Below are 72,089 nucleotides of genomic sequence, written 5' to 3' on the forward strand. Positions count from 1 at the left end.
ATCAAACCAAACCCTAATCCACCCTGATACCTACTTAATCCATGGCCTTTCGTGGTTATTTGAGACATGTACCAGCCTTACATGGCTCCTATATGTTTGGTTTTATGGTTTCACGACCAGACTTTGAAGGAGTTTGGTCCATTCCTTGCTCGACTGGTGCTCATGGCCTTTCTCCAACCATCCACGACCTTTCCTGGCCATCCATGGCCTTTCAAGGCGGGTCCTTGGCATTTTCTGGTTAGATCGTTAACTTTCGAGATCTTTCTCGTTTTCTTTTGGGTTTTCTGAAACCCTAATCTCTAAGATCTTTCCGTTTCTTTCAAATCTACCTTAGATCTGTGCTTACCATGAACTTTTAAGCATTTTTCTCGAAGGTTCTTCAACGTTGTTTTCAAGATGACTCTTCATTGTTCTGATTAGGGTTTTCTTTTAATTTATTTCAAAAATCTTTTCTCTGATTCTCGATGTTGTTTTATGACTTTACTATGTTTGAACTGTTTGTTATATTTTCCTTCTACTTGAATCAGCATGTTGAAAACCCTAATTTCTTTTGGGTCTCATTTGAATCCTGAAGCTGTTTATTTAAATGTATACTTGTTTAATTAAGTTCCTCGTTCTTGTTCGATTTATTTGTGTTACCATTTCAAAACTCGATTGTTGTTGAAAAGCCCTAGGTTTTTGGGGGTGAAATTGTTTGTTTGAGTACTTGACTCGACTGAAAGCTTTTGTTTTAGACTTTCTTTTCTTTATGTGACTCATCTGATTCTTAGTTTTACTATCTTTCTAACTCAACTTATGTCGAAAACCCTAACTTTTCAAAAGGTTTCCTCACCTGCTATTGTGAGACCTTTGCATGTTTCTGATACTCTATTTTCTTCACTGTTGATTTCAATGTGACTTGACCTACTTGATTACTATGCTTCAAATATTTGCTTTACTACTGAACCCTAGCTTATTTCTGCCACTACTGCATGCTTATGATTATCTCTTTTGGCAATATGTTTGGCCTCGCATGTCTGATGACCATGTTCACTTTACTTATATACCGAAGTGCAGAAGCATGTTTCTTCTTTGATTGATCTCAATCGTGCGACTGATTTCAAAAACTTTTCTTTCATGAACTCTGATTTCACTCACATGTTAAAGTTAATTGATTCCTTTCCTTATTTTGCCTTACTGAATCTTTTCCCAAAATAAGCGTATTTCTGTGCTTAGACTTGATTACTTACTCAATGCTTTTACTACTCCTTTTATGGCAATAATCAGTTTGTCTCTAAATTGATCTTCTTTCCTTATTTTGAATCTGTCATTACCCGTTAAACAGTGACTCCTTAATTAAAGTGAGTCACTTGTGTAATTGATTCTGACTTGTGATTGTTTCCGTGTTTGTGGTAGAACTTTACTTATTACCTTATTCCTCATCTGTTTTCAAAACTATAAATACCCTGCACCCCTCTTCTTTCAAAAACACGAATGAACCACTTGAGTTAAGAAGACACACTTCACTCAAAGCTCTCTCTCTTTTCTCTGTTACTACTTGTGTAGCTGCCTTGTCTAGTCGGCCAAAAGCCAAGGCTAGGCTGTGGAAATTTGCTTACTTTTCTTTTTGCATTTGCCTCTTTACTGGTATGTTCTAATTAATCTTCCAGCATCAACAACAACATGTTTCTTTACTATTTCCTTCACTCTTGCCTATTTCCTGCTTGCGTTTAATCTAGTTACATTACCAAGCATGTTGTAATCTGCCCCTTCCTCTTCTGAATTAATGTATTTTTCTTATGTATGAACTCTGTCAGTCACTTATTATGACTTATGAATCCCAAACCCCCATATCCCCTATGTGTTTGTGTTCTTTGGTTGGTTTGAGGGCATGTCAGCATGAGACATTGTTGTGTATGACCCAAACCTGACCCTCCCTGGGGTCATATGCTTCATATCCCCTCTATGTGTTATGTTCTCCGGCTGGTTTATGGGCATGCCAGCACCAACTATTGCCGTGCATGTCCAAACCTGACCCCTCTTAGGGTCATATGCTCCCTGCAATGTATTCCCAGTGTAGTGTTAGCTTTACTATTACTATTTTCAAATTACCCTTACACCTTACTATTCTCAATCCAGTTTTAAACAAAATCTCCGCTCCTGCACTTCCACTATACTCTTAGACTTAGGTTCTGCCCCTCTTGTGTGAGCCTTGCTTTGGAACCCATGAGCTCCCTCTAAACTTGGACACATAAGGGCTGGCCCTTCCACACTGCACTCATCTCTATCTGGTTATGCAAACTTGGGTTTAAGCATTGCCCGGGGTCCCTTGAGACCCTTAGGGAACTTTGACACACTCAAGTATGAGAAAGACTTTGAAATAAATGGCATTTGAGGTGGTTTATTCCATAAATCAGAGAGGAAGTCAAGAATCAGGCTTCCTATTGTTGTAACTTCTTCTTTTACACTTTTCTGATGCAATTCATTATTTAGTTTGTAATAAACATTGGGGTTGGCTAGTGAAAAGGGCTAGGTAATAGTGCATGCTTAGGGGTAGATATCATGCCTATAAGATTTGTTGTTTTAAATTCTGCATGTTTAACTCTGCATTTAGATGTCATGCCTATAAGATCTGTTGTTCTGCACGTTTAACTCTCCATTTAGATATCATGCCTATAAGATCTGTTTTCTTTAAAATTCTGCATGTCTAACTCTACATTTAGATAACCTCCCTGGGGTCATATGCTTCATATCCCCTCTTCAATTCTGCATGTTTATTACCACACTTAGACACCATGCTCTTAGGATCTAAGTGGTTACAATCCGACATAATTAAAATTAGTACCTTTATAGAAATCATGCATATATGATTCAAGTAAATACTGCCTGCTTCATTTCACGTTCGACTAGATATCATGTCTTAGGAATTAAAATTATCAATAATAGATATCAACGTCTATAAAATCTGAAACCAATCTAGTTTAAAATCAACCTAACTCGTATTGTTCTGAATTGGTTTTAAACAGCTTTAATCCTTTATTCAACGCGGTTTAGAAAGCATGTCGTGTGTTGTAGAACTGTTACTGCTTTACTAAATTCTGAATCAGCAATAGATATCATGTTTATAGGATCTCACCCAAACACTTAGGCGAGCCTTAGGTGATAACGACAATAAAAACTGAATCCACCTTTGTTAATCAGCAACTGCTACAACCAGCAGGCAGACCTGATTCGAACTTCTTATCTGAGTTATGTAATAAACTGGTCTGCCTCAACAATTAAAATTCTTCTTGCCTTAGCACTTTAAATTCAGACTTTAACTGTATTTAAGTCATGCTATTTATATGCTTTGTTTGAGGAGGTATACATGAGCCTTTTAGTTGTTTACATGTTTCCCCTAATATGCAGTCCTATGTGTTTTTGTATGTCGCCTTAGCTTTTTCACTTTTTGAAACCTAAAAGTCAGCCTAATATCCCTCCCCTTTAGGAATAGTAGTCCTAAGTTCCTCCGAGACTGATAGGAGTGGGACGGATAATAGCATGCAATAGTGGTCGAGACCAATCCACGCTTTAATACCTCGACGGGGTGGGAAGGGTAGATATGGATACGATGACTGGTGTGCTAATACCACGTGTATCCCCTCTTTTGAGGAGTATCATACTGGGTATCGCATTGATGTGATCCATATTATAAATAAACCTAGGACCCCCTCCTTTTTTATATTCTCAAGTATTTGTAGAATTGTAACTTCTTTTTCAAAATCCGCCTTTTAATAATTGCTTTTTTTTCAAACCCTTATGTGTTTAAACTTAAATCCCCTACTATTTGAGCCTATATTTGTCTATCTGCTAATTGTACAAATTCACAAAAACTGTCTGGCCGGGAACCATACTAGTGGATCCTGAGGGGTGCCTAACACGACCCTTAGGATAATTTCAAGTCCTTACCCTGTCTCTGGTTATCAAACAAACTTAGAAGTGAACCTTATAGGTGTCCTAATGCACCCTAAATCATTAGGTGGCGACTCTTCAAAATGCAAAACCCAGTTCCCAAAAGGAATGAGTTGTCTTATACCCATAATGTCATAAACCCGATTTTCCGATGCAAAGAGGAAAAAAGGGGGCACGACACAACCTGACTGCCCACACAAATCGAGGAGAAAAAAAATAAGGTTTTTAAGGCCTCGGAACACAGATCTGACTTCTAAAACAAGAGATGACCTTTTGGGTCATCACATTCTCCACCTCTAAAATAACCATTCGTCCTCGAACGAATATAGAAAAGTACCTGAGTCGGTGAAAAGATCGGGATATCTACTCCGCATATTGGACTCGGACTCCCAGGTATCTACCTCAACAGGCTGACCCCTTCTACTACACACGAATCGAAGAGTAACTCTTCGATCTCAACTATTGAACTTGTCGGTCTAGAATAGCTACCGGCTCCTCCTTATAGGTCTAATTCTTGCCCAACTAGATAGTGCTGAAGTCTAACACGTGGGATGGATCGCCATGATACTTCCGAAGCATGGACACATGAAACACTGGATGTATAGCTGATAAACCTGGCGGCAATACAAGTCTGTAAGCCACCTCTCCCACTCTATCAAGGATCTCAAAAGGCCTGATAAACCTAGGCTTAGCTTACCCTTCTTCCCAAATCTCATCACGCCCTTCATGGGCGACACCCAAAGCAACAGTCGCTCTCCGACCATGAATGCCACATCACGAACCTTACGGTCGGCATAAATCTTTTGCTTGGACTGAGTTGTACGAAGCCTATCCTGAATAATCTTAACCTTATCCAAGACATCTTGTACTAAATCTATACCTAACAACCGAGACTCTCCTGACTCAAACCACCCAACCGGCGATCAACACTGTCTACCATATAATGCCTCATAGGGGGCCATCTAGATGCTCGGCTGATAACTGTTGTTGTAGGCAAACTCCGCTAACGGCAAGAACTGATCCCAAGAACCTGCAAAGTCAATAACACATGCTCGGAGCATATCCTCCAAAATCTGAATAGTACGCTTTGACTTCCCATCCGTCTGAGGATGAAACGTTGTGCTCAACTCAACCCACGTACCCAACTCACGCTGTACTACCCTCCATAAATGTGAGGTAAATTTTGTACCTTGGTCAGAAATGATAGACACGGGAACACCATGAAGGCGAACGATCTCACGGATATAGATCCCTGCCAACCGCTCTGAAGAATAGGAAACTACTACAGGAATGAAATGCGCTAACTTAGTCAGCCTATCCACAATAAACCACACAGCACCGAACTTCCTCTGAGTCCGTGAGAGTCCAAAAACGAAGTCTGTAGTGATACGCTCCCACTTCCACTCAGGAATCTCAATCTTCTGAAGCAAACCACCAGGTCTTAGATGGTCGTACTTTACCTGTTGACAATTCAAACACTGAGCTACATACGCAACAATATCTTTCTTCATCCTCCTCCACTAATAATGCTGCCGCAAGTACTGATACATCTTAGCGGCGCCCAGATGAATAGAATACCAGGAACTATGGGCCTCCTTTAGAATCAACTCACGAAATCCATCCACATTAGGCACACAAACTCGACCCTGCATCCTCAAAACTCTATCATCTCCAACTGTAACCTGCTTGGCACCTCCGTGCCGCACCATGTCTCTAAGGACAAGCAAATGAGGATCATCATACTTCCGATCTCTGATACGCTCAAATAATGAAGAACGAGCGACTACGCAAGCTAGAACACGGCTGGGCTCAGAAACATCCAACCTCACGAACTGACTGGCTAAAGAATGAATATCCAAAGAAAGCGGTCTCTCACCGACTGAAATATACGCAAGGCTGCCCATACTGGCTGACTTCCTACTCAAAGCATCGGCCACTACATTGGCCTTCCCAAGATGATACAAGATGGTGATATCATAGTCTTTCAATAGCTCCAACCACCTCCTCTGCCTCAAATTTAGCTCCTTCTGCTTGAACAAGTATTGCAAAATCTTGTGATTCATGAACACCTTACATGACACACCATATAAATAGTGCCTCCAAATCTTCAGCGCGTGAACAATGGCTGCTAGCTCCAAATCATGAACTAGATAATTCTTCTCGTGAATCTTCAACTGTCGCAAAGCATACGCAATAATCTTTCCATTCTGCGTCAACACCGCACTAAGTCCAATACAAGAAACATCACAATATACTGTATATGGACCTGAACCTGTAGGCAATACCAACGATGGCACTGTAGTCAAAGATGTCTTGAGCTTCTGAAAGCTTGCCTCACACTCGTCCGACCACCTGAACTGGGCACCCTTCTGGGTCAACCTGGTCATCGGGGCTGCTATAGATGAAAACCCCTCCACAAATTGACAATAATAACCCGCCAAACCTAAGAAACTCCGGATCTCTATAGCTGATGTGGGTCTATGCCAGTCCTTGACTACCTCAATCTTCTTAGGATCCACCTGAATGCCCTCTACTGATACGACGTGACCCAGAAATGCTATTCAACTCAACCAAAACTCACATTTTGAAAACTTAGCATACAACTGGCTGTCTCTCAGAGTCTGAAGAACGACTCGATGGTGTTGCTCATGCTCCTCCCGGTGATGGGAGTAGATCAAGATATCATCAATAAAAACAATTACAAAGAAATCCAGATAGGGCTTGAACACTCAGTTCATCAAATCCAAAAATGTTGTTGGGCCATTTGTCAACCCAAATGACATCACTAGAAACTCATAACGCACGTACCGAGTGCGAAAAGTTGTCTTAGGGACATCAGTTGCCATAATCCTCAACTGAAGGTAGCTAGACCTCAAATCAATCTTCGAAAACACTTTGACACCCTGAAGCTGATCAAACAAATCATCAATCCTCGGCAATGGATACTTGTTCTTGATGGTGACTTTGTTCAACTGCCGATAGTCTACGCACATCCTCATCGACCCATCCTTCTTCTTAACAAACAACATCAGCGCACCCTAGGGCGAGACACTAGGTCTAATAAAGCCCTTATCAAGAAAGTATTGCAGCTGTTCTTTCAGCTATGGAGGGGCCATACGATATGGCAAAATAGAAATGGGCTGAGTGCCCGAAGCCAAATCAATGCAAAAGTCAATATCCTTGTTGGGTGGCATCCCCGGTAGGTCTGTAGGAAATACCTCTGGAAACTCCTGAACAACTGGTACAGAATTCAAATCGAAGGACCATCAGCACTAGAATCACGAACATAAGCTAAATAAGCCAAACACCTCTTCTCGACCATACGTCAAGCCTTCATATAAGAGATAACTCTGCTGGTAGAATGACCAAGAGTCCCTCTCCACTCCAGTCGAGGCAACCCCGGCAATGCTAAGGTCATGGTCTTGGCATGACAATCCAATATGGCATGATAAGGTGATAGCCAATCCATCCCTAAAATGACATCGAAATCTACCATATCGAGAAGTATGAGATATATGCTAGTCTCAAGACCCCCAATAACAACCACACACGAATGATAAACACGATCTACAATAATAGAATCACCCACTGGTGTAGACACATATACATGAGCACTCAAAGAATCACGAGGCACAACCAAATATGAAGCAAAATAAGATGACACATAGGAGTATGTAGACCCTGGATCAAACAGAACTGAAGCTTCTCTACTACAAACCAGAATAGTACCTGTGATAACTGCATCAGAGGACTCAGCCTTAGGCCTGGCTAGGAAAGCATAATATCGGGGCTGGGCCCCACCACTTTGTACTACATCCCTAGGACGGCCGCCTACTAGCTGGCCTCCACCTTCAGCGGCCTGACCTCCACCTCTAACACCTCTACCTCCACCTCTAGTTGGCTGAGCGGGCAGTGGAACACCTGGTTCTGGAACCATGGCATGAGAACCCTGATGCTGAAAACTGCTCGAGGATCAAGGGCAAAATCTAGCAATGTGCCTCGTCGATCCACAAGTATAATAAGACTTCGGCTGTTGAGACTGCTGACCCTGAAACTGACCCTAACGACCTGAGTAACCACCCTGAAAACTCTAGAGCGGAGGTGCACTGATAGGAGCTGGTGGTGCAGTGTAGGGTAGCTGATCAGAATACTGCATATGAGAACCACGACCACCTGGAGCATCGTGAGAAGCCTAAAGGACTGAATGAAATGGCCTAGGAGGATGGCCCCTACCAAAAGAATCCCTGCCTCCAGACGAGGCACCACTGAACCTACCAGAATGGCGAGGCCTCTTGTCAGACCCCTGACCCCTCCCCTGACCTAATACCATCTCCACTCGCCTGGCCACATTGGCCGCATCCTGAAAAGATATCTCGCTCCTAGTCTCCTTAGCCATATGCAATCTAATAGGCTGAGCGAGTCCCTCAATAAACCTCCTCACCCTCTCTCTCTCTCTCTCGGTGGGGAGTATAAGAAGAGCATGACAAGCCAAATCAATAAACCTCATCTTGTACTGAGTGACAGTCATAGAACCTTGCTGAAGACGTTCGAACCACCTGCGGTACTCCTTTCTCTAAGTGACGGGAAAGAACTTCTTGAGAAATAGCTACGACAATTGGTCCCAAGTGAGAGCTAGTGACCCAGTTGGTCTGGCCAATCAATAATCTCTCCACCATTTCGTGGCGGAACTTGACAGACGAAAAGCAGCAAAATCGACCCCATTGATCTCCACTATCCCCATGTTTTGTAGAACCTCTGACAACTGTCCAAATAAGCCTGGGGATCCTCTGAAAATGTACCGCCATAGGTAGTAGTGAAAATCTTGGTGAACCTGTTCAATATCCACAAGGCATCAAAAGACATAGCTGATCCATTACTGGTCTAAGCTACAACACCGGGTGGAACTACCCCAACTGGCTGAGCTGCTGGAGTCTAAATCTATGGAGCCATCTGCTACGAAGTGCGAGTAGCGGGATTCTGTGCTCCTTCCCGAGCTTGAGAGATGGCTGGTGCAACAGGAAGTATGCATGCCTGAGTGACACTCTCCATAAGTCCTACTAGATGGATCAGAGCATCTTGGAGTACCGGGGTTGCGATGAACCCTTCTGGAACCTGATCTGGGCCCACTGGAATGGTCTGGGCCGGAACCTCATCATCAAACTCTACCTAAGGCTCCGCCGCTGGTGCTGCTGCTCTGGGTTGAGTCCTGCCCCTGGCTCGCCTCTAGCACGACCTCGGCCTCGTCATCGTCCTCTGCCCCTTGTAGGAGCTGCCGCTGGGGGCTCGGTCTGCTGATCAGTTGATGAAGTGGTACGTGACCTTTCCATCTGCGAAAAAACAGAGTAGAAGTTCAATTAACATTGAGAAATAAAATCATACGATAGAGAAGAATAGATATGAAGTTATTCCTATACTCTGTAGCCTCTGGGGGATAAGCACATACGTCTCCGTACCGATCCCTCAGTCTTTACCTAGTTTGTTCATGAATTGTGAGACCTAGGCAACCTAGTGCTCTGTTACCAACTTGTCATGACTCGGATTTCCCACCGTCGGGATCGTGATGGCGCCTACTCTTAAAAGTTAGGCAAGCCAACAAATACATTTCTAACGTTTTAATCACTAACCCAAACAATAATAAATAATAACTAAAGCTAAGTAGATATAAAGTACGGAAGTTTCATAACAGCTCAAAGTTCTAAAACAAGACTACCCCAAAGATCTGGTGTCACAATTTCACAAACATCTAAGGATTTCTACAAACACTGGTTTAAAAGAAATACAGCTATTCTCGAAATGAAAAGAGACAGGAAATCTAAAACGTAAGGAAGGGGACTCCAGGGTCTGCGAACGCCGGCAGATCTACCTCGGGTCTCCTGTGGACTGAAGGCAGCCACCCAAACTCTACTCACGAGGTCCATCACCGAAATCTGCACAGAAAGTGCAGAGTGCAGTATCAGTACAACCGACCTTATTTACAGGTAAGTGCCGAGCCTAACCTCGGTGAAGTAGTGACGATGCTAGGACACGACAAACAACATAAAGCTGTGCAGTTAAATAATATACTAACAAAATAACAATAATAGAAGCTAAACAAAAATTAACGGGAAGGGGCAACATGCTATAGGGGTACCAGAATATGGAATCACAGTAGTAACGGAAATTGAACAATTAGTGCACTTGAATCGATAACAGCAAATAATCACAGCAAACAGAAAATGCACGGCATCACTCTTCGTAATTTTACTCTCAATCGTTACCATGCAATCAATAATAGAAATGTACAATATCACACTTCGTGCTTTATTACTCTTCCTCACCAAATGAATAATAGAAATGTGCACGACATCACCCTTCGTGCTTTATCTCTCTTCCTCACCATATGCATAAATATAAATGTAAATGTGCATGGCATCACCCTTCGTGCTTTATTACTCTTCCTCACCATATGCATAAGTATGATTGTGTATGGCATCACCCTTCGTGCTTTATCGCTCTTCCTCACCATAACAACAATAGAAAAACAACAACCCGGCAAGGTCATCACAATTGAACAACTTTGTTTCATCATTTAATTTCACAATAGAAATCTCAACTTGGGCCAATACCCAGCCAACATCCCAGACTAGGAAAAATATAGTAAGACTTGCTTAACATGAGTAATAACTAGTTTCAGCAGGAATAATGCGTATACAGGAACACAACGGTCACAAGTATAGAACTCACTTGCATGCTATAACTCGACAACGACGAATAGATACTCGTCACCATACCTATACGTCGTACTAAACAACTTACAAGTAGAAAATAGGGCAAACAATACCTAATCCCTCAAGCTAAGGTTAGCCACAACACTTACCTCGATTCCACGGCTTACAATCAAACCTCAATTACCATTTTACCTCTCGATTCCACTTTCAATTCGCTTGTATCTAGTCATAATTAACTTAATAACATCAATAAATGCTAGAGAAATCAATTCCAATGCTTAATTTTAGGTTTCCCAACATTTTCTCCAAAAAGTCAAAACCCGACCTTGGGCCCGCTTGGTCAAAACTCGAAGTTTGGACCAAAACTCGATTACCCATTCACCCTCGAGCCCGGATATACAATTGGTTTTGGAATCCGACCTCAATTTGAGGCCTAAATCCCCAAATTTCAAAATTCCTAAATTCTACCCGAAAACACCCAATTCCCTCATGAAAATCCCTAGATATTTTGAAGAAATCTTGTAAAAAGATGAAATAGATTGAAGAAAATGAGTTAGAAATTGTTTACCTATGATTTGGGGAAGAACTCTTCTTTAGAAAATCGCCTATGGGAGCTTAGGATTTGAAAAATTGAGAAGTGAAGTGAAAATCTCGTCTAAGTTGGGTTTCACACCGTTGTAGATATCACATTTGCGATAAAATGTTCGCAAATACGAACTCGCAAATGCGACCAATGCTTCGCAAATGCAAAGCTTGGCCTGGCCTTCTGCCTTCGCAAATGCGAACAAATGATCCCAATTGCCGCTACTGTGCAAGTCGCATTTGCGACGATGAACTTAGCAAATGCGAAGGTCCCTTGCCCAGCCTAATCATCACAAATGCAATGATTCTTCGAAATTGCGGTGCTCACATTTACGAGCTAGACTTCGCAATTGCGAAGTCTGCAGATCTGTAACACCAGCAAATTCCTTAAGGTTCAAAACACTTCGTGGCCCATCCAAAACTCACCCGAGCCCTCGAGGCTCCAAATCAAACATGCACACAAGTCTAAAAAGATCATATGGACTTGTTCGTGCGATCAAATCGCCAAAATAACATCTTAAACAACGAATTTAACACCAAAACTCATGAAATTTTCAAGATAGTTCAAACTTCTATTTTCTCAACCAAAGGTTCGAATCGCGTCAAATTACTTCCGTTTCTCACCAAATTTTACAAATATGGTTTAAATATTATAACTGACCTGTACCGGGCTCCAGAACCAAAATACGGGCCCGAAACCATCAAGTTCCAATACTATTCAATTTCCATAAAGTATTATATTTTTCAGTTAACAATTTTTCTTCAAAAATTTATTTCTCGGGCTAGGGACCTCCGAATTTAACTCCGGGCATACGCCCAAGTCCTATATTTTCCTACGGACCCTCCGGGACCGTCGGAACACGAGTTCGGGTCCGTTTACCCAAAATGTTGACCAAAGTCAACAAAAATCGTCTTTTAAGCCAAAATTTATTATTTCTTAAAAAATTTCACCTAAGGGATTTTCGAATATACGGTCGGACTGTGCACGCAAATCGAGGAGAATAAAAATGTGGTTTTTAAGGCCTCGGAATACGGATCCAACTTCTAAAATAAGAGATGACCTTTTGGGTCATCACATTTATTTAAAACCATTATATTACCAACAACTCAACAGGGTATGAGATAATACTCTGCACAGTAAATTAATCTTGAAAATCAATTCACCAAGTAACTGTAGAAGCACATATTGATAATTTGAAGTAATATAACAGTTCACGTAGGATGCATGACCCACACAAGACACAACAACAACAAGTACAACACACACAACTGTTGCGACGCGCAACCCGATCCCACTTTATCATCATTTATCAATATCTTAATCCTTCTTTATTCCACCATAGTATCATTAATCAATATCAAGTATCACGTACATAATCCATTGCGGCACGCAACCCGATCCCACTGTATCATCATTTATCAATGTCATAATCCTCCCTTATTCCACCATATCATTATTTATCAATATCAATTATTATGTACACAAATCGTTGTGGCGCGCAACCTGATCCCACCTTATCATCATTAATCAATATCATAATCCTACGTTATTCTACCATATCACCATTATCAATACTGTTGCGTTGTGCAACCCTCTCTCTAAGCAATACGAATTAAGCAACCAAACTACAACCAACTACGTCATATCACAAAATCAACGCAATAATCAAGCTACACAAAGAAGTCACGACGGATGAAGAAGTTACACGATAACTCACAAAGTCAAATAGCAAGTAGTGATGGTTCATGAATAAAGGTACAATTACAAAGAATCAATTAACAATTAAGGTATGTAACGGATAAGGCATGAATATAACAAGTAATTGTCATTAATAATTTAAGAAGATAAGGAGTAAACCTGACACTAAAAGATGGAACATGTACTAACAACTTCAAGTAAGGCACGTAAGAGCAAATTTAATAATGAAAGATATAACATGTTGTGACAAATACGATTAAATACATAGAAGTAGTCTAGGAGTCTACAATGGTCAAATTCCACCATTAGCCCGTGTACACACTCGTCACCTCGCGTACACGACTTTCACATGACATAAAAATAGTACAAATGATTCAAATCCTAAGAGGTAATTCCCCAACACAAAGTTAAGCAAGATACTTACCTCAAAAAATATAAACTGATATTTTAAAATGACATTCTCGTGTGAAACGACCTTCGGACTGCTCAAATCTTGCCAAAATAACTTCATATCATAAATAAAAACCATAGGAAACAGTTTCGGATAATAAAGCTTCGATCTTTAAAGAAAACTAAAAAATCAACCTCGGTTCCGCACCTCGGAGACAAACAAAATTCACAAAATCCAAACATCCATTTCGATACGAGTCCAACCATATCAAAATTATCCAATTCCGACAACAAATCGGCCTTCAAATCCTCGTTTTATATTTTTGAAATTTTATACAAATTTTTTTATTTTCTCCCATTCAAATCACTTATTTAATGTTAAAAACAAATATGGAATCACAAAATATAATCAAATTCGGATAAAAAAACACTTGTCCCAAACCAACACGTGAAAATCCCCTCCAAAATCGCCCAAATATGGGCCCTCTAACTCAAAAAGTGATAAATTATCAAAACCCCTCAAAATAGAGTACTTATATTCTGCCTAGTGATTTCTCTTACGCGATCGCGGATCAATCATCGCGATCACGAAGAATAAAATATTGCCCAGTGAAAATAAAGTTTCGTGTTTGCGGCACACACATCGCAAACGCGATGAACAATGACCAAAGGCTTCGCGAATGCGGTGAGTAAAAGTCCACCAGCTCCCGGCTCCACTATGCGGACACGAACATACAGGTGCGAATGCGGACAATGCACAGCTAAAGCATCACGAATTCATGCCCATGATCGCGTTTGCGATGAATAAAATCCTTGAGCTCCAAGAAACCTTTCGCGATCACGTCTTCATCTTCACGATCGCAAAGAACAATAGGCACACCAACAAATCAACAGTCCAAAAATATGGAGAAATAGGCCGTAACCCATCTGAGGCTCCCGGGATCCTAACATACAAATACGTTCCATAACATAACAGAGACCTGATCGAGACCTCTAATTACATCACACAATATCAAAACTACGAATTGCACCTCAAATCAAACTTATTGAACTTATGAACTTTCAGCTTCTACAACTCGTGCCGAATCATATCAAATCAACCCAGAATGATGTCAATTTTTGCATGTAAGTTCCAAATGACTCAATGGAGCTATACTAACTCCCGGAATCGAAATCCAAACTCGATATCAACAATGTCAAACTCTGGCCAACTCTTACCGCTTAAGCTCCTAAGCAAGAATCATCCTTCCAAATCAATCCCGAATCATCTGAAAATCGAACTCAACCACACATGTAAGTCATAATACATTATACAAAGCTGCTCAAGATCTTAAGCCATTGAACGGGACGCTAATTCACAAAACGATCGATCAGGCTGTTACTATATATTAGAGAAACTATTTCAAAGAGGAATAGGAGAAGGAGAATAAAAATATGATGAAAATAAAATAGATATTAAATAAAAAAGGGATGGTAGAAACAAAAAAAAGAATAGAAAAAATTTAATTAATGAAGGATAATTAAGAAAATATAAATTTTATAGTAAGGATACTTTTGTCTTGAAAAAATTATTTTTTTCTTTGAAGAATCTAGCAATTGTAGCTTCTTTCTAAAAGTAGAAAAACTAATTCTGTTGTTGCTCAAAAGCACTTCTCCATCTTGACCAAACACATTATATTTGTAAAAGAGTACTTTTTCTCACAAAAAGTATTTTTCGCCTCTTAAAAGTTTGGCCAAACAGGCTCTTAGGTACTAACTTCCCTTGCCTTGTCGTGGTTCTTATTTTACAATAGAATTTAAGCTAGCATTTTGTCACGACCCGTATTTTACACCCTCGGGAGTCGTGCTGGCGCCTACTAGTGGGAGCTAGGCAAGCCGACCATTTGCACAAATTACTTATTTCCCATTTTAATTCTTTAACAAGTGTGAATCAATAGTTATAAATAGCGGAAATTTAAAGTAAGCGGAAGAAATAATAAACCATTTGAATACGTATCCAATACAACATCTTAAGCAGAAATCTACCTAGAACTGGTGTCACGCTTCACATACAGTATAGAACCACTACAAACAAGGTATGAAAAATAAATAATACACTGTTTCGGAAATATGTAAATGAAACAGGATGAAAGGATAGAGGGAGACGCCAGGGCCTGCGGACGCCTGCAGGACTATCTCGGAATCTCCGACTGGACTGAAGGCAGCCACCCAAGCTAAGGTCCGAATGTTGTTGCTTCGGGATCTGCATACAGTGCATAGTGTAGTATCAGCACAACCGACCCCATGTGCTGGTAAGTGCCTGGCCTAACCCCGGCGAAGTAGTGACGAGGCTAGGACCAGACTACCAAATAAACATGTGAAGTTATATCATATAAAACGGAAATAAAACATAAATATACAAATAAGGATAGGAGGGGACATGCTACGGGGGAATATCATCTACCAATAGTAACTCAGGAGAAAAGCATAAAGAACAATCTAAAATTTGCGGCAGAAAGAATAAGGAAAAACCGTAACAAATCAATAATCACTTTTATCATTTATTGTTGCGGCGCACAACCCGATCCAAATCATAAAAATATTGTTGCGGCATGCAACCCGATCCATAACATCTATCACTGTTGCGGCGTGTAATCCGATCCAATTATAATGTTGTTGCGGCGTGCAACCCGATCCAAATTTAATATTGTTGCGGCGTGCAACCCGATCCAAATATAATATTGTTGCGGCGTGCAACCCGATCCAATTATAATACTGTTGCAGCGTGCAACCCGATCCAAATATAATATTGTTGCAGCGTGCAACCCGATCCAATTATAATACTGTTGCGGCGTACAACCCGATCCAAATATAATTCAACACCAATCATAAAAAGAGTCCCGACAAGGGAACAATAAGGAAACAACACTATCCCAGCAAGGGAGTCAGCTATAACCAAACTTATTCCAATATTTAACTTCACAAAGAAACCTCAACTAGCATCAATACTCAACCATATGCAACTTCCACGAGAATACTCATAATTCTTGCCCAACATAGAAAGTCAACAACTTAGGCATTCATAGTACTTATTAAGAGCACAATGATTTCAATTAAAGACTCACGGGCATGCTTGACACTAACGTATAGATACTTGTCACCATACCTATACGTCGTACTTAACAAATAACACATAGCAAATAGAACACAACTCCTAATCTCTCAAGCTAAGTTAGACCAAATATTTACCTCGATGCCACGAACACAATTTAAGTCTCAACTATTGCTTTACCTCTTAAATCCACCATCAATTCGCTTGAATCTAGCCACAAGTAACTTAATTACATCAATAAATGCTAAATGAATCAATTCTAATGCATGAAGATAAATTTTCTAAAGTTTTTCCCAAAAAGTCAAAAATCGTCCTCGGGCCAACATGGTCAAAACCCGAGGTTCGAACCAAAACTCGATTACCCATTCCCCCACGAACCCAAATATATGATTTGTTTTGAAATCGGACCTCAAATTGAGGTTCAAATCCCCAAAATTCAAAAAACCTAGGTTCTATCCAAAACACCCAATTTTCCCCATGAAAATCATTAATTTTGAGTTGAAATCATGTGAAAAGATGTTAAATATTCAAGAAAACTAGTTAGAAATGACTTACAATCGATTTGAAAGAGAAGTTGTCTTTGAAAAAATCGCCCAAGAGTGTTTTGGTTTTGAAAGAGTGAAAAATGGTAGATTTTCGGCTAAGTTATAAATTTGCAGGTTGCAGGTGTCGCAATTGAAACCAGGGTTCGCAATTACGAACCCCTCAGAAAACTGACCCTTTTGTATTTACGAATAAAATGTCGCATTTGCGACCAAGTCAATTTCCCGTCACCTTCGCATTTGCGAGGGACCTTTCGCAAATGCGATATCACATTTGCGATAGAACAGTCGCATTTGCGACTAAGGCTGCCCAGGTTCATTATCGCATTTGCGATGCTTTGTCTCATTTGCGAGCCAGGCTTCGTAATTACGAAGCCTGTAGACCTGAACACACCAGTTGAAAAACCTGCAACTTCCTAAGTCCAAATTCCACTCTATGGCCTATCCAAAACTCACCCGAGCCCTCGGGGCTCCAAACTAAACATGCACACCAACCTAAAAATATCATACGGACTTGCTCGTGCATTCAAATCACCAAAATAACATCAACAACTATGAATTTAGCATCAAAATCATGAAATCACTTAAGAACATCCAATTTTCTCAAATAAGGTCCGACTCACGTCATCTCAAGTCTGTTTCTTACCAAACTTCACAAACTCAACTTAAATCACATATAAGACTTTTACCGGGCTTCGGAACCAGAATACGGACTAGATACCATTAAATTTCAAATACATTTCATTTCCAAAAACTCATAAATATTCCAGAAAATAATTTTTTTTCAAAAATTTATTTCTCGGGCTTGGGACCTCGGAATTCGATTCGGGCGTATGCCCAATCCCATATTTTCCTATGGATCCTTCGGGGCCGTCAAATCACGAGTCCGGGTCCATTTACCCAAATTATTGATCGAAGTCAACTTAAATTCATTTTAAAGGCAAATTCATCATTTTTCGTAGATTTTCACATAATGGCTTTCCGGCTACGCGTCCGGATTGCACACGCAAATCGAAGTGAGATCGAAAGAGGTTTTTAAGTCCTCGGAGCATAGAATTTATTTTTAAAACAAGTGATGACCCAAGGTCATCACACGTTTGGACATAGATTTGGTTGAAACTTGAAAAAAATATTTTTGAAGTTGTGTTGAAAAATAGTTTTTAGAAGTTGAAGTTGTGTTTGGACATATATTTTATTTAAAGAAAAGTTAAAGTTTTATGAGTGGAAGAAAAAAAAATTAATCCCTTTTTCGCGAACTGATCATATTCCATGAGCAAATAATATTTTTAACTTTTGTTTGAAATACAAAATATCCAAATTCTATGGTCAAATAGGATCTAAGATTACTCTCCCAACTTTCACATACCAAAATGATATAGCTTCAATAGCTCCTGGCTAATAAGAGTATAATTAATTATAGTAGTAACAAATTCATGAAGTTTTTTTCTTCCCTGAAATACTAATTAACAAGAGGGTTGGGGTATAGTATAAGGGTATAGTAGATTCCTTGGCCTTCAGTACAGCCTTTCCAATGACATTGGGAAGATTTGGTGCTTCTGGTCTATTAATCTCAAGGCAACTACTATTATCAACAACGATCAACAAATTACTCTGAAATTTGAGGATCGTATGGGTGGAGATAAGGTTTTCGTCTCTGCTATATATGCCAAGTGTAATTCTATATAAAGGAAAGACCTTTGGGATAGTCTGGAGAACCTTAGCACTACTATTGATAATACATGGATTGTTGGAGGAGATTTTAATGTCAAAATGGAATCAGAAGAAAAGATGGGGGGGGAGGGGGAAACCTCATAGAACCTAGGGGGGAAACCTCATAGAGTCTATAAAAGTTTTGACTTCATCTCCTGTATGAATCCTTGTGGTCTTATGGACACAGGATATGTGGGTACTAACTACACTTGGTATAATAATAGAAGTCCAAGGAAGAGAATATGGAAAAGATTAGATAGAATTTTGTATAATGCCCAGTGAGATCAGAAATTTCAGAAAAACATTGTGAGACATCTAGGGAAAATTGGTTCCGACCATAGAGTTTTGCTCATGAAATCCCAATCAGATCAAGATGCTAAACAAATTTACTTTAAGTTCTTACATTTTTGGGTTGACCAACCTGGTTTCTTTGATTTGGTTCAAGAAACCTGGAACACTCAATTTAGAGGGAACATTATGTGGAGGCTTCATCAGAAGTTAAAACTACTGAGTAACAAGTTGAGCCATTGGTCTAAGAATGTCATTGGTAATGTATATCAGAATGTCACAAAATGGGAGGAAAAGATTCAGGCCTGGGAGGAAATTGAGTTGATCTCCAATACTGAGCAAAATAGGGAGGAGCACAATAAGGCTCAAGCATAATATGTTAATTGGATGGCCAAGCAGGACTCTCTCCTTAGGCAAAGAGCTCAAGTCAAGTGGTATGAAGAAGGAGATAGTAATAGCAAGTACTTTCATAGTGTTATTAAGGAAAGAAGAAGAAGACTTCAGCTGGTAAGAATCAAAAATCACAGAGGCAAATGGATTCAGGGGGAAGAAAAGATCTCTAAGGCAGCATGTAGGCATTTTACTAAGCTTTTTAACCTCCCAAAACCCAACCTGGACACCACTATATTGGATTGTATCCCTAGATGTATTGATGATGAAGATAATAGGGAGTTAATGTCTAGACCTTTTGTTGAGGAAATTAAAGAGGCAGTCTTTGACATGTGTGCTTCTAGTTCAGCTGGTCCTGATGGGTATAATGGTATTTTTTACCAAAAATGTTGGCATATTATCCAAGAAGATATTGTGGCTTTTGTGCAAGCCTTTTTTGATGGAGGTAACTTAACCAAGTATTATTCTCACGCTTGCTTGGCCCTTATCCCGAAGGTGGAGGAACCTAGCAACTTCTCTGATTTGAGACCTATTAGCCTAAACAACTACTCCCACAAAATTATTTCCAAAGTTATGTCAAGAAGACTCAATCCCATCTTGCCAAGAATAATATCAGAAAACCAATCTGGCTTTGTCAAGGGAAGATCAATCATTGATAATGTTCTTCTAGCTCAAGAAATTGTACATGGAATTTCTAAGAAAAACAGAGGTGGTAACATGGTTATTAAGTTGGACATGGTTAAGACCTATGATAGGATGTCATGGAAATTCGTAATCTATGTCCTTAGCAAATTTGGTTTTTCTGATGGGTACATTGATAAATTCAAAAGGCTTATCTCTAATATTTGGTATTCAATTGTTATTAATGGAGACAGAAAAGGTTTCTTTACCTCTTCCCAAGGGCTCAAGCAGGGCGATCCTCTATGACCTTCTCTCTTTATAATTGGCACAGAGGTTTTATCGAGGTTGTTGAACAAATTACATAATACCACTGATTTTATTCCTTTCTCTATGAGTAAGAGAGGTCCCCAGATAAATCATATGGCCTACGCATATGAGATTGTTATTTTTACAGGGGGCAAGAGTAAGTCTCTGAAGTTGGTTTTAAAACAGATTAAGTCGTATGAGAGGTCCTCTGGACAACGGGTGAATAGAGATAAAAGTTTCTTCCTACCATCTCCTAAAACTTCCCCTTCAACAATTAACAAGATGAGAGAGGTCACAGGCTTCATGGATCATGCTTTTCCATTAGACTAGTTAAGGTGTCCAATCTACATTGGGAGAAAGAAGATTGCTTATTTTGATGGACTTGTATCCAAAATAGTTAAAAGATTAAGTGGCTGGCAAGGAAAGATATTGTCTTATGGGGTAGAATGACCTTAATTAATCATGTTCTACAGCCTATACCTACATATATCCTTGCAGCCATGTGCCCTCATAAAGGAACTTTTAATCTCATTGAAAAACACTTTGCTAGGTTCTTTTAGGGATTGGATAGTGAAAAGAGCAAGTATCACTGGAGTTCATGGAATAATTTATGCAAGAGTAAAGATGAGGGAGGCACTGGGATGAGAAGACTGGTAGATGTGAGTAACACTTTTGCTATTAAAAGGTGGTGGAATCTAAGAACGAATCACAACATCTGGAGCTTTTTCATCATTAGCAAGTACTGCATTTACAAACATCCAGTGGCTAAAATATGGAGAAGCGGGCAATCTCATGCCTGGAAACATCTTTTGGAAGTTAAAGATCAAGCTGAGGAAACTATCCTTTGAATATCAACAACGGTGATACTAATTTCTGGTGGGATAATTGGACAAGCAAGGGTGCACCTGCAAAAATACACCCCTGTCCAGCTAGGTCCCATAGGAAAAGAGTATCAGATTACATAACTCAAGGAACTTGGAATATGACCAAGCTCTTAGAAGTCCTTCCAGTAACCATGGTGAATCATACTCTCACTGTTTCGATAGGGAAATATGAACATGAGGATTATCCTATTTGGGCTATATCTGAAGATGGAAAATTCTCCACCAAATCAGTTTATCAGAAAGAAAGTAACCATAGCTCTCATGATATTTTGTTCCAAATAATTTGGCATAACAAAATCCCTTTTAAGATCTCCTTTCTAGCATGGAGGGTATTACATAGAAAATTGCCTATTGATGAATTAATGTACAAGTTTGGGAACTATGTTATTTCCAGATGCCATTGTTGTAATGCTCCAAAATGTGAAACTCTTCAACATGCTTTTATTGATAGTGATCTGGTTGTTAAGTTGTGGAATGATTTTGGTGTCCCTCTAGGTATCTTACCTATTATAACGATACTGCAAGGATGGTTTGGTACTACACCAGTTAACATGGTACATAAAATGATTTTAAATATTACTCTGTTGGCTATATGTTGGGAGATATGGAAAAGAATTACTTAATGTAAATATGGAGACAAAAGGAAGATTGTGTATAGTAGAGTATACCATAACACCTTTTGGATCCTTAAAACAGCTCTAAAATTGGCGTTTCCCAGTTGACATTGGGATCACCCTTGGCATAAAATCTGTGAGTTAGTCGAAAGGTTCAGACCTAATCCTAAAACCTTGATTGTTCTATGGGAGTTACCCCGTGAAGGTACAGTGAAACTTAACACAGATGGGAGCTTCCTTCACTCTTCTGGTTTAGCGGGTATGGGAGGCATTGTCAGAGATTGCAAGGGGAATATGCTAATGGCCTTTGCAGTCCCTAAAAGTTGCAGCAGTAACAATATGGCTAAAGCTCATGCAGCCAAATATGGTTTGGAATGGTGTATTCAACAGGGGTTTGGTGATATCATTTTAGAGATTGATTCTGTAATAATTTCCAATACGGAAAAGGGTTCAAAATACCCCTAAACTATTGAAAAAGGTTTAAAAATACCCTTCATCCACCTATGGGCTAAAAATACCCCTCCATCCAACTTTTTGGTTCACTTATGCCCTTTGACCGTTAGGTCGCTGCATTAGAAATAATTACTTAAAAAAATCTTTTGCAAAATATTTTTATTTTTTAAACTAATGCACCAGTAGTCCACTAATTTAGTAAAGTCTTCTTCTTCTTTTTTTTAGTTTTTACAAAAAACAATTCAGTTTTTACAAAAACTATTTTTTAAATTTTTTAGCATTTTTTTCTAAAAATTGAAAAATAAAATTTAACAAAAATATTTTCGTTTTTTAAAAACATTTTTTTTATTTTTTTCGATATTTTTTAAAAACAAAAATATTTTGTTACAATTTTTTTTCAGTTTTTACAAATTTGTTTTTCCAGTTTTTACAAATAAAAAATGCTTCAAAAAAATGAAAAAAATGAAAAACAAAATATTTTTCAAAAACGAAAATATTTTGTTCAAAATATTTTTTTCAGTTTTAGAAAACGAAAATATTTTATTAAAAACAATTTTTTTCAGTTTTTACGAAAAAATTTCATTTTTTACAAAACAATGCTTTAAAAAACTAGAAAAAAAATTATTTTTTCTTTAAAAACTGAAAAAAAAGACTTTACTAAATTAGTGGACTACTGGTGCATTAGTTTAAAAAACGAAAATATTTTGTAACATATCTTTTTAAGTAATTATTTTTAATTCAGCATTGACTTAACGGTCAAAGGGTATAAGTGAACCAAAAAGGTGGATAGAGGGGTATTTTTAGCCCAATAGTTGGATGAAGGTCATTTTAAACCTTTTCCAATAGTTTAGGGGTATTTTGAACCCTTTTCCGTTGCCAATATGCTTATCAAAAACGCTATGGAGAACTGCAAACTTAAAACTATCATTCAACAAACTAAGCAGATGTTATGTCAAGCAAATGTAGAAGTTAGACACTGCTTGAGAGAAGCCAATCAAGTGGCAGATGACCTAGCAAAACATGCAAATACTATACAGGAGGGCAGGATTCTTTTTGCATTTCAAGATCTTCCGAGAGATGCTAAAGGAGCATACCACTTAGATAAATGACAACTACCTAGTATGAGAATAAGATATGATAAGGCAAATTTTTATGTTAGTTAAGTGTGTTTTACTTCCTTATTTGCAATTGTGCCAGTAACTTCATGTCACGACCCAAAATCCACTAAGGGTCGTGATGGCGCTGGACATCGCTGTCAGGCAAGCCAACACCGAATAACTAGTAATTTCTTGTTTTGATAATTTTGAAAACATCTCTTTTAAACATTTAAACAATAAATAATTAATTTCACTGAATAGATAATGATGTCGTTAACAATCTTAATATACTAAATAACCCCATAGACATCCCAGAACCCGGTGTCACAAGTGCATGAGCAATTTCTAAGAAATAATGTAATACAACAACAGTCTAGAATACAATATTGGACAGGAATTAAATACAGTAATCTGAAAGAGGCTTGCTGGCTGCGGGTCGTCTCGGTAAATGCAGCTCACCTAAGTCTCCGTATCAACCATGCTGCTACGCTCTCTAGGCCACTAGAGATGCATGTGCCTGTGCAACAAAAATGTACAGAAGTGTAGTATGAGTAAGAAAACAACGTGTACCCAATGAGTATCCCGCCTAACCTCAGAGAGGTAGTGACGAGGGGTCGAATTAAACACTTGCTAAAGGTCAATTAAGATTTTTAGGTGAAACGCTAAGCATAAATGTTACTACCAAATAGCATATAGCAGTAGAGAGGGCAAGTTCTTCCCTAAAATACAAACTTTAAATCTTCGTCATCTTTCTTAGTAGGCAAGTATTAAATCCAGGCTGGTAAATAGATAAAAGTCGCCAATAGTTTGCAGCAATTAACATACGTAAGCAAATGCCGAGGGTCGAACGGCGCGGACCAACAATAATAAAATGTGCATTGCTGAGGGTCGAACGGCTCGAACCATAGATGCATCTATTTACCCCGCTCGCGGATCGTACATGCGACATGGTGCCCGCTCGCGAATCATACTTACGACGCGGCCACACATAATAATAGAGTTACCCTGCTCGCGAATCATACGTGCGACTCAGGTACACATAAATACACATATTTCCACATTAAGTTCACATTTTTATTAGGAAAGTAGTTACTCAAGGAAGAGGTAAAATTCTCTTTAAATGAACATGAAGATGAAGTTTAATCCTTTTAGAAATTCCTTTACTACTTCGATAGGTTTTAAGCAATTCAACTGTCAATAAGATTACAGATATTCCAAGTATAGCATGTTTTTGGGTCCTAGACTACCCGGACATACAAATATAGTAGCTACGCACGGACTCTCATCACCTCGTGCGTACGTAGCCCCCACAAATAGGAGCATATAATTGATTAGTTCACTTATGGGGACAATTCCCCCTCAGGAAGTTAGAAAGGAGACTCAACTCGCTCCGAAGATCCATAGCTAGCATTCCGCGCCCTTCCGAAGACTCGAATCGATGCTAAATGCTCCAAAACTAACTAATGATTATATAAATCCATTAATATTCGACAAACTACTCATATTAATCCAATTTATAATAATTCCTAACCCCGATCGAAAAGTTGACAAAATTGCCCTCGAGCCCACGTGCCCGGATTCCTAAATTCTTTGAAGATAAAATTTACCCATAACCTCACGAACTCAAATATATAATTTACTCTCAATTTCATAACCAAAATCGTGGTCAGATTCCAAGAATACGAATTTTCTAGGTTTTCCCTCAAACCCAAGTTTCTACCAATTCCCATGTTCAAATCCGTATATAATCATGTATTCAACTAAAAACGAGTATAAATTACTTACCTCATGCTTGGTGGTGAAAATGACACTTCAAAGTTGCTCCAAAATCGGCTCCAATGGAAGAAATGGGGTTGAAATAAACCCAACCCCCGTTTTAAAAGAGCTCACTAACTCCAGCATTTCTGCACCTGCGGTCCCTTAACCGCTTTTGCGGTCCGCAGGTGCGAGCCACACCACTGCTTCTGCGGTTTCCTCCAGGCTTCCCTTTTCCGCTTTTGCGCCCTCTCATCCGCAGATGCGGTTCTGCTTCTGCGGCTGCTCGACCGCATCTGCGGTCCCTTTCACTTCTGGTCCACGCCGCATTTGCGGCTCCTCTGGTCACTTCTGCGGCTCCGCACCTGCGGCCCAATTCTCGCAGGTGCAGTTATGACAGCAACCAGCAAGTTCAGCCTTCCAAAAATTCCAATTTTGATCTGTTAACCATCCGGAATCCACCTGAGGCCCTCGGGACCCCAACCAATCATACCAACCAGTCCCAAAACACATTACGGACTTGCTCGAGGCCTCAAATCACATCAAACAGTGCTAAAACCACGAATCGACCTCCAATCCAAGTTTTATGAACTTTAGAACTTCAAACTTCTACTCTCGATGTTTAAACCTATCAAATCATGTCCGATTGACTTCAAATTTTGCACACAAGTCATATTTGACATTACGGACCTATTCCAAGTTTCGGAATCGGATTCCGACTTTGATATCAAAAAGTCCACGTCCAGTCAAACTTCTCAAAAACCTTCAATTTTCTATCTTTAGCCAAATGACTTCAAAATGACCTACGGACCTCCGAATTCACTTCCGATCGCGCTCCCAACTCCAGAATCACCATACGGAGCTACTCCCAGACTTGGAATCCCAAACGGACATCGATAACACTGAAATGCACTTCAAGCCAAACTTATGAAATTTCTTCCAAACTGCTAACTTCCCCAATAGGCGCCAAAACGCTCCCGAGTCATCCAAAACCCGATCCGGGCATATGCCCAAGTCCGAAATCATCATACGAACCTGCTGGAACCTTCATATCCCGATTCCGAGGTCGTTTACTCTGAAATCTAATTTTAGTCAATCCTTTCAACTTAAAGCTTCTGAAATGAGAATTCTCTTTCCAAATCAACTCCGAACTTCCCGAAATTCAATTTCGACCACACGTACAAGTCATAATGCCTGAAATGAAGCTGCTCATGGCCTCAAATTACTGAACGACGCGCTAGAACTCAAAACGACCGGTCAGGTCGTTACACTTCACGTAATACTGCACAGAACATATTTTGTTACTAAGGCAAGGCCACATTCTCCTCATGTATCATCTACTATTAGCAATGAAAGCCCAGATATACTGGGAGCTTTAAAAAAAAAAACAAGAGGGTTGGGAACATTGTAAAAGTAGCGCTTCTTTTGGAGAGGAGAGAAAATTGCTCCGTCTCTGATTTGCAGTCAAAAACTTAAGATGAAAGTTTAAAAGAGCATAGGGGACAAATGTATTAGTGTGAATACACAGTTAAAATTTTCCCATGCAAAATGTGAAAGGGCTCCAATTTAAACAATGAAACATTACGAACCAATTAGAACAAGTGTTTTCACTTAAGTTAGTGTGCCGCTAGTGAAAAAGGAAAATGAAGCTTTGACTAGTAGTCTCGAACTAACATAATAATTAACTACACAGCTAACAAATAATCGGAGAATTGAAATGGTGAAATTAAAATTTTGAAATTGTTCTTGCTTCAGACCAGGAGGTTTCTAAAATTTTGATTCAAATTACATGCTTTTCTTTTCTAACAAAAAAAAAAGAATTTATATTATCTTCTACATTTCAAAAAAGAAAGAAAAGGAAAAAGAAAATGACTGAAATTTTTTCCTTCATTAAATCAAAAATCTTGAAATGTGTTTGTAGTAATAAAATGACCCTCGAGTCAATCCAAAGCTTGGCCAAAACATTCAAATCTACAAAGAGCAATTACTTCTGTTCCACCGTTTTCTAAAATTAAAAAAAAAAACTACAATTGCATTATCTTGACTTTGAAACCCCCCACCCCCATTGCTTTCTCCCCTATTTATAACTGCAACAACCTCTTCCCATTAGAATAATCAAACCCTTATGTCCACACCTTTCAACCTCTCTCCATTAATACTCACTTCTCCATACAAACCCCAAAGTTAGAAAGAAAAGAGAACCCCTTACCCATACAAAACATCAAAACTCAAAATATGTAAAACAAAGAGACAATCTCATCAGACTTCATAAGCAACCCCACAATTTTAATTTCTTTCTCCACAATTTTATTTTTTTGTTTTAAATTTTCTTGCATTAAGAGCTTTCACTGTCTTCACTCTGATGAAGATTCTAATATAAGACCCAGCATGTGCTACTTTCAATGTTCTCTTTGCTTCTCTTCAAGGGTTGAACTAATTGGGCTTTGAGTAGCGAACAAGTATATATTTCAGTCTGAATAGTTAAAAAGAATTGTAAACAAGCTAGCTAGCTAAGGGTATGGGCCTGTACCTTCTCTATCTTCACTTTACATTTAATTTGATTTCTATTTTTGTTTATCATTTAACAGGCGATTCCTGTTGTGGGTTTTGTCTTTTTTATTTCTATAATTTGCTTTTCCTTTAATACTCTACATTTTTATTTTTATTTTAACAAATAAAAACAGGAGCAAGTTTGGAGGCTATAAGAAGAGGTGTTAGGGTTGCATAGACTACAACAGCAAAGGTAGCAAGCAAGAGTGTTTTGTTCCTTTGTTCATTATCTTCTTCTTTTGTCAATCATATCATCTCATGGCTTCATCAAATAGACACTGGCCTAGTATGTTTAAGTCCAAACCCTGTAACCAATGGCAACATGACATCAACTCTACTCTCATTCAAAGAGCCCCATGCAATCCAGGTACTTAACTTGCATTTTCCCTATAATTCTGTCATTTGTTTTTTGAGTTTCTTTTCTAATGGGATATATGGTTCTTGTTTGTTTGGTTTAAGTAGTAGGAGGAGGAGGATGTGAAGAGAGGAGTCCAGAGCCAAAGCCAAGATGGAATCCAAGACCAGAGCAAATACGAATACTAGAAGCAATCTTCAATTCAGGAATGGTGAATCCTCCAAGGGATGAGATAAGGAAGATCCGAGCCAAACTTCAAGAATATGGCCAAGTTGGTGATGCCAATGTTTTCTACTGGTTCCAAAACAGAAAATCAAGAAGCAAACACAAGCAGCGCCACCTTCAAAACAAAGCTCAACAAACTCATAATAATACTAATATCGCTAATTCCCATGTAGCCATTACTGCTCCAACTTCTTCTTCTTCATCCTCTGATAAATCCTCCCCGAATTCTACTGGTCATCACAAGTCTTCTTTAACATTCTCAATTGGTTCTGCAAATGTGATGGACTTGCTCAATTCCCCTACTGCTTCAGTCAACCAACAACAACAACAAAACTATAATTTCCAGAGTGCTAACAATGAGTTCTTGAGCACTGAACCCTTCTTTTTCACAGTGCAACCACCAACACCAACTCAATCTCCTGCTGTTATCACACAAGGGTTTTGCATCCCTGACTCAACTGGTTTTTCTCATGTGTCAAACTCTTCTGGTCATCTTTTTCTGAGTGAATGGATGGGGATAAGTCAAACTCCTTCAAAAAAAGCTGAAGATGAGAAGATTAATTTGCAGTCACAGCTGAATTACGCTGTTACTTCAGCTCCAACTACTAACACTCATAGTACTGTTTTTCCTCTTACTTCTACCACTATTCCAACCATCAGTCACATTCAAGGTAAACCTTTTACTCCATCTCTTTCTTTTTATATGTTTCATTCCGAAAAGTATTGACACTCTTCTATACTAGAAATGTCTAACTCTAGTAGTCAAAAAAATGTTATGACCATTAAAAACCACAAATATATATATATATATATATATATATATATATATATATATATATATATATATATATATATATATATATATATGTGTGTGTGTGTGTGTGTGTGTGTGTGTGTGTGTGTGTGTGTGTGTGTGTGTGTGTGTGTGTGTGTGTGTGTGTGTGTGTGTGTGTGTGTGTGTGTGTGTGTGTATGGAATAGAGTAGAGGAGGGACATTTAAGCTATTGAAGTGTTATATTCTTTACTACTCATACTTGTTTTGATCGGATGTTGAGTAGGTGGTGGGCTATATCCGTCTAAATTATGCTATATCTAGTATGAATGTGCACTTTAAGATCTTTTTCCTTTCAACTTCATGACAAAAGAGGAGATATAAAGTCACTAGCTCATTTTCCCCCATAGCCCAGAACTGAGAATGAGAATAAATGTTTGTCCCTATTCATACGAAATTTAAGCATTTATGCAAAGTAAAAGCAGCTAGCTTAGCTTCTACTGGCATTTCATGGAAGTGATTGATGCATGTTCACTTTTACAGTTTCTACAGTGCCAAAAAGTACTTTTCACATCTTCTCATACGTTATGTTTATGGCTATGTTTGTCATTGTTACTGAATAAGACAAGGACAGATTTGTCCTTTGGCCCCCATTTTCTGATCTCCTGTCTAATATTTGTGGCCAAACGTTTCGCACGGATGGGGGAGATCATATTGACTACTGCATTGGTTCCATTAATAAGCATACAACTTTGAACTACTCAGAGTGATCTATCTCATGATTGCGTACGTTTGGCTGTAGGGTTGGTGGAGCCAACCGATGCGGGTCCCACAAGATCAACGGTGTTTATCAATGATGTTGCTTTTGAGGTTGGGTTGGGACCGTTCAATGTGAGGGAAGTATTTGGTGATGATGCGGTTCTCATTCATTCCTCCGGTGAACCTCTCATTACTAATGAATGGGGTCTCACCCTTCAGCCACTCCAACATGGTGCATTCTACTACTTGCTTCGCACGTCAACTCCATCCAACACTATTGATTTGGTACTAATTCAAAGATATTTTTATAACATTTATGCATTATTTTTTTTTAGAGTAAAATCTTCTAAAGATATCAAATTATTTGTTTTTGTTTTCGTGTTTGAATGCAGATTTAGAAGATGAGTTGTTGATGTTGAAGAGTGATGGGTGTAGCTATCAGTTCTTGTTGTGTTTTGTTTCATCGTCTTTTGAAGAAAAAAGAAAAGAAGTAATAGGGTTTTTAGTTACTGCTTTGATCGAGTAGTTACTATGTTTCTTGAAAGGACATTAATTATTACAAATATCTAAGGACTAGTCTTTGTGTACTATGTTCCATTTCATCATGAAATGAAACAAACATATTACTATTATAATATAAATGCGTTTTTTCAGTTTAATTTCTTTTTATTGATAAGTAAAATGGATGAATCCAATACATGCACGAATACATGAAGTGTGATGAGATGTGTCAAGAAAAAATCCAATAGCTGTGATATCATCAGCTTCATATTTTCTGCCAGCTTTCATGTTTGCTTGCTTGCTTTTTCTGCAAGCAAAGCATGGTGATGGTAAGCGCCTCGTTTTTCGTTTTATACTTTTTATGTAAGAAAATTAACTTGTGTATGCTGCAGTGTGAAATAATTTTTACTCTCGTGTCAATTACAAGATAATTACATATTAGAAAATAAATACCTGAAAAATAATTTGCTAAAACAGTTAAATTGTATAATATAGTAGTACTAATTTATTCTTTTTCTATGGGATTTCCCTTTCCTTAGCCTTTGATGTAAACTTAAGTTCTCCTTGAGCTCAACGCAAACAAGACAATGATGGCTTGAGAGATAGTTTCGTCGAAAAAGAATTTTCTGAATGGTCTTTCTTCTGAATTCATTATTGGTTTTCCATTTATAAATTTGACTGCGTATTTTCTGTTTCAACTAGGGGAAGGGGATAAGTGCAAAACGTAACCATTCAGAGGAGTGATGTTTTGCTATATATAGCTTTTCTTTTTCTTAGTACTTACACTCATTAGGAATTCATTGGTTCTTTATCTTGCCTTCAATGCTAGCTCAATATTATTTTTTCGATTATCATATTATCTTATTTTTAAATATTTTTTCTCGGCTAGAAGAAATGCAAAAAGAATCAAAGCAACAAATTTAGCCTTTTTTCTTTATGATGATCCTATGTATTTAAAGAGAAATCAAGTCTAAGACACGTGTATAATGTATTTAAGAAACGATTAAAAAAAGAAGATAAATCCGCGTAAAGCATTTCAATTTTATGGCAAAGTCGAAGCAATTTTTGTCCTCCACTAACTAAATTAACGGTAGCATTTTCTTTCAAATATCATGTATAATTAAACTTTCCAATTTTTAAGGAGAATTACGAGCTTTTAATATAACTTTAATCTGTAATATCAACTTGTTAATATGATACAACCTGCTGTGGACAAGGAAGATAACGAATGAAGATTGAAGCGACGGAGGATTCAGACAGAAAGCAAAAGAAAAATGAAAAAAGGGGCCTCTAACAAAAAACTATAGAAACTTAGAGTAAAGTATTTTCTACCAAGAAATTTTCTCCTACCAGAAATCCTCTCTTGCTGCCGGACTGATTCCTTTCCTTTGATGTGGACAAATGGGCATCCCCAGAATCAACTGCTCTCCCTCCCCTTCGGAAACCAACTAAGGCAATTCCAATTGAATACGAAATCCCGCTAGCCATTATTCGTATGAACTCCTAGATACATGAAGGACGTCTTCATTAATAGATAGAGTTGAAGTACGTAGTGAGAGTCAAAAATGAGTGGAGCGAGGGGCTTTAGAGGGAAAAACATGGGGGGGGGGGGGGGCTTTAATTGAAGTAGGGGCGGACTCCTCTCCTTACAGTCAAGTGGCTTTCCCAGTTCGCCATAACACAGTCTTAGAGTCATTAAGGGCGGAGCTTGAAGAGCGAAGCGCTAGCCTAACAACATTTTTCAGCAGCAAGCTATGGTCGTTACATCCTAAGTATTATATCTGATGGTGGTCCGCGTGCAGAGATAATTTTGATTAATACTTATGATAAATTGATAATAAATTATTGTATGAAGAGGAAATAAAATTGGAAACTCAAGAATATTTTGTTTTGCGAGGGGAGGTGAACTGATAAAGGAAAGAGGCGCAAAGTGCTAGTAAAAATGGAAGCTTTAGAAAAACATGGTTTTGTCTTGTCTATTTAGGATGTAGCTAAGGTAACACTGTTCTTAGCAGTCAGTGTATTGTCATTCTAAAGAAGAATCCCAGTGTGGAATTTTCTCGTGAGATAAGAGTATGTTTCTGAATTGCAATAACCCAATCTTGTTGACTGCATTATCTTTTTCAGCCCCCTCATTTTGGTTGTGGAAAGGATGAATATTCTGTCCATGTACTTCAAATAGGGATGGCAATTGGTGCAGGGCGGGGTGGGGCAAACAGTAAACGGGGCAGGGCAGGGAAATATGTAAATGGGGCGGGGAGGGGCAAGGCAGGGCAAAACTATATTTTTGAAAAATTTTAATGGGGCAAGGCAGGTTGTAGGTCAGGCCCTTGCTTACTTTATTGTTCATGTCTTCTTTTTCATAAATTGATATTGAAGTAGCTAGAGGATGTCACAGACACAAATTTGAAATAATACTTTTAAAGGAAGATAGAATTTTCTACATATTAATGAATGTAACATGAAAGCTACAATTAAAGAAATAGACAATCTAAAGTATACATACTATGCGTTATCTTGAGAGTGAGAGAAGTCATGTGTTGTATGATTTTCAACCATGACATTTACTAATGCCAACTTTAATTGTTCGCAATTTATAATTCGTGATAAAATTTTAAAAAGAATGCCGAAGTCCCTTCTTAATTGTCAATACTTATAAAGACAAATATTGACAATTAAGAAACAAATATAATTGCAATATAATTGAAATATTGAAATATTGAAACAAATATAATTGCAACAAATATTGAAAAGTAATTGCAATATTTCAATACATGTTAAAAATTATGTATCTTCTCATAGTTAATCTTCGAAGATGATGGGTTAAAACCAAATAGCACGTTAATCTTCGAAGATGATGGTTTAAAACAAAGATGATGTTCTTTGTTTTTCTTTGGCATAGTTGATGTAAAATATGGTATTTATATAAATATGGTACGACAAAGTATTTACTAGAAAATTAAAAAAAATGAAAATGAATCTAAACGGGGCAAGGCGGGGCAGGGCTTAATAGAGCAGGGTAAGGCAAAATTTTGAAACAAGGTTAAACGGGGCAGGGCAGGGCGGGTCAAAATCTTAGTGGGTCAAAGGTTGCCCTGCCCCGCCCCAATTGCCATCCGATAGTCATCCCTAACTTCAAAAGTTTAATCTTTTAGCAATATAACACGAATAATACTGTTCTTTTCATTTGGCTGCTACAAAATTACATAAAATCAGGACCTCCACCTCCTTACACGTACAAAAAAAGAAATTATTCCTCAATCCTAAAGGAGTTATTATAAGAGTCTACGAACAAAATTATTTTTATGTATAATTGTAGATCTTGAACTCTATAGCTTCTTTGTGTGTTTAAGTCTTTATATTTTAAATTCCTTAATTTAATCGATGCTACTAATGAAGTTATCTACAATTATTTTTCAAGTGATTACATACTAGCTTAAACTCATTTAAATCCTAACTTAAATCCTTCCATCTAAACTTTAACTTAATTTGTTTTCCTTTTCTTCTTTGTTCCAATTTCACTTTCCCTTCCCTTTTACCTCTGCTTTTCCCTTGTTAAATCATTCCATCTAAATGTTGTCAAGACCTTATAGCACTTAATGGTCATGGAGATGGGCTTTGACCAAAAAGGGAAAGAAGTTGATGTTTCACGAATTTCAGCATTTTTCTTTTTGGAAGTTTAGAGATCACTTTACCCTCTTTCCTCATCTACTCTACTCCATTGTCAAAAGATAATTTTTTTCTTTTTCCTTTATTTTGGAGGTTTTTTTTTTCAGCATATCTACTATACTCATGATGACGTGGAATGGACTGAGAACAGTATAAAGATATGAACAGTATATAGTTCTGCAATGCAATGGGTTACCTTTTTGTTTTATTTGATAATGTACCTACTATATGATTGATTGAAAAGACAAGAAAGTGATTTGGATATATGATTCTGCAGAAATTATCCTTCATCTCTACGTCATCATACTTAGCAACCTTAATTAACCACTATTTTTTACACCAAAATGGTGGAAATTAACTCCAACCCATTACATTATTTTTTTACAACAAAAAGAATATTCTTTTACTATTCTTCTCTTTCTTCTATATTATATTACTTTATTTTTTTAATAAAACAATTTTTTTCTTTTTTATATATTCATCCCATATAATTCATATTCTTTTCTTATATAACCATTTAATATAAAATTATTTTATACCATAAATTTTTAAATAATATAAATTGTAAGCAAATATTATGCATTTTACATATTAATGGATAATTCATGATATGTTAAATTTATAGGTATGTTAGGGACTTAAATGAAAAAAAGTAAAACTTATAATATGTTAAATTAAAAGTGTTATAAAATAAAAAATAATAATAAAATATTGATAAATATTAATGGTGCTGAAGAATAGTATTAAACTAAATTTGGTACAACACTATTCACACACCAAAATAATGTAAGAAATATTATTGGGTCGGAGCACCTATAAGATTTGGTGTAATGTTTAATGTAAGGTTAGAGATGGTCTTAGCAGTTCTTTTGCATTAAACTTTAGAAATCATCATTACCACCAAAGACTTTCAAGAAAAATAGGAATGGAGTTATGGTGCATATTGAAATGAGATTTAGATGAGACAAGTGATTGATTTCCCATTTTTAGGTGAGTACAAAGGAATTTAGGAGTTGTTAGTTAAAAAATGTTGTCTTTCTGAATGTTTGATTAGACCTCCGTTTTTGCCTTTTCACCTTATCCCTCGAGATACTAGGTTTACGAGATTGTGTGTGGTGGCAATTAATTGAAACTGAAACTTCTATCAATTAATGTCATTAGCCCATAATGCTAGTACACATCCGAGGTTTCACGTTTTGTGGATTCCGTTGTAGCAAATTCTTATGAAAACTATGGTTCCAAGTCAAAGAATAAGTCAAAAGACTTCTCAACGATTGACATATTTTCAGAACTCACACATAATGTGTCTTTCTTTTCATTCATTTGTATTCTAAATTCTATTTTCCAAGTCTGAAAAGAGCATACCTAGTAGTCATTCAACCAATTAGAAAATCAACCGAGGTAGTTGCTGTGATTGATTTACATAGTTGTGATGCTTCAACCTCAGTTTAAGAATTCCGTGAGCTTTACTTACAGGAATTAACTTATATATAATTGAGAAGTTTTACATTATCAGTGCATTATTATATGTTGTAACAGGTTGCCTGTTTTAATTTTTCAAATCACTAATTCCATTTTTGGCAGATATTTAATACATTAAAAATTTATCTACACTAACAATATATAGATGTTAAACTCGTTCTTAAATTCATAGCATTCATTTGTTCACCGTAAAGTCAATGTAGTTGATATCCAACTCAATAGGTGACAGTTCAAATTGGGTAACTTTTATAACTAGGCAAGATTTGAAAAAATATTACAGAAGTTCAGCAATAGTTCCACTATAGCACCTGCTGGCAAGTTGTAACTTGAATATATAACAATGAAAAGAAATTGAAATTATAAGTCAGTGCCACTTCTCCTTATTTAGCTTGGGCCTATTAACATCTGAGTTCAGGTCAGGTCCATGAAAGGCTGGGTCCTGCATCCACGAATTTCATTGGATTGGGCTTCAAAAGTTCTTTGTCTATGATCCTATCCTTCGACGATCACTGAATGAGAATGAACACAAGTTTTACTCTCCATCATTATTCGTTTGAAATAGCATGAATTGTAGATCTCTTATCTAAGACTATTTATATAAACAGATTTAATTTACTTGTGGTTTATTTCAATACTGAAAGATTTTTTTACGATTTTGGCAGATTTAGAAAATAAATAGATCCCACTAAATCAGGGATTTATTTTTATTCCCTTCTTCCTTATTAAATGTTTCTCTCTCATCTATATGGTAATGAAAATATAAAAATTCAACTTTTGGGGGGTTTAAATTTTTCTTAATTGTTTGGACATTTAGATCTATAAGCATATATGCATGTAATGTAATTTAAATTCACTATATTTTTAAAACGTGTATTTTATAACCATATATTTTTTATTTTATAATTTTATATTCTATTATATTTGAATATTACAGTTGCAGATTCATGGTATCTTTCTAGAATAAATTTAAAGATTATGTTATACTTTCAGTATAAATTTCCTTTATGCCATGATTTTCTCTTCCTTTTCACTATTTTCTATCCCTTCCACAAATTTCAACCCTTATAGAAATAAAAGTCTTTACGGAAAGTGAAGCATTCATGAATCATTTCTATACTTTATATATAACAGTAATATTATATAATATTTTACACAACTATAATGTGCTCTAAATATATAATATTTATACAATAAATGTATGGTATGTTTTATATTATACATTTTAATATCCTGAATATACGTCGTGTATATTTTTCATATTGAAAAAAAAAGAATTATATAATATGTATATCCAAATAAAACAATATTTTGTACTAATAATATTTTAATTTATACTTCATAATATACTTATTCATAATGTATTATACGAATTATATGTAATACGTATAATAGGTAAATGGTATAAATATCACTTATTCATCCAAGTATGGACTATTATATAAGCATTCATATTTTACCACTAATATAGTTATACCATCAAATAAAATATTTTCATAATTGAAAGAGAGAGAAAGTACCATTAAAATCATAATTAATCAATTCCATTCTTAGGAAAGAGATAAAAGATAACAATCATGTGTTGAGTATTAAATTCGCAATTAATGTTATTACTGAAACCCTTTTATTATTAAGGAAATGAACGTTGTAGATTCATGATTTTAGGGACATAGTTTAAAGTTTTCTACTAGGAATATAATTATTTAGTTTCCTTAAGTGTAAAATACCTATTGTTGCTATGTTTGTGGAATTTTTTCTTAAATTTTGTCTATTTATGTTTTTTGCTCGTTCCTTTTCATCTTACTATTAACGGATAATTGCCTACATGAGTTAGTAGTTACGTGTCAGGTAGACATATGGGTTGGCACATATATATCTAAAATCACCTTAGATACTAAGCTAACGTCTGGACATAAATTTAATTAAAACTTCAAAGAAAAAAAAAATTCGAAGATGAAATGAGAAATGATTTTTAAAAGTTAAAATTGTATTTGGACATGAATTTTACTTAAAAAAAAGATTGAAGTTTTATGAATAGATAACTTCAAAAACTTGAAAAAAAACTAGTCTAAACCATATTTTGAAACTTGAAAAATTCATCTTCAAAAACTGTCCAAAAGATAGTTACTTTTTATAACCAAACAATGTTCTCAATCTTTTTTGAAAAAAAAAAAAAAGAAGTAAAAAGACTTGTGGCCAAACGGAAGCGAAGTTTCTTCAGTGCAACTACTTTTACAAGTGAAGGAATTTGGAGCTGAAAAATCGGAAGAGGAAATTTTTCGACTAAAAGACTGTCAGCTTACCGCCAACATAATATTACAAACGGAAAAGGATCTGATATATCCTTCTACTATTAAAAATTATTTAGAATTGTCCTCCGTTATACTATTAGCTCAAAAGAGCCCCTGCCGTCATACTATCGAAACAAATATAACCCTAACTTGACGGACTGCACACGTGGCATGCCCATCCAAAGCTGTTGGTCCATCTCGTCATGAATTAAAAGCGACCCGCCCATTACCCAGTACCCATAACCCAACCCTCTTTTAATTTAATTAAATTTAAACTCTCAAAAATAAAGGTTCAGTTCCTCATCGATAAGCAAAATTAGGGTTTTACATGAAATATGGACACCCCCAAGAAATCAAACTGAAAAAGAATTTCAAAAAGTAAAATAACACTTCAAAATAAAAAATTTAGCTAAGAAAATATATGACCTTCAAGAAAAGAATACACACTTGCAAGTTTCATCAAAGCACCAATTTTTCACCTCTAGCACTTGAAATAATGAAAACCCAGCAACAAATTTGAACTAGAACTCCAAAAATTACGTACTCTCAGATGAAAAGTTACAAACTTGATTCAAAATATTGATCGAAATTTAAGAAAAAAGAACCTCACAATAGGAGCTCTTTAATTTGCTATCACCCCTTTTTCTCAGTAATTAACGAAAATGGAGATGAAAAAGAAAGTAGAAAAAAGGCACATAGAGAGTATTTTTTCAGCCTTGGATTGGTAAAGGGAGCCGATCTTAGATTGAGGGGTCACGCTTTCAATACAGGGGAAATCATCTTCTTCACTGCTTTCCATCCTGATTTTTCCTATAGAATTTCCCCTTTTGCAGACGTTGAAAATGGGAAATGAAGAGAGGGGTAGAGTTCCAACAAGTGAGCTGGATTATGGGTACCGGATAATGGGGCGGGTCACTTTTAATTTAAAACTAGATGGACCAACAGCTTTGGATGGGTGCCACGTGTCTAGTCCGTCAAATTAGGGGTATATGTGTTTTAATAGTAAGACGGTAGGGAATTTTTTGTGCCAATAGTATAACGGAGGACAACTCTAAACAATTTTTAATAGTAGAGAGATATATCAGACCCTTCTCCGTATTACAAAACAAAGCTCTATGTATGCCGTACAACAAACCTCTTCATATTCCAATCTTTTGAAAAAGCACCTCAGGGATACAAAGATCGTGCGTCCACACACCAAGCAAACACAGGAAAATAAGTTTTTAAAAAACCACTTTCCTTAGAAACATTTTCCATGGAAAGTATTTCTCCTCATAGCACACACACTGCAAGATAGTTTAATTAGTCGCAATAACCTTATTTCAACCCAACAAAAGGACTGGTAAATCCTCCCATCATATTGGCCAAACAAATCTATTTTGTGTACAGAATCAGAGCTTAAAGTATAATTTCATGATTTCCTCTATAGAGAACTCTTCTCCATTTAAACTAGACAGGACATGAACGAAAGGTGGAAGTGTAAACTCCATCATTAGCCAATAATGGTAGGGATATATCTTGTACTAGGAGAATTGAAAACAACATTTCATGGTACTATTCGTTACTTGCGAGCTTCCACCTTCTTCTGTTCTTTGGCTGCACAGAAACAAATGCAAGCATTAACCCCTAGCAGAGAAGAAAGAGAATCTTGGACGACCAATGTAAGAATTTAAGAAAGTACCAGCTTTCTCCTCCTCTCGCTTTTTTGCAGCTTCTGCTCTTTGTTGTCGTATGAGAGCCAAGCGGTCTGCAAATTACGGAATAAAATTAGGAGTAGAACTTTATGAACAACAGTTGAAGGAGAACCAGTTCAAATTGGTGTCAGTCCATGGAACATCATTTCAAAGTTCATCACCCCAAATTGTACAATGAAACAGCATAAAAGCAACATATTTTACATTAATAAGCCCAACCAGATGACAAGTGATCCATTTCGATCTTCGTCACTCAGATAGTCCCTCCCATGACTATATATTTACAAAATGTCATCACAGATTCAAGTATGAAGTAGCACGACACTTGAATATCAGAATTATGCCAACATTTACTAGCGATGAGAAACACCTCAATCCGTCAACCCAACACCTCAACAAGCAGTGAGTAAAGAGAATTAACCACAAGACAGGACAATTTTAAGCAAAACAAATGTAGTACACTGCTAGAGTGTAGCTCAGTGGTATTACCTAAATCTTTCCTAGCTTGCTCTGTTTTTCCTTGTTCTTGCAGCCTCATGTACCTTTCATGAGCTTGCTGTTTCTCTATCTCTTCCCTGTGAGCAAGAACCATGTAAATAAAGAAGGCGTAAATTAACAATGTCATAGAAGTTAAAAGAATCAGAAACCAACTGGACCATATGTCACCAGATATACTACTGCTTTGCATGAATCTTTAACAGAACTAATACACAAGACTTAAGATATTTCTTCCAGACTTTTAGCTTGACTCTGAACATCCGAAAGAGCACAAAAAGTACAAGCAATATAATTATCAAAATATAACAATAATAGAAAGCTAAAATTGTTCCCGCTGTATACAGTATTCAAGTTCAGCAGCATTCACTGGGCCCAACAGTCAGACAAGTAGCTGGAATATGGGACAGAACAAGAGTATTTCCCCACACAAAGAAATAGCTGAATACATGCAACAATGACCTAGGAATATGGTCTTGTCACAGAGAATAATAACTTATCTCAGTTTACGCTCAGTCCCTTAAAGTGTCGAGGAGATTTGGCAGCATGATCTTCCTAAATGCCGACAGAATTTCTAGCTAAAGGAGTAACTTTGGAAGAGATATTCCCTGGACATTCTCTCTTATGAAGGTTGACAGTATGTAAGAGGACCAATCCCTATCATCTTTGAATAAACAAAACCAGCATCGTACAACCCTATCTCCTAATCCCTTCCCACCCCCACCCCACTCTTTTCTCATTAAAGAGGGAGCGCACAGTTAAAAAAATTGTTGATTACCAAGAAATCCTTGAGGGCCAATGGCGCATGGTTTGAGCCTCGGGTGGATGCAGGGCAGTAGAAAACTTATAACAGGAAACGAAAAAATATAGAGTGGTCGTTGAAACACAAGAACAGAAAAGGGAGGGGAGGATTCATGCCAAGCATATAGCAGGCACACATGGAATCCTGGTCCGCGACTTCAGAGGGTTCATATTGAAAAGAAACACAAACAAAAGCTGCAATATACCTTTCACGTCGGGAAAGCTCAGTTGTTTTCTCAATCTGCATAAGAAAAGCCCTCATTCAAATTAACATCCAAAAAGCAATATCTATTGAACAAAGGCAAGTGCACCCTGCCGATCTTACATCAACATTTTTAGCTTTCACGTTCTTTGGCTTGACCAAATTGGGGTTCTCAATCTCAATAATACCCTGAGTACCTTTCTTCTTCTGTTTACAACAACAAAAAGAACATAAAATCCAATCAATACATTTCAAAGCCACAGAAAGCACAAAGGATTCGTCTTTGATAGTGAGAATACAAATAGCCGACCTCAACTAACTTGGAATTGAGGTATAGTAGCTGTTGCAAATCAATTTACTCTTTTTTTTTGTTGTTGTTGTAATTAAGCAATGAATCATGGATAACTGACCTCTCCATCAGAATCTTCTTCAGATTCCTCTTCAGACTCCTCAGATCTCTCTTCTTCCTCAAGTTCAGCCTCTTCCTGAAGAGCTCAAATAGATTACATAAAACACATGGATTGGAAGTTAGCACAAAACAATAATAATAAAAGACATTAGATGGCATCAGAAACCAGATAGTTCTTTGGATTCAATCCACCAATCAAGTTAAAAGCACAAAACAATACTTTTGATTTACTGAGAAAAGTAACATCTTAGAACACAAGTACGTCAAAAAAGTAAGCATAAAAAACAAACCGGGCTTAGAAGGGTATTTCTGTGAGGATGATTTAAGCTACTAGTAAGCAACAAAAAGAAAACAGTGTTTACAAGATAATCATAACCTATTTGCCCACTCACCAAAAAGGTCGCTGACTGAAATCATTTCTATTGCATCAAGAGAACAGGTTCATACACCACATATTGTTTTCTCCAATTGTAGGAAGACTCTTCTCTTTGCACAATAAAAAGGTCAGAGAAATAACTATCATTTCACGAGGTTATGTTTTCAGAAATAAGTTAAGTTTTGAAATATCATGAAACTATGATCGCCAAAGCAATTCATACAAACAAACAAAAAAAACAGAATATGTTGTGGCTGACCCAACAGTGATAACCCTCCTAATTGAACAAGTATGCATAGGCTAACGTATAAGAAAAAGAAGATATATGTATTAGGAGCATATAAAAACTAAAGGTTAAGACATTCACCTGCCTAAACGTGCGAGGACGTCGAGCGGAAGTACCAGCAACTGCAAAAAAAAAAAAAAAAAAAAAGCAAATATCAGAACAAACTTAGCCAACCATGTCCAGTTCGTTCAGACTTGAGGGAGGGGGAAATACCTAAGTTGCTCGGACTCGGGTGCGGGTATCCGATACGGGGACGGTTCCGAGTATCGGATTCGGCAAAATCTAAATTTTAAGATTCGGGGGCGCGAATCCGTATATGGATACGGTGCAGGATACGGCTAAGAAAATTCAAAATAATAAAAAATAGAGCTATAGATTTGTACAACTAGTAAAATCTTATAAATATAACTTTTTCTTCTTTATTCTTTTTTGTTTTGCGCAAATCAAAAAATTGAAGCTCAAAGCACACTTATATTAATATTTGCTACATAACGTGGTTATAGAGGAGAAAATGGTCAAAAAGTATATAAATATGGTCAAAAAGCTCACTTTTTTAAAAGTGTTACAGTACTTCTTTTTGTAATTTGATGGGAGACAGCTAAAGGCCTGAAACACTCCATTATGTAACCCCATTATCTCATAAACAATTGGAAAAATATGTGCTGTCAATTAAAAAGTATTCACTTCCTAATTTGTCCCTTTCTTCTTCATCCATTCTCTGTTGCCTCTTCTCTTTCCATCTCTGAGACATTTCCCCAGCAAAACATTTTCCATGTCTTGTCTTTTTTTCCAGTACAAAACTCAAAACTCATTCGAGCCCTTCCCACGAGCTCTTGATTTTAGAAACATACAACAAGAACAAGAAGATTGACCAAGACAAAAAGCTTCAAAGAAGATAAAAGGACTAGTATAAATTACTACATAGCAGTGAAATTGAAGGTATTTCGTTTCTCATCTCTTCAGATCTTTACTTAAATCTGTTTAATTTTTTATTTTGAGAAATCAAAATCTCAATTTTTTCTCCCAAATTTGTCGATGGATTCCGGTCAAAGTGTCCGAAGTTGGTTGACCGTATCCAAGACATTTCCCGCTCCAGCACCCGTCCAAGTCTCGTATCGGGACGGGGACGGCACCAACATTGAAGAGTCCGTGCAACTTAGGGAAATACAAAGAAGCACCAGGACTAACAGGCACCAGAACAAGGAGGATAAGGGTAGCAAAAATTAGAGTGAGTTCATCATGCATGAATGAATTCTCCCAGGTTCTTGTTTTTTTACATCAACTGCTATGATAGGATGGAAAAGGAGAGGTAGTGATGTGTTGCAAATCAGAACTCATCTAGTTTGTGTTATACATAATGTGTAATGCCTAAAGGGAATCCTTACTCCACCACTTGAGTGCATAAACACTTCAATCTGATATTTCAAGATACTATGGCTATATTGCACCAGGCATGAAGTGAAAACAGAGTATCAACTTATTAAAATATTTTTTACAGCGGACAACGTGAACTATTTTAAGCTTTTCTCGTGAACTAGTTTTCTCCTTCCAATTTGACACTTCATATAGAAATCAGAGAACATCAAAGTAAACCACTGATAGCATACTCACAGAAGGTGCACTGAATTCACCTAAATAAGAATATACAATTAATTCGGAATTGACGCATAGTTAAATCGGCTAATGTTCTAATTAACTAAACAGCGAGAATAAGCAATCCTTCTCATAAGTAAAATTTCGTATCTAAGTCAAGCGTTTCAACATCTTTTATTGAAAAGAAAAAAGAATTAGATAGTCCAATTACTAACTGTAAAAGAAGCGTAAAATCTAGCTAGCTTCACCTAAGATATTTCAATTCTCCTAACAAATCTAACATTAAAAAAAATAATAGAACAATAATCACAACAGGTAAACCTCCACTCTCTAATTGACTTTTTTAACAAAATCAAAACAGCTCGAATTCCGCACATACACGCACAAAGACAGACAAAAGGTATAGATCTCAAAAGTTATGCATAAGGAAGGTAAAGGGCGCATACTCATCTCCTCGGGAGTGGAGAACTGGCGACGACCAGTAGGCTTTCCTTTGAACTTTCCTCTTCCCATTGTTTTCGGCTGAAAATTTACTCACAGAAGAAGAAGAAAGGAAGCCGAATTGAAGATTGAAAATCGAAGGGTTTGCTACTCTTCGGACTTCCTTCTTTCTCTACGCAATAATGTTTTTTAAAAAGAAAAGAATTAAGTGGAGGAAAAACCCTAATTTGTGGGTGGGTGGGGAATCTTATGGGGCGACTACTCGGACATTAGAAAGTTATTGTGAGTGGGAATCGAACATTAATAGCGTTTCTTTGCGATTTATTGGTACCACAGAATTAGGAATACTGTTTGCAAACGCTTTTACAATTTTGGACCCGAATAATTCACGCATTTATATTTGATCCTCTCACATTCCAAAATATTAGACTGTCTTTCAAGGAAAAAGAAAAGATTTTATAAGATGTAAAAAAGAGAGAACAAAAAATAATAAAAGTGAAGGGATTCTTATGCGATACAAATGGGTATTTTGGAGAAGAAAAAAAAAATTGCTCTCGGGGAAAAAATGATACTACTAGTTTTTTGAGAAAGAAATTAAGTCACTATACTTGTGAAATATCTATTAGCAAGCTTGAAATTGATTAATGTAGATGAAAGAATTTCCTCCATCATCTACAACAAATTAATTATTGCTGGACTTGAGTTAAAATGACGCATCTATATACATCTTGAATGGATAATTCGAAGTTAGAAAAAAAAAATACTAAAGTTGTAAATATACGAAAAATAGCAAATATGTGGAGTAACAAATTTTATGTAAAAATATTAAGTATGCAGGATGTTACCTCAATTCATCTCTTTTATTTGGGCTTGAGATATACGACTCACATACTTAAATTTTTTAAGAGAGTTTTTCATTCATATATACTATTAGAAATTTTATTACCCTAAATGTTCATATTTAGTAAATTACCCTACTTACACAAGTTTTGTTTTCAAAATATATACATTCCACCTTAAAAGGCTCACAATCCATTATTAGTGCCTTCAATTAACGGATTTAGTTCCACCTTAAATCACTTTCAGAATTATTCCGCATGTCCACTGTTATCCACAAAAGGTTTCTTGAGTTTTGATCAGTATTTTTTTTTTTTTTGAATTATAGTAACTTCATCCCACTGTTTCCTGAAGCCACAATTGTGTATATTTCTTTCTCTTTCTAAGTGGAAATTCACACAAATTTTTTAGTGAAGATGAATCTTTGAATTTTACTAAGTGTCTGATGGAAAACAAGACGATGACTGTTCAAATTTAGACCAAATAATCCTTAGACGTGAATAATAATTGGCGTTCTTAAATTAATAATGAATGAACTATCAGGGACTTTGCCCCCGTCCTTTGGCACTAGAACGACCTAATCTCCTTTATAATACTTTAATTTCCTTTTAGTTATAAACTCCAACAGTATACTTTGGTTTTCATTTTTATTAAATATTACTTACAACTTTGCTATCTTCATAAGCAAACTTAGAACGGTTCTTAACTAGTGAAAATGAAATCATCGTAAGTATATATATGAATGTCTGAATACTCAATTGCACTCTAAAAGAAAACTAACTACCCTCATGTGAAATTGTATAATGTAGTTGGCAACAGAAAATTAATCAGAAGCAAACACCTATATTACACAATAGGCAAAATCCTCTGACAACTTGCACACTTGTAGTTCTAATACCTGAAACAACAGAAGCAAACACCTATATTACATGTACTCGGTTTTGAGTTTTGCAGATTGGTAGTAGCTTACAAGGTTACATTCAACTATCTACTTAAATATAAATTTTATACAAAATTTATTCAATATGTCTTTTGTATATTTTGTATCTGATTTGTACATAGTAAAAATAAATTTCATACAACTAATTATATATTATACAATTTATCTACAACTTATCTACAATTTTCGCACACTATTTCTACCCAGTTAAATACAACTACAATAACATACAACTTAAATACAAATTTTATACAAAATTTATACAATATGTCTTTTGTATGTGATTTATACATAGTAAAAACAAATTTCATACAACTAATTATATATTATACAACTTATCTATAATTTTCATACATTATTACTACTTAGTTATATACAACTTAAATATAATTTTTATACAATATTATTCAACTTTCATACAATAGTTAAATAAATAAATAAAAAATACATAAACAATAGAATACAATTTTACTACAATTTCGTAAATATAATGTATATCACGTCTCTTCTTCTTCTTTATCGAGTTTCAATCTGAAATTTAGCGAAAACCAAGTCTAATCTTCACCAAAACCCCTCAAAATTGAGATATAAACTCCAAACCATATTCCAAATTGTTTGCAACAACACCCAATCCAAACAAATAATGATTTTTGAAAATCCAAATTCGAATTTAAAGCTTCAAAGCATTTTAATGGCTGTCAATGGTAGAATTGCTGCTCTATTTTTCTGTGCTTTACATTACTGAAATTAGGGATTGAGAGATAGAGAGAGACGTAGAGAGAATTCCCAATTCTTTGCAATAACATTCAATTCAAACAAATAATGTTTTTTGAAAACCCAAATTCGAATTCAAAGCTTCAAAGTTTTTTAATGGTTGTCAATGGTAGAATCGTGGGTGAGTGCAAGATATGTGGGGAAGGGGGTGGGATGTGGAGAGAGAAACGTGGGGGAGAAGAAGATATGTTAGAGTAATTTTAGGACACTAATTATTATCATTAATTTCCTTAAAATGTACATAAATGGTAATTGGGTATATAAAATATAATTATAGTAAAACTTGAGTAGGGAGGGTAATATAGTTTCATATAATGTATAGGAATGTAAAAATTCCATTCTTTAAACAGGCAGAATACATCGACAGCCCATTAAACATGTCCTCACTTTTCACTTAAACACTCTATCTTAAGTCCGTTTCATTTGAATACTCCAACCACATCTCATATGTGCCATCTAGACACAAAATTTGTAGGCAGCCAAACATAAAAGATGCGTGTAATTCACACGCCAGAGTGACGAATAAGACAAGGACACATGGATTTAATTTAAACAATTTTTTTAAAAAAGAACCTAACCCGCCCCTTGGTCATCTTCCCCGACGATCCCCCTCCTTCCACCCTCTTCCCGACAACTCACTTACTTTAGTTTCGAAAAACTCTCCACCTCGTTCATTTTCTTCCCCAGATCTGATGTGAAACGAGAAAGCAAGAAATGAGTTTAGATCTGATAAAAAATTTTCAAATCTGAAACGACTTTGCAAAATTTTCAGATTGGAAATGAACTTGTTCGGCTAAAAAACTTTCATGTCATTGGAAACTTTGTAAGTTGCAGATCCTTAAAATTGCCTCTAAAAGCCAAAAACCTTTGTAACTCAGGAGTAACCTTTTTAAGTTGTAAATCTCCTTTATCATCATTCATTTTCTCTTTTTTCACAGCTCGTCGGAAAGTTCTCCATCGTGTTCGTCAGAATACAGTAGGCCAGGAGGAACAGAGGAAGGGGGTGAGTAGATGAGGTGATTATATCGATGGAGATAGAATGGTGTGAACAATGAAAAATTAAAAGAGACATTTATCGGAAAGTATTTCCGATAAAAACTATTCATTTTCCGGCAAAAAGATGAGAAGCTTGTTTTTTTGGACCATGTCACGCGCCTGAAAAATGTGAGGAACACTTGTCTTGTCATGTCAACTTTTTGTGTCTAAATGGCACGTATTAGATGTGATTTAAGTGTTCAAATGAAATGGACTTAAAATAGAGTGTCTAGGTGAAAAGCGAGGACTTAAATAGAGGAACGAGCATCTTCTTTACTTAAATGTCTAAATGTAAAATTATAAACTAGAACACTTATTAGCAAACTTGAATTGATTTGTGAATATGACAGAACACATATGCAAAGTTGTTATCATATAAGAAACGTTATTAAAAAGCAATCGAAGATCTTTCGGTCAATATTTACTTATTATATTGAAAATAAAAAAATGAAAAATGTGGAGCAAAAAAATATGACATCGGAAAGTTTGTATGTTTCTGTAATTGTGATCTTTGCATGAGTGGATAAAAGCAGAGGTGGATCTAGGAATTGAAGTATATGGGTCCCTACCACAATTTCAAGTCAATATATCATAACAATCGAACTAAGGAACAAGTATCAATATTCAACATACATTTACAAAATAACAAAATACTTAAAGACAACATATAAATATAAATATTCTCATCACAATTGTACTCGACGACTTGTCATGTTTTGAAAATGATCAATGATCATATCATTAGGTACACTTTCAAATACTTCGTACTCTATATAACAAACTAAACAATCATTCAAAAATCCATCACCAATTCTGCTTCGCAAATCCACTTTTAACGTACTTCATCGAAGAAAAAGCCGTTTCTACCTTTGCAGTAGCGACAGGCAATATCAAACTTAACTTCACAAGCAAATAAAAAAGTCTCCAAGTCATGTGCAAATTTATTTTAATCATTGTCTGTGAAAGAACTCCATGACTTTTTAAGTTAGAGAATTCATTGCCCGCATCTCACACATAGTCAGTATAGATGTCAAGCTCAAAACCAAGATCCTCAAGTATAGAATTAGTGAACTCATTCGGATAGTGTATTGCAAGTTTCATAATCCTATCTTTATCATAATTTGCAAAAGAATTATCTTGACTCAAACTAGCCATACTAGGAAGTAGATCAGTATTCACTTCACTGAAATGGCTGTTAAGCTCCGAAAGTTGCAAATCAATAATATATAGAAAACCTCTACACGCAAATGATAAGAATATGTAACACTTGATTTCTTACACTTCGACTTTCCACGAGAATAATTCATATCTATTTCGGGGATTACAATATCATGCTTGACACAAAATAAAGAGACATCTTCTACCAAAGAATTTCATCCAGATTCTCTCATAACTTACAATTGTCTCTTTGCAAAACCAACAAGCTTCATGGCACTTACAATATCTTGATCTTTTTTTTGCAAAGCCATATTTAAATCATATGTAAGTGCCAATACTTTCAACATTAAATGCAACATATACAGAAACTCATATGATCTTATGTCATCCACTAGACTTTTTGTCGTTGATCTCTCATGATAATTTGAACCCTCAATTGAAAAAACACCAAGTACATGAACAATTGATGAGAATAAACTAATAAAATTATGCACTGTCTTAAAATGAGAACCCCAGCAAGTATCACCTGCCCTTTGAAGCCCAAGTTCTTGATTTAATCCATTGCCCGTATGAACTTTACCAAGCACTAGTAGTTCCTCCAGCTTTTCTGCTTGATCATCTCGAAGCATCTTCCTGCACTTAAAAGAACCTCCAACAATATTTAAAACATTTGCAAGAATATCAAAAAATTGTTCTGTCTCATAATGTTTCTTTGCAACAACCACAAGAGTCAATTGCAATTGATGAGCAAAACAATGTATGCAATATGCCGAAGGAGTATCATTCATAATCGAAGTCTTACGGCCATTAATTTCACCCTGCATGTTACTAGCTTCATCATAGCATTGTTTCAATGTAATGTCTTCTCACTCGATCACGTAAATTAGGAGGATGTTCTGAAATTTATTTTCTTTCACCAGGATCACGTTCAAGAAGTTTCAAATCCAACATATTATCTTTGTGTGACGATTGAGAAGAATTGACATTATTATTAACCACTGAACATGAAGGAGAGCTTAGTAAAAGAGAACTAGAAGTAGAACCTGAAGAGGTTTGCGGCTTGAAGAATCTCTTGATCATCTTGACTCTAACTAAAATATCCTATAATCATAAGAAACAAATTAAATATTGCAGTAACGAATTTTAGTCAAAAAGATCACTTTGCAGCATATTAGTTTTTCATTAATATTACACAACTTCCACTTTAATTAATTCTTGGGAGAAAAATATTTCAAAGAAAGAGCAAACTATAGTTAATTAATGGCTTAATAATAGACAAGATCTGAGTAGCTTTAGTACAAATGGTAGAGATCAAAATGTGTATTGGCTTCCATGGAAACATAGAGAAAATTAAATTAATTTGAAGGTGCAATTTAATAACTTTAGGTGACTAACCTTTAAAGATCAATTTTTCTTTAATTTCTTATACTTTTTTTATTTGCAATAAATACACCCCTTTTAAAAATAAAATCTATAATTCCAACTTCATAAGTTAAACAAAAAATTAAAATTTATTAAATCTAGAAAAAGGAAAAAATAAGTATTAAAGTATATGGTCCCCAACTCCAAATCCCAATGAATATTAATATACTACTTTTGCAAAAAAATGGTCATGAGAATGGTATAAAAATTTAAGAGATATTATTTCACATAATATTGTATAAGAGGAAAACAATTAAAAAAGAAGGAGGAGGGATATCGAAATACCTATTGCAATGGAGTGGCAGCCTAAAGGTTAAAACCAGATCATTGAAGAAGGAGTGTAAACTTTTAAAACCCTAACTTTTCTTTGAAAGTTTGAATTAGGATTTGGAAGACAGAAGGGATTTGGAAGACAGAAGTTTGAGGAACCTTTTTTAGTGGTTGTTGACTTGTGTCCTTTTTAGTTTGAGTCAAGTCTTTGTTATTATTATTTTAATTAAACAAATAGAGTAAAGGTGAAGGCTAAAACCTGGTACCTGACAAGGGAAAGTGCATAAAACTTTGTGCAAAAAAATATGGCAAAGAGTAAATGTCACGACCCCAACCCCGGTTATGATGACGCCCAACACACTGCTAGGCAAGCCGGACCATTCAACAACATTAACCCAAATTCTTGTTCAGATTATAAATAAATATTATAGAGAATTTACTAAGTCATTACATTCAAGTGTTTAATTAATAATAAAATCTGCAGAAGTTGAATTAAAATACCACACCATAGCCCAATAGAATCCGGTGTCACGAATATGCGCCTCTAATACAGAATATCCACCTATTACAAGTCTGTCTAGGAAAAATACGGAATAAAAGATAGAGATAGAGGGGAGAGATCAAGGCTGTGAACGCCATGCAGCTACCTCAATACCTCCCGGATACTGCTGCTCAGCTAACAAATCCTTACTCAGCCTGTGGTGTACCTGGATCTGCACGCAAGGTGCAGGGAGTAATGTGAGTACTCCGATCCAGTGAGTAATAAACATAAATAAAGGTTGTGAATAAGAAATCGTGGAAAAATACAAAGTAAACTATGACTGGCAGTTTAGAACAACAATTAGTGAAGCAACAAGTCAATTAAATCAGAGTACCAATTACTGAGACAGGTATAACAGATAAAAACAAATGCATGAGTGCAATGCAATGCATATGATGGTACACTCTATGCATGAGTGCAATGCAATGCATATGATGGTACTCTCTAGTACCCACTGCGGCGTGCAGCCCGAGCCATCCATTTTATTTATCATCGACGGCGCTCACTGGGGGTGTGTACAGACTCCGGAGGGGCTCCTACAGCACGAGCGCAATATAAAGCCATCTCGTGGCATCAAATCTAGGCTCTCGGCCTTATATCAATATCAGTATAATCACCCAGGCTCTCGGCCTCAATATCAATGTAATCAACCAGGCTCTCGGCCTCAATATCAATGTAATCAACTAGGCTCTTGGCCTCAATATCAATATAACACTGTTGCGGCGCGCATCCCGATCCATGCTCAGTCCAGAAATCATCATAAGCCCCTTGGGCATTTGTAAAACAGTAGTTCTCAGCCCGAAATATCATTTAAGTTTTCAAATCTTAGAAAGATGGCCGAATTTGCAAAACAGTATTTAAAACCTTGGACTGGGATCAAATGATATGCATGTATGCGAAAACAGTAATGTCAATCCCTCAAGGATTCAAATAATTGGCAAGAAGCCCAAATGTAACAATTAAATCTAAGTAAGGATGATTCTCAATTTAGTTCAGATAGAAAATACGGTAAAAACATCTCTCGGGACGGACCAAGTCACAATCCCCAATGGTGCTCTAACCCACGCCCGTTATCCGGCGTGCAAGTCACCTCAATAAAGCTTTACGATGTGAAATTCCGGGGTTTCAAACCCTCAGGACATCATTTACATCAATTACTCACCTCAAACCGGCTATTTCTTTAATTCGCGACGCCTTTGCCCCTCGAATTGGCCTCCACGTGCGTCGAATCTGCCCAAAATCGCAACGAATATGGCACATAATGCTAAAGAGACAATACTCAATCGAAAGCACTCGAAAAATATCAAAATTCACGAATTTGGCAAAACTCGAGCCCCGGGACCACGTCTCGAAACTCAGAAATTTTTACGTCATCGGGTTCCTTATATCGCCATGAGTCTATACATACAAAAATTTCTCAAATCGGACCACAAATGGCCCCTCAAATCCCAAATTTAGAATTTCAATTTCAAGCCCTAATTTTTTACAATTTGGCTATATTTTCATGAATTTCAAGGATGATTTCACAATATAATCATGTTTTTAACTCATAAAACTTACCTCTAGTCAATCCTCTTCGAATCCCTCTTCAATTGCTCCCAAGTAGCTCTCAAAATTCCCAAAAATGGTGAAAGAAATGACTTAGCTCGCGGATGAAATATCTTATAAATTCACTGCCCAGATTTTGTTTCGGAAGTACTGTTCACCCGCGCGGTCACTGTTCACGCGCGCGGTTACTGTTCACGCTGCTAAAAAAATACAACAGTAGCCAAAGAAATTGCAGCACTTTTCTTTTACTAAAATGGCTCTAACTCCATCATACAAACTCGGAATTCGATGATTATTGTTCCTATGAGTCACAAATAATGATACGAACATAGTCCTTCAATCAGAACTAAATTCGGAGCTCGTTTGCTCAGTACGATATCCATTTCGCTCGTTAAACAATTAACTCATGTTTCGTGTCAAAAACTCAATCTCGACTTGATGAAATTAGACCAAACTTTCCAGATCACTCCTATAATTCATTATTTAAATTATGGAAATCTCGAAATAAAATTTCGATCTCTAGAACTAAAAATGGACCTTTGGATCATTACATGTTTATGCTCAAACGACAAAAATCTTCCAAAAACTCTTCCAAAACTTATCCGAGCCTCATGGGACCCCGACCAAACATGCCAACATAATTCATAACATTATTCAAACCTCTTCCAATCATCAAAACACCTCAAACAACATCAAATTACCCAAAATTCATCGAATTCAAGCTTAATTTTCTAAAAACTTCTGAAATACACTTTCGATCAAAAACCCGACCAAACCACATCTGAATGACCTGAAATTTTGCACACATATCCCAAGTAACCTAAAAAAGCTACAGCAACTCTCGGAATTCCATTCCGACTCTCGGATCAAAATCTCACCTATCAACCGGAATTCGCCAAAATACTAACTTCGCCAATTCAAGCCTAATTCTACACCGGACCTCCAAAATTACTTCCGATCACACTCCTAAGTCACAAATCATCCCCCGAAGCTAACCGAATCATCGGAATTCACATCCAAGCCCTCTAACTCATAAGTCAATATCGGGTTGACTTTTCCAACTTAAGCCTTCTTAAAAGAGACTAAGTGTCTCATTACTTATCAAAACCACTCCAAACCAACTCGATCACATAAGATACGGATCATAAAGCATAAAAAAGTTGAGAATGGGAAAAAAAAAGGAGCGGTAACCCATGAGACGACGGGCCGGGTCGTCACATCCTCCCCAACTTAAACAAACGCTTGTCCTCGAGCGAGTCAAGAAACATACCTGAAGCCTCAAACAGGTGAGGATATCTGCTCCGCATCTCCCGCTCGGTCTCCCAGGTAGCTTCCTACACGAGCCGACCTCTCCACTGCACTTTTACAGAAGATATATCCTTTGACCTCAATTTCCGAACCTGACGACCCAAAATAGCCACTGGCTCCACATCAAAGGTCAAATCACCATCCAACTGAACCGTGCTGAAATTCAAAACATGGGATAGGTCCCCAACATACTTCCGGAACATAGAAATATGAAATACCGGATGCGCACTCGACAAGTTGGGTGGCAAAGCAAGCATGTAGGCCACCTCCCCAATCCTCCTAAGTACCTCAAAAGGTCCAATGAATCGTGGACTCAACTTTCCTTTCTTTCCAAATCTCATAATACCCTTCATGGGCAAAACCTTCAGCAAGACCTTCTCACCAACCATGTAGGACACATCTCGAACTTTCCGGTCCGCATAACTCTTCTAACGCGACTGCGCTGTACGAAGCCTCTCCTGAATCACCTTCACCTTCTCTAAGGAATCATGAACCAAATCGGTCCCCAATAGCCTAGCCTCGCTGGGCTCGAACCAACCAACTGGAGATCTACACCGCCTCCCATACAAAGCCTCATACGGTGCCATCTGAATGCTGGACTGATAGCTGTTGTTGTAGGCAAACTCTGCAAGCGGCAGACACTCATCCCAAGAACCTCCGAAATCAATCATACAGGCACGCAACATATCCTCCAATATCTGCATAGAACGCTCGGACTATCCGTCCGTATGAGGATGAAATGCTGTGCTCAACTCCACCTGGGTACCCAACTCTCGCTAAAAAGTCCTCCACAACTAGGAAGTAAATTGAGTACCTCTATCTGAGATAATGGAAATTGGAACACCGTGCAATCGCACAATCTCTCAGATAAATATCCCTGCCAACCGCTCCGAAGAATAAGTAGTACACACCGGAATGAAGTGCGCGGACTTGGTCAGCCGATTCACAATCACCCAAATAGAATCAAATTTCTTCAAAGTCCGAGGAAGACCACTAACAAAATCCATGGTAACTCTCTCCCACTTCCATTCTGGGATAATCATCCGCTAAAGCAAACCACCCGGTCTCTGATGCTCATATTTCACCTGCTGACAGTTGAGACACCAAGCTACATAACCTACAATATCTTTCTTCATTCTTCTCCACCAATAGTGCTATCTCAAGTCCTGATACATCTTCGCGGCACCCGGATGAGTAGAATACCGCGAGCTGTGGGCCTTCTCTAGAATTAACTCTCTAAGCCCATCTACATTGGACACACAAATACGGCCCTGCATCCTCAATACGCCATCATCATCTATAGTCACATCCCTGGCATCATCATGCTGAACTCTATCCTTAAGGACAAGCAAATGCGGATCATCATACTGGCGTTCTCTGATGCGATCATATAAGGAAGACCGAGAAACCACACAAGCCAACACCCGACTAGGCTCAGAAATGTCCAGTCTCACAAACCGATTAGCCAAGGTTTGAACATCAACTACAAAGGGCCTCTCCCCAACTGGAATGTACGCCAAACTCCCCATACTGATTGCCTTTCGGCTCAAGGCATCTGCCACTACATTGGCTTTTCCTGAATGATACAAAATAGTGATGTCATAATCTTTTAGCAACTCAAGCCACCTTCGCTACCTCAAATTAAGGTCTTTCTGCTTAAACAAATTCTGAAGAATGCGATGATTAGTGAATACCTCGCAAGATACGCCATATAAATAGTGCCTCCAAATCTTCAAGGCATGAACTATAACAGCCAACTCTAAGTCATGAATGTAAGCACGTGAATGAGGTGTGACAATGAACATGGTAGTTTTTCTCATGGGGCTTTAACTGACGAGAAGCATAAGCAATAACTCTACCCTCCTGCATCAACACACAGCCAATCCCAACTCTCGAAGCATACAAATGGAGCACCTTTCTGAGTTAACTTGGTCAAGGGCGACACAATGGATGAAAACCCCTGAACAAACCGACGATAATAGCCTGCTAATTCAAGAAAACTACGGATCTCTGTGGCTGAGGACGGTTGAGACCAACTCTGCACTACTTCTATCTTCTTTGGATCAACCTGAATACCCTCGCTGGACACTATATGTCCCAAGAATGCCACAGAACTTAGCCAAAATTCACACTTGGAGAATTTTGCATAAAACTTCTCCTCCCTCAATCTCTGCAACACTACACGCAAATGCGTGGCGTGCTCCTCCTGGCTACGCGAGTACACCAGAATGTCATCAATAAATACAATAACAAAAGAATCCAGATAAGGCCGAAATACACTGTTCATCAAATGCATGAACGCTGCTGGGGCATTGGTCAGCCCGAAAGACATGACTAGAAACTCATAGTGACCATAACTAGTCCTGAAAGCTGTCTTAAGAATATCCGAGTCCCTGATTTTTAACTGGTGATAGCCCGAACGGAGATCAATTTTTGAAAACACCCTCGCTCCCTGAAGCTGATCAAATAAGTCATTAATGCGAGGCAAAGGATATTTGTTCTTCATTGTTACCTTATTTAACTGCCTGTAGTCAATGCACATTCTCATTGTGCCATCTTTCTTCTTCACAAACAGAATTGGCCCACCCCACAGTGACACACTAGGCCGAATGAACCCCTTGTATAGGAGCTCCTGAAGCTACTCCTTCAATTCTTTCAACTCTGCTGGTGCTATACGATATGGTAGAATAGAAATGGGCTGGGTTCCCGGCACCAAGTCAATGCCAAAATCGATATCCCTATCCGGCGGCATGCCCGACAGGTCTGCAGGAAATACATTAGGAAAATCCCTCACAACTGGGACAGAATCAATACTAGGAGTCTCAGCTCCAACATCTCGCACAAAATCTAGATATGATAGACAACCCTTTCCAACCATACGCTGGGCTTTCAAGAAGGAAATTACTCTGCTAGGAACATAATCAGTCATACCATGCCACTCGATCCTCGGAACACCCGGAATAGCCAAAGTAACTGTCTTAGCATGACAGTCTAGAATAGCATGACACAGAGATAGCCAATCCATGCCCAGAATAACATCAAAATCTACCATGCTCAATAGCAATAAATCAACTCGGGTCTCCAGACCCCCAATAGTCACAATACAAGACCGATACACATGGTCTACAATAATAGTATCGCCCATCGGGGTAGATACGTGCACATGTAAAGTAAGACACCCTCGGGTCATACCCAAATGATGAGCAAAATATAAGGACACACAAGAATAGGTGGATCCGGGATCGAATAATACAGAGGCATCTTTGTGGCAGACTGGAACAATACCTGTAATGACAGCATCTGAAGCAATAACATCTGTCCTACCTGGAATAGCATAGAAACGAGCCTGGCCACCGCCTGATCGACCTCCCCCTCTGGGGCGACCCCTGGATGCCTAAACTCCACCCCTAGCTGACTGGGTGGGTTCTGAAGAAACTAGAGCAGAAGACGAAGGTTGGCCCCTCTACTGAAACTGACCACCACGAAGTCGAGGACACTGCCTCTTTATATGACCAAACTCTCTGCACTCGTAGCAACTACCAGGTACTGGAGAGGGGAACTAGAGGGAACCCCTCGTACCTGAATGACCAGCCGATGCACTCGGCGCAGATGAACCCTGAACTGAAGGGGCATAGGATGAGCTCTGAGCAGGGAGAGCATTAAGTAAAGACTGGCCCTGCTGAAATACCTGATGACCACGGTATGAAGATGTCCTACTATACTCTGGACGGGCCGGCTGAGGAGGTCTGAAGGAACGACCACTACCACACTAGAACTGGCCCCTAGACGGAGCACCACTGAAACTGCCTGAACCTCTAGGCCTCTTGGCCTCCCTCTCCTCTCTCTCTCTCTGCGGTGAACTGTCTCAATATCATGAGCGATGTCAACCACATCCTCGAACAAAGCACCCAATACTCTCTCTAGTCATCAAATTGCGGAGAGAGTAGTTAAGACCATCCACGAATCTCTGGATCCTCTCATGATCTGTCGGAATCATCCAAGTAGCATGACGAGCCAATTGTGAAAATATCATCTCGTACCGGGTCACGGACATATCTCCCTGAGTCAACCACTTAAACTGCCTACGCAGCTCCTCTCTACGAGACTGAGGTACATACTTCTCCAGAAATAGAGTGGAGAACTGCTGCCAAGTAAGGGGCGCTGCACCAACAGGTCTACGCCCCTCAAAATCTTCCCACCAGGTAAATGCAACTCCCTGGAACTGAAATGTAGTAAAAGATACACCACTCGACTCCAAAATCCCTGCGGTGCGAAGCATACGCTGACACTTGTCGAGAAATCCCTGGGCATCCTCGCCCTCTGCACCACTGAATGTCGGAGGATGGAGCCTACCAAATCTCTCGACACGACGCTGCTCATCGTATGGCATAGATGGGACCACAAGGTTCTGAACTGGTGCAACTGGCTGAGCTGGAATAGCTTCCGGTGTCTGCAATCCCTGCACAACCTGCTCAGCTGTGCGATTAACAGGAGTCTGGGTGCCTTCCATGGCCTGTGAAGTAGCTGTGACTGTAGTGGCTGAGACCGCCTGAGCTAGGCCACTGCAAACTGTCAAAATCTGAGCCAAGGTCTCCTGAAGACCCGGAATCACAATAGGCATAACTAGTGCTTGAACTGGTACAGCTGCTAGAGCCTGATCTGGAACTGGGGCAGTTGGTGGATTAACAGGTTCTGCCCGCGCTACTCTACCTCTGCCATGCCCACGACCGCATCCACGGCCTCTGGTGGCATCAGTGGGTGGCACTGGTGGTCGTCCACCTCGTCTAGTAGCACGAGTCCTCGCCATCTACGAGAGAATAGAATGATAGAAATTTTTAGTGTTCGGATCAACAAAGTCGCACGACAAGAATTTCAAGAACATGAAGTTTTCCTAAAGGTTCTACAGCCTCTCGAAGATAAATACAGACGTCTCCATACCGATCCGTGAGACTCTACTAAACCGGCTCATAACTTGCGAGACCAATTAACCTAGGCTTTGTACCAACTTGTCACGACCCCAACCCCAGTCATGATGGCGCCCAACACACTGCTAGGCAAGCCCGACCATTCAACAACATCAATCCAAATTCTTATTCAGATTATAGATAAATATCACAGAGAATTTACTAAGTCATTACATTCAAGTGTATAATTAATAATAAAATCTGCGGAAGTTCAATTAAAATACCACACCATAGCCCAATAGAATCTGGTGTCACGAATATGAGCCTCTAATACAGAATATCCACCTATTACAAGTCTGCCTAGGAAAAATGTGGAATAAAAGATAGAGATTGAGGGGAGAGATCAAGGCAGTAAACACCATGCAGCTACCTCAGTACTCCTGAATACTGCTGCTCAGCTAACAAATCCTCACTCAGTCTGTGGTGTACCTAGATCTGCACGCAATGTGCAATGAGTAATGTGAGTACTCCGACCCAGTGAGTAATAAACATAAATAAAGGCTGAGAACAAGAAATCGTGGAAAAATACAAAGTAAACTATGACTGGCAGTTTAGAACAACAATTAGTGAAACAACAAGTCAATTAAATCAGAGTACCAATTATTGAGACAGTATAATAGATTAAAACAAATGCAAGAGTGCAATGCAATGCATATGATGGTACACTCTATGCATGAGTGCAATGTAATGCATATGATGGTACTCTCTAGTACCCATTGCGTCGTGCAACCCGAGCCATCCATTTTGTTTATCGTCGACGGCGCTCACTGGGGGTGTGTACAGACTGCGGAGGGGCTCCTACAGCCCAAGCGCAATATAAAGCCATCTCGTGGCATCAAATCTAGGCCCTCGGCCTCATATCAATATCAATATAATCACCCAGGCCCTCGGCCTCAATATCAATGTAATCAACCAAGCCCTCAGCCTCAATATCAATGTAATCAACCAGGCTCTCGGCCTCAATATCAATATAACACTGCTGCGGCGTGCAACCCGATCCATGCTCAGTCCAGAAATCATCATAAGCCCCTTGGGCATTTGAAAAACAGTAGTTCTCAGCCCGAAATATCATTTAGAAATATCATTTAAGTTTTCAAATCTTAGAAAGATGGCTGAGTTTGCAAAATAGTATTTAAAAACTTGGACTGAGATCAAATGATATGCATGTATACGAACACAGTGATGTCAATCCCTGAAGGATTCAAATAATTGGCAAGAAGGCCAAATGTAACAATTAAATCCAAGTAAGGATGATTCTCAATTTAGTTCAAATAGAAAACACGGTAAAAACATCTCTCGGGACAGACCAAGTCATAATCCCCAATGGTGCTCTACCCCACGCCCGTTATCCGGCGTGCAAGTCACCTCAATAAAGCGTTACGATGTGAAATTCCGGGGTTTCAACCCCTTAGGACATCATTTACATCAATTACTCACCTCAAACCGGCTATTTCTTTAATTCGCGACGCCTTTGCCCCTCGAATTGGCCTCCACGTGCGTCGAATCTTCCCAAAATCGCAATGAATATGTCATATAATGCTAAAGAGACAATACCCAATCGAAAGCACTCGAAAAATATCAAAATTCACGAATTTGGCCAAAACTCGAACCCCGGGCCCACGTCTTGAAACTAAGAAATTTGTACGTCAACGGGTTCCTTATCTCTCCACGAGTCTATACATACAAAAATTTCTCAAATCGGACCACAAATGGCCCCTCAAATCCCAAATTTAGAATTTCAATTTCAAGCCCTAATTTCTTACAATTTGGCTATATTTTCATGAATTTCAAGGATGATTTCACAATATAATCATGTTTTTAACTCATAAAACTTACCTCCAATCAATCCTCTTCGAATCCCTCTTCAATTGCTCCCAAGTAGCTCTCAAAATGCCCAAAAATGGTGAAAGAAATGACTTAGCTCGCGGATGAAATGTCTTATAAATTCACTGCCCAGATTTTGTTTCGGAAGTACTATTCACCCGCGCGGTCACTGTTCACACGCGCGGTTACTGTTCACGCGCGGTTACTGTTCACGCTGCTAAAAAATACAGCAGCAGCCAAAGAAATTGCTGCACTTTTCTTTTTACTAAAATGGCTCTAACTCCATCATACGAATTCAGAATTCGATGATTCTTGTTCCTCTGAGTCACAAATAATGATACGAACATAGTCCTTCAATCGAAACTCAATTCAGAGCTTGTTTGCTCAGTGCGATATCCATTTCGCTCGTTAAACAATTAACTCATGTTTCGTGTCAAAAATCCAATCGCGACTTGATGAAATTAGACCAAACTTTCCAGATCACTCCTATAATTCATTATTTAAATTCTGGAATCTCGAAATAAATTTCGATCTCTAGAACTAAAAATGGACCTTTGGATCATTACATACTTATGCTCAAACGACAAAAATCTTCCAAAAACTCTTCCAAAACTTATCCGAGCCTCATGGGACCCCGACCAAACATGCCAACATAATTCATAACGTTATTCAAACCTCTTCCAATCATCAAAATACCTCAAACAACATCAAATTATCCAAAACTCATCGAATTCAAGCCTAATTTTCTAAAAACTTCCGAAATACACTTTCGATCAAAAACCCGACCAAACCACGTCCGAATGACCTGAAATTTTGCACACATATCCCAAGTCACCTAACAAAGCTACAGCAACTCTCGGAATTCCATTCCGACTCTCGGATCAAAATCTCACCTATCTACCGGAATTCGCCAAAATAGTAACTTCGTCAATTCAAGCCTAATTATACACCGGACCTCCAAAATTACTTCCGATCACACTCCTTAGTCACAAATCATCCCCCGAAGCTAACCGAATCATCGGAATTCACATCCGAGCCCTCTAACTCATAAGTCAATATCGGGCAACTTAAGCCTTCTTAAAAGAGACTAAGTGTCTCATTTCTTATCAAAACCACTCCAAACCAACTCGATCACATAACGGGCCAGGTCGTCACAGTAAAGTAAGCTGATGGGATTCGAACTTGCATTGTGGGTTACGAAAAATCAATTTGGGTTCCACACCTTACCATTGAACCAGCAAAACATTTTGTAACTGGGTTCCTATATAAATATTGTTATACATTTAATTATTTTTTAATATAAATATAAGGTCTAGGCAAAAGTTACTGGGTTACCGGGAACCCATACTTATCACTGTAGATCCGCCCCTGGGTAAAAGTCTTGTGACTTTTATATTAAAAAGTATAGTTATATAATTTTAATTAAAAGAAAGTCTTAATTACATGTCCATTTGTGAAATTTACCGAGAAAACTTACTATAATAATTATCTATAGGTCTCGTACTGGACAGAAAGTACTCTTTTGTATCATGCATGTGAAATATATAAATGGGGCATCATGGATATTTACAATATTAAAATTAAAAAAGTGTATTGGTGGTGAAAAAGAGCTACACGTGTAATATTATACTGCTGACATGTCATAACACGTAAGTGCAATGATATAGTAACATGTGGCAGTCTTACTTGATAGAATAAGAAAAGGCATGGGAGGGAAACATCCACGAGGTAGTACCGAGCCTAACAACTGGCAAAGACTAAATCAAGACAGTAAAAAGGGAAGATTCATGAACCTTCAATTAATAGGAGAGGAATCAGAATCGTTACAGAATCTCGTGGACAGTTACGATTAACAATTATAACGGATCATTAATGACATTAAAGCTCGTAATGATTTGGCCATAAATAAAAAAAATGTTATATGTGTAAACCTCTATATAAGGGGATAGAATTTCACTTGTAAGGACATATGGGACAATATTGGTATATATTCACTTTACTTTTCTGCTTTTCTTGAAATTCTCTATATTGACTTTGCAATCAATTATTTGCTTATTTATTCTTGTTATTTTCCTTTGATACCATTGAGAAAGCGAAGCAAAACTTGGTTATCAGAAACCGATTTTCTTCTAAAATTATCTTTGACCGAAAGATATATTTTTAGTTAAACAAATTGGTTCCGTCACCAGGAATCTGATAATCTTTTCACTTTCTAAATTTATTTTTCTGTCAAACAACCATATCGACTACCAACGACAACAACCAACAGAATAGACAAGAGAATTACACTACAAAAAATCGGAATTATTGCGGCGGTAACCGCCGTAATATATGTCATAATACGGCAGTTCCAGGCGCCACTAGTGCGTATGTTAAAATGACGTTATTTTTATAATTACGCCGGGTCAAAACCGCCACTAATTAGAACAATCTTTAATAATTCTTTTCCGCTAATATTTAATATTAAATAACGTAAAAACTCCTAAAGCCCTAAACATTTTTATTTAATGATAACTAAATATCATTAAAACTCCTATAGCCCTAAACAGACGGTACACCTTCTCTCTCTTTCTCTCTAAAGCCCTAAACGATTCCCCCAAATCAATATTCATTATTGAGATTACAATAATGTAAGACGGTCATATCCTTTAACGATTCTCCCAAATCCTTTAGCTTTTATGTAAGGAGATCAGATTTCAACGTTTAAGGTAATGTGTTTGAATTCGTCTATAAATAGCCATTTTTCTAATAAATACTTGCTTCAATACGTCTCCGGTTTCAAGTCGTTTGTGTAATTCCTTCCAAAATGCCGTTGATTTCACTTATTTAAGGCTTGCATGTGTGTGTATTGGATGGATATCAGTTTAAATCACTGATTTTAGCCGTGAATTTCACTGATTTAGGTTTCGATTTTGCTGATTTAGCCATTGATTTTATTGATTTTAGGTGTGCATGCGTGTGTATTGGACGAAGATCAGCTTAAATCACTGATTTTAGCTATCGATTCACTGCTTAAGCCATCAATTTCACCGTTTGGTAGTCAAATTTATTGATTTGGACGTCGATTTCATTGGTTTAGCTGTCCATTTCTGCTAATAGTTTTATTTCATTTTTCTTTTATTTTTATGTCAAGTTTTGTTACTTTTCTGTTCAATTACGTTTGTGTTTGTTTAAATTTTGACATTTTTAGTTTTTGTTTTGTTAATATTAACCTAAATATCATTTATGGCCTTGATAGGTAGCCGAGGAATCTAAAATAGCTGGTAAAGCTATTGGGATCGACGTCGACAAAGTTATATTTGATAGGTATAATTAACTTTATCTTTTCTTTGAGCAACTTTCTTTTTTTTTAAAGGTAAATTGATTCTTTCTTCACTGCATGGAATAGTAATACCTCCCATGGGATGATTGCATCCAAACTCTTCTTTAGCCCAATGTAACAAATATTGAAATAAAGGGTGATTTTGAACTAAATTGAAGCTTTGAAGTATATTAAAAATGAAACTGACTTGTGTTTGAAATGGAAAATGGAGAACTAGACTCTCTCTCTCTCTCTATATATATATATATATAGAGACTTCAATCCTTAAATTGGCAATAAAGTCCGCACACAACTCTCATTTGTCACTAGTTTATTGAATTTGTAATCTAAAAATTGAAGTTACATATGCCCATATTTCAATTTATATGCAATTTTCTCCAAATGGAGTGAATAGATATTGAGGATTCATATTAATTGGTAATATGAGATAAAGGCATAGTAGTAGTTGTTGATGCTGAGAATTAAATCAGATTTATAAAAATAGGAAGCTCCTTTTATTGGCAATTTTCATTTCTCTTGTAATTTGACAATTGGGTCAGATTTATTAAGGATAGGAAGTTCCATTAATCAACATTTTTTTTCCAGTCAGTTGACAATTGAGTCAGATTTGTAAAATGGGTCAATAGAGCAGAGTAAAGTTTGAGGATTCTGACTAGTTTTGGGATTGAGGTAGATAGTAGAGTAGTTGTTGGTGATGACAATTGGATCGGATTTGTGAATAATAGGAAATTCTAGTTGTGATAGTTTTTTTCTTTGTTTATTTCTTGCTTTGGTTTCCGTTTACATATTCTTCAGAAGTTAAAAAGTGTGATTAAGTGATTACTATTCTTTTGATTTTCATATAGTGGCTATGAACTAGCTTTTTCATTTTGATATTGTGATGTTTTCTTATATCTTCTTTTCTAGCCGTGCCAATTGATAAATCTTGGATTAACAAACCATAAAATACACTTGAATATCCGGATGGGCTTAAAAAATTTTGCTTTTGAGTATGGGTCTATTGATGGGCGTGTAATTAAGTGTCTGCATTCGAAATGTGGTTTTAACAAGTGGCAAAGAAGAAATATAGTTGAAGAACACCTGACTTGTAAGCCTTTTCCAAAAAATTATAAAGTTTGGTATTTGCATGGTGAAGAATCAAATGCAACTATGCCACAAACGTTTTAGAGAACACATGTCATAGAAGAAACTCTCCACCCCCAAGATCCAATGGTAACCATGATTAATAATGCATTTGGGTTCATATGGAACAATATCAATGAGCCTAGTGTGTTTTGTGAGCCTATCAATAGTGAAAAAATATTTAATGAAGGGCATAATGAAGAATATGTACAGTTCTATGAGCTGGTAGAAGATGGCAATCAACCATTATATGAAGGGTGCGCGAAGTATTCTAAATTGTCCTTTCTAGTCAAATTGTATCATATCAAGTGTTTGTGCCGAATGATTGACAAAACGATGAGTATGATATTAGAAATATTAAAAGATGCCTTTGAAGATGCCAAGATTTCTTCTTTTTATGAGGCCAAAAAAGCCATCAACAAACTTCGTCTTAATTATAATAAGATACATGCTTGCCCAAATGATTGTATGTTATATTTTGGGGGAGATAAAGGCTTACAAGAATGCAAAAAGTACAAGACATTTAGGTGGAAGGACAATAAAAAGAAGCAGCCCGCAAAGATTTTGTGGTACTTTCCACTAAAGCCAAGGCTACAAATATTGTTCATGTACTCTAAAACTACTGAGTCTATGAGATGGCATTCTTCTGCGGGTAACCAAGATGGATTGATGAGGCATCCAAGGGATTCTCAGGCCTGGAAGGCATTTGACTTGCTTCATCCTGAATTTGATGTAGATCCTAGGAATGTACGACTAGGCTTATCTAGTGATGGTTTCAATCCTTTTAGAACAATGGAAACAAACTATAGTATTTGGCCTATGGTTCTTATTCCATACAATCGTCCTCCTTGGGAGTGCATGAAACAAACTTCATTCATTCTTTCAATGATCATTTTAGGAAAACAAATGCTCGACAATGACATAGACGTGTACTTACATCCTCTTATCCAAGAGTTGAGAGAATTGTAGTACGATGAAGTGCAAACATTAGACTCTTCAAAGAATGAAATTTTTAAAATGTGAGTAGCCTTGATGTGGACAAGTAGTGATTTTTCTAGGCTTGTCACCTTATCTGGATGGAACACATACACTCAGTTTGCTTGTTCCACGTGTAACTTTGATACAGACTCTTGACGATTGAAGCATAGTAGAAAATGGTGTTTCATGGTTCATCGTCATTTTTTTGAAAGCGGCCATTGGTTTAGATTGCAGCGTGTCCGTTATAATGGGAAAATTGAGCAACGGGAGCCACCAATAGCATTATCAGGGTCAGACAAATTGAAACAAATGGAGGGAATCAATGCTAGTTTTGGAAAGTACCTGAGTCGAATGCTAAAGGTAAAAGAACTCGAGGAAAAACTATTGCTGAAGATAGACCGAAACAATGGAGAAAGAGAAGCATACTTTTTGATCTTCTTTATTGGGAATCTAACTTGTTGCATCATAATCTAGACCTTATGCACATTGAGAAGAATGCGTGTGAGAATGTGATATATACTTTGCTCAATAATACTGAAAAGTCAAAAGACAATCTTAAAGCTCGGAATGATCTTAGAGAAATGGGTATAAGGAAAGAACTTTGGGCAGATGAGAATGAAAGTTATCGTCCAGTCTTGTTCACTCTTTTAAATTCAAAGAACAGTGGATTTAAGAAAGACATATTTTTGTGAAATTTAAAGAATGTCAAAATGCCCGATGGATACGCTAGCAACATTTCAAGATGTGTCGACTTGAAACAACAAAAGCTCAAGTCAATGAAGAGTCATGATTTTCACATTCTCATGCAGCACTTGTTACCAATTTCCATACGTAATATTTTACTAGACAAGGTGACTGCAGTATTAATAGAGTTAAGTTCATTCTTCCAACAACTCTGTGCCAAAAGCTTAAGTCCCTTAGACCTTGACAGGCTCCAGTCTCGGTATTTTATCACCATGAATCACCGGGAAATGTTATTCCCTCCTAAATTCTTTACAATCATGGTTCATTTAACTTGTCATCTAGCCGGTGAAGCAAAACTTGGGGACCTCAACAATGTCAGTGGATGTATCCTATCGAGAGGTAAACAATATTTCTTATTGCTTGATTGGAGCTTGTTCATTAAGAATAGATGTTAATTTGTATCCATCAACTAATTTTTGATCTTTCGTTTAGGTATTTGGGACACTTCAAATCCTATGTGCGAAACATGTCATAACCAGAAGATTCTATAGCTGAAGGATATCTAGCTGAAGAGGCTCTTACTTTTTGTTCCCAGTATATTAAAGGGATTGAGACAAGATTTAATAGGCCACGCCGTGTTGACGATTTTCCGGAAGATAGAGGCTCGGCGAATTCATCTAGTATTTTCCCACCAGTTGGTAAAGGACTAGGAGCTATAACATTTGAATTGTCACCTATGGCAAAACGTCAAGCACATCGATATGTGTTACTAAATTGTCCACAAGTCATGCCATTCATTACGTGAGTATGTAAGGCAAATCTAAATAAAACATGCATTAAATACATGAAAACATATGTTAATTGTTATATATATATATATATATATATCAAAATCTCATGTAGTGAATTTAAATCTTATGTGCAGAGGCGGTGGAAGGGTCGAAAGCCTTCAAACGCGGAGATAGAGAAAATAGTTAGTAAAAACTTTATTGATTGGTTTCCTCGAAGGTTGGTTACAAATGTATTAGAATTTTATAACTTTAAATTTGTGACTAACACATTTTACATTCTTGTTTCAGATTGTTAATCCAGACATTTCAAATATTGTGTGTCATAGACTAATGTTTTTAGCAGATGGTCAGCACCATATGCTACAAGGTTTACATCATTTAATATCAATGAGTTCAAATTTCGAACAACAACTCAAGAGCATGGGTTGAAAATGCAAAACAGTAGGTTTTTTTTACTTCGTCCACATCTTGTATTGATAGTGGTGCTGATGGAAATTTGAGGCAAGCAGATTTGCCATATTATGGCAAATTAGAAGATATCATTGTGCTTAACTACTATCAATTTAGGGTTACACTATTTAAGTGTAAATGGGCTGACACAACTAGGGATAGAAAGTTTAGAAAGGATGCATGAGGATTTCCTTCTGTTAATTTTTCACAATTGATTCACATTGGTGATCGTGAAGAACATACTCCATATATTGAAGCTTCACAAGCTTAAATGGTATATTATGTGGATGATGAGGTGAATAAAGGATGGAGTACTGTTGTTCACTTGAAACCAAGAGACTAGTATGAAATGGGAGAAGGAGAGAATGAAATTCCTAAGAATGAGCCATTTCCAGTGCAAGACTTAGATCAATTCTTTGATGATGTGAATGATATAATTTTTGAGTCGGGAGGATAAAATTGATGAAGTATTAGGTGAATACGACATTGAAAATAAGATTGAGGAAGATGAACATATTTGAAGAGTCACTGCCAACCCATTTTTAGTCTAAGAAACCAAACTGTATCTATGCTTATAGTTGATCAACAATATTGAAAATTCCTTATTTTTTTGCTTTGGCATTATAAATTATTGACTTGTTCAGCTATTTTGATTTGATAGAGTTGTATATGTTGTTACTTTTATTGGTCAGCTATTGTATATCAGCACTTGTTATTATTGTTGCATCTATTTGAAATTTTGGTAACACAACTTTTCAATTTGTAGTATTCAATTATAATTCTGTCGTTGTACAATCTTAATAGGGCATGGTTATTTTTGGCAAGCATAAACGTTACTCGGATACTTGAGGGAACCAAGACAAGGAGTTTCTACTTCTACTCTTAGAAAGGTAGTTTTTATCTCTGTTGTGTAATGGTTTTCACTTCAATCTTCAATACACTAATGATACAACAACTGATACACATGTTATAGGGGGGTCAGATTTATTCCATGTATACATACTTCTGCAATATGTAAATGTGTGCCTTCAAAATTTGGGAATTGGATGTGGTCTTGTAACCTCTATTTTTGTAAGATGTTATATCTGAGATACGCCGTATAAAATGATAAAATTGATAATTTCCGAGCAAAGTAACTTCAATCTCAGTAGCATTAAGTTGTCATGTTGTTATATAGATACTTTGTATGCAGAAGTCAAGGAAGGAAAGCAGGTGAATAAGAATGTTGCAACTCTGAGCATTTGTTCAAGTAGCTTCAATTGATATATATATATATATATATATATATATATATATATATATATATATATATATATCTTTTTCTCACTAGAGTTTTCAGAAAGATATCCCAGTTTATCTTTAATTTTTGGTGCATGAATGCCTCATACTAGTTGTGATTCACTGTAGATATTTATTTCCATTAAACCTCATGTATCTTGCATTCTTATAATGCTTTGATTCCAGTAAAAGAATGATTAAGCACATGTCCCGTTAGTTTCTAATTGAAAAAACTTCATAGTGCAAGCAACAACTTGAGCCCAATATTTTAGCCTTGCCTTCACATCTTCGGGATCATCACTTGAGGTAAGAAAAAGATGTTGAGGATTAGCCCAATATTTCATCCTGTAATTCCACTATGTGAATCTCAATTTAACTAGAAAACAACACACCCTTTGCCAAGTCTTATTAGTTGATAAACTTGCACTGCTATTGTCACGACCCAAAATTCCTCCGAAGGAGTCGTGATGACGCCTAGTCTCTAAACTAGGTAAGCCTAACATTAACTGAGATAACATTGATATTTGCTAACATTAATTTAAATAACTCTTAACAAATTACAATTTCCAAAACCGGTGGTACTAGTCATAAGCCTTTCTAAGAGTAGTTATACAAATAAATACATCACTATCCCAAAACAAAGGAACAAATGGAAATAAATACAAATGAAGGTGACTCCGAGGCATGCGAACGCAGCAACATGTTTGCCTTGAGTCTACACCGCAACGACCCACATAGCTACTACCGATCAAATACCTGGATCTATACACAAATATATATAGAAGTATAGTATAAGTACACCACAGCGGTGCCCAGTAAGTATCAAGGTTAACCTCGGTGGGGTAGTAACGAGGAACAGTCCAGACACATACTGGTCAAATAATTGAACAGGATATGATAATAAGCTATCAACCTAAAGATGACAAGGTAATATCAATAGTAGGGAAAGAACAAACTACAATCAGTAGAAACAATAAAGGAAAATACGGATGGAAACGAAAGATAACCAAATAAATTAACACCAACATAGCTGGAACATAGACAAGTAAAAATGTACTCAAACAAGGAAGGCGATGTCAGCTCAATAAATCATATCATTTCCGATGCACAATTCCAGCCATCTCAAACTCAATGTCTCATATTATAACCTCAATTACCAAACCTTTAGCACACACGACACCTTGTGCCCATATATTTCTATCTCTCTTTGCACAACAACGTTCTCATGTTACTCAGTACATAGGATCCATAACCAATGGAATAAAGATGTTCAAGGAGCCTTATTTACATAATATAAAGTAGAGAACATCTTCTAAGCCAATTAGGAACTCAGCAAGAAAAGATGAAGTTATTTTTAGAAATTATTTGATCAAAAAAAGTACCATTTTCAATTAAAATACAACATCGAATGAATTATTACCTTTAACATGAGATTTAATAAATTAACTTAGTAGAAATTTCTTTTTAAGTAAAATACTACCACAGACGATTTAAGGAAATTTAATTGAGTAACTAATTGAATTTAAAATGAAACAATTATTGAAATTTGAAGTATTAATATATATATATAAATACGAGAAGTATTGAAAACACTATGGGGTTTCATCACAAAGGATCACAGCAGTAAAGGAATCTAAACAGTTAAAACACTTAAATTGATAACCACAAAAAACACAACAAACAGAAAGTGCACGACATCACCCTTCGTGCTTTATCACTCTTCCTCACCATATGCATAAATAGAAATGTGCACGGCATCACACTTTGTTCTTTAACTCTCTCATAATCATGGCACGACATCACCCTACATGCTTTTACTCTCAATAATGTGGCACAACATCACCCTTCATGCTTTTACTCTCAATAATGTGGCTCGGCATAACCCTTCGTGCTTTTACACTCACAATATCGGCACGACATCACCCTTCATGCTTTACACTCTCTCACAATATCATGCACGACATCACCCTTCTTGCTTTACACTCTTCCTCACCCAAACAATAGAAACAATAACATTCCGGTAAGAGAATCAACAATAGAAACAATAACATCCCGGCAAGGAAATCAACAATAAAAATAATAACATCCCTGCAAGGGAATCAGCAATAGAAACAATAACCTCCCGACAAGGGAATCAACAATAACCAATCTTGTTTCAATAGTTAGCTTCGCAATATAGATCTCAACTTGAGTCAATACTCAACAATAGTCAATTACCAAGAGAATGTCATAAGCCTTGTTTAACATGAATAATCGTCAATTTAAGCATGAATAGTACATAATAAGGATCATGGAAAAACCAAGAAGCACAATAACCTTAACAAAACAACAAGGCATAATAAGCACATGATAACTTGTCACGACCCTGATTTCCCACCCTCAGGAGTCGTGATGGTGCCTACTAATGGGAGCTAGGCAAGCCAAACCTTAACTACTTGCTACACTTTCATTTTTGCTTCTTTTTAACAAACAAAAATCGATAATAAGATAAAAGCGGAATTTTAAATAAATAAGCGGAAATCAACAATTATATGTCCTAAGACTACGTCTATTACAACTTTTAAAACCTCAAATACCCAAAACCTGGTGTCACAGTATCACAGACTGTCTAAGAGTTACAACATACAAGGTTTGAAGAAAATACAATACACTGTTTCTGAATAAAGGAAATGAAACAGGAAATAGAGATAGAGGGAGACGCCAGGACCTGCGGACGCCTGCAGGTCTACCTTGGGTGTCCGAGTGGACTGAAGGAAGCCCTCCAACTACTGTTCGAAAGCTGCTCCTGGACCTGTATACAGTGCAGAGTGTTGTATCAGCACAACCGACCCCATGTGCTGGTAAGTGTCTAGCCTAACCTCGGCGAAGTAGTAACGAGGCTATGAC

General features: G+C 37.2%; 2 protein-coding genes and 2 long non-coding RNA genes across 14 annotated transcripts; 3 read left to right on the forward strand and 1 right to left on the reverse strand.

The window, feature by feature from the left end:
- Positions 1-27,182: 27,182 nt before the first annotated feature.
- On the forward strand, positions 27,183-30,379 carry LOC107809211 (WUSCHEL-related homeobox 8-like). 2 transcript variants are annotated; one of them, XM_075250259.1, is made up of 5 exons: positions 27,183-27,575; positions 27,744-27,976; positions 28,069-28,860; positions 29,764-30,005; positions 30,113-30,379. In XM_075250259.1, exons 2-5 carry the CDS (start codon positions 27,868-27,870, stop codon positions 30,116-30,118), a joined length of 1,149 nt encoding a protein of 382 aa, XP_075106360.1. In that variant the 5' UTR covers positions 27,183-27,575; positions 27,744-27,867; the 3' UTR covers positions 30,119-30,379. The 2 variants fall into 2 exon arrangements, with proteins under 2 accessions (XP_075106360.1, XP_016489291.1); XM_016633805.2 differs by having other exon boundaries at positions 28,072-28,860.
- Positions 30,380-38,880: 8,501 nt separating this feature from the next.
- Positions 38,881-44,241, reverse strand: LOC107809213 (uncharacterized). Its single transcript, XM_016633807.2, has 8 exons — positions 43,963-44,241; positions 42,005-42,045; positions 41,263-41,337; positions 40,976-41,059; positions 40,857-40,891; positions 39,844-39,929; positions 39,342-39,407; positions 38,881-39,256 (listed from the first exon to the last, which is right to left on the reverse strand). The coding sequence occupies exons 1-8, from the start codon at positions 44,027-44,029 to the stop codon at positions 39,222-39,224; spliced, it is 489 nt and encodes a 162-aa protein (XP_016489293.1). The 5' UTR covers positions 44,030-44,241; the 3' UTR covers positions 38,881-39,221.
- LOC107809214 (uncharacterized) lies at positions 42,676-43,363 on the forward strand. Its single transcript, XR_001653362.2, has 2 exons — positions 42,676-42,862; positions 42,976-43,363. It is a non-coding gene; the product is annotated as an uncharacterized LOC107809214 (long non-coding RNA).
- Positions 44,242-63,085: 18,844 nt separating the features above from the next.
- LOC107769517 (uncharacterized) lies at positions 63,086-69,045 on the forward strand. Of its 10 annotated transcripts, none has more exons than XR_001644418.2 (8): positions 63,093-63,286; positions 63,525-63,614; positions 63,817-63,884; positions 66,149-67,083; positions 67,177-67,485; positions 67,610-67,692; positions 67,764-67,916; positions 68,730-69,045. It is a non-coding gene; the product is annotated as an uncharacterized LOC107769517 (long non-coding RNA). The 10 variants fall into 10 exon arrangements; XR_012708052.1 differs by having other exon boundaries at positions 66,228-67,083; XR_012708049.1 differs by having other exon boundaries at positions 63,086-63,286; positions 63,817-67,083; positions 67,177-67,493.
- The last annotated feature ends 3,044 nt before the right edge of the window (positions 69,046-72,089 follow it).

This window comes from Nicotiana tabacum, chromosome 3, assembly GCF_000715075.1.
Source record: "Nicotiana tabacum cultivar K326 chromosome 3, ASM71507v2, whole genome shotgun sequence".
Lineage (NCBI taxonomy): Eukaryota > Viridiplantae > Streptophyta > Magnoliopsida > Solanales > Solanaceae > Nicotiana > Nicotiana tabacum.

Coding starts and splice junctions, on each gene's coding strand:
- LOC107809211 (XM_075250259.1), top strand. CDS start 27,868: ATGGCTTCATCAAATAGACACTGGCCTAGTATGTTTAAGTCCAAACCC. Junction 27,977..28,068: donor AAGAGCCCCATGCAATCCAG/GTACTTAACTTG, acceptor GTTTGGTTTAAG/TAGTAGGAGGAGGAGGATGT. Junction 28,861..29,763: donor AACCATCAGTCACATTCAAG/GTAAACCTTTTA, acceptor GTTTGGCTGTAG/GGTTGGTGGAGCCAACCGAT.
- LOC107809213 (XM_016633807.2), bottom strand. CDS start 44,029: ATGGGAAGAGGAAAGTTCAAAGGAAAGCCTACTGGTCGTCGCCAGTTC. Junction 39,930..40,856: donor GAGCTTTCCCGACGTGAAAG/GTATATTGCAGC, acceptor TCTTGCTCACAG/GGAAGAGATAGAGAAACAGC. Junction 39,408..39,843: donor GCAAGCTAGGAAAGATTTAG/GTAATACCACTG, acceptor CGTAATTTGCAG/ACCGCTTGGCTCTCATACGA.